This window comes from Portunus trituberculatus, chromosome 14 (genome assembly GCF_017591435.1).
Source record: "Portunus trituberculatus isolate SZX2019 chromosome 14, ASM1759143v1, whole genome shotgun sequence".
Classification (NCBI taxonomy): Eukaryota; Metazoa; Arthropoda; class Malacostraca; order Decapoda; family Portunidae; genus Portunus; species Portunus trituberculatus.
In genome coordinates, this window is record NC_059268.1 from 2,349,375 (window position 1) to 2,421,463 (window position 72,089).

Genomic DNA, 72,089 nt, shown 5'->3' on the forward strand with positions numbered 1-72,089 from the left:
GGAAGTAAGTGGAAAGAAACAGAAGAAAAGAAGAAAAAGAAGAAAAGGATAATAAAAGGCGAAAAAACAAAGAGAAAAGGATGAAAATGAAAGTAAGAATAAGAAGATAAAGGAAGGAAGTGGAAAGAAACAGAAGACAAGGCCAAAAATTAGAGAAGCGATTTAAAGAAGAGAAAAAAAGAAGAGGGAAAAAAGAAACAGGGAGGAAAATAATGAAGGTTATGGAAGGGAAAAGGAAGAAAATTGCCGCTGAACTGAAAATTTTGTGCATTTTTTTGTGTATTTTTGTGTAATGAATATTTTGTCACCATCAATGTTGTTATGGGCTATTTTTTTCTATCTTCATTTTAAGAAACCGAGAAAAAAGAAAGTCGCGGATAATGATGGTAATGATGATAGAGGTGGTGGTGGTGGTGGTGGTGGTGATAGTGATGACAATAATGAGAGAGAGCTGTTAATTAACCTCTCTCTCTCTCTCTCTCTCTCTCTCTCTCTCTCTCTCTCTCTCTCTCTCTCTCTCTCTCTCTTATTTCTCAAACCATAACAATTAAGAAAAATCTGATAAAAAAACGAGAGAGAGAGAGAGAGAGAGAGAGAGAGAGAGAGAGAGAGAGAGAGAGAGAGAGAGAGAGAGAGAGAGAGAGAGAGAGAGAGAGACAGAGAGAGAGAGAGAGAGAGAGAAAGAGAGAAGAAAGAAAGAGATAGAAGAAAGAGAGAGAGAGAGAGAGAGAGAGAGAGAGAGAGAGAGAGAGAGAGAGAGAGAGAGAGAGAGAGAGAGAGAGAAACATTTTAAACATTTTAAACATTTATTCATCATTAGTTTTTTTAAAAATATATAATGTACATAGTATAATATGCATTGTGCAAACTAGCTAGCCTATTTTAAGCAAAGCTTTTCAGGCATCTTATAATAATCTGTGAGAATTATTTGCTGACATGTGCGGTTTGTGTAATGGAAAGAATAGAATCTTAACAATAATACATAGTAAAAGTTAATGGAAATATTTAAGACAGTACAATAATAATAATAATAATAATAATAATAATAATAATAATAATAATAATAATAATAATAATAATAATAGTAATAATAATAAAAATGAAAATAATAACAATAACAATAATAATAATAATGATGATGTTAAAGATGACAATAATGAAAATATTAACAATAACAATAATAAAAATAATCATGATGACAATAATTCTTATGATAATACATTAATACAAGTTAGAAATAATAACAATAGAAATAAAAAAAACAATATTAATTATAACAGTAATAAAAATAATATTGATGACAATAGTTCTTATGATATTATATTAATACAAAATAGAGATGATACTATTGAAAGAAGATTCAGTGATATAACATAAACAACTCTGATGATAATAGTAATATATAGACTAAAAATCATGAAAATAAAGATATATGACAATTCAGCTGTAAAATATTAGCTATAAGGAAATTTAATAAAGATCCTTTATATGCATGAATACAAATACTTAGATTTAATATTGCAAACTAGACAATCAATATGAATTTATGATATTTCTTTTAGTTGTTTTTAAATATACTAAGGGAAGGAACATTTTGTATGTGAGGTGGTATAGTGTTCCATACAACAGGACCTATGTATAAAATTGAATGGCGAAATTTTGTGAGGCGATGAGCTGGATGTAGGAGGTTACCACGATTACGTGTCCTATGTTCATGGGTTGGGAGGAGATCTTTTGCTAAATCAAACTTCCTCAAATCTCAAACTAAAATGCAACAAAATTCTCTTCCCAAATCTGTCATGAGAAGTTTCAAACCAGGAGACAAGGTTTTACTTTTTCTCCCCACTCCAGGCAATGCTCTTTACAGTAAGTTCATGGGACCTTATGTTGTGGCTCAAAAGCTAAGTCCATTAAACTATGTGGTCCACACTCCTGACCGTCGTAAGGATTCCCAACTAGTTCATATTAATCTAATGAAACCTTACCACTCCAGAGAACCAGAGGACGACTTGTCTCGCACTGTACCTGTATGTCTGGTAGGGAAGGAGTCTGGTCCTGTGCCCCCCTAGGAAGAGTCCGACATCGAATTCCTCTTCTCGTCACCTAAAGGACGCCCCTCAAACAGCCAAATCATGTCCAACCTTGATGAGGTTTTCTTTCCTTAACACCTTCACAACAGTCTGATCTTAAAAAGTTATTGCTAGACTTTTCTGAAATCACAGGTGACCTTCCAGGACTTTGTACTACTATCCAACATGATATAACTTTAATATCTAATGACATCAAGCCTATAAGACAACCAGCCTATCGCATTTCACCCATTAAAAGAGACTTGATGAAAAAAGAGGTAGACTATCTGCTCTGTCATCACCTTGCAGAACCTAGTATATCCCCTGGGCTTCTCCTGCCTGTTAACATCTAAGCCAGACGGTAGTAGTCGATTTTGCACCGACTACAGGAAATTAAATAAAGTGACGGTGCCAGACTCCTACCCATTGCCCTTGATAGATGACCTTATAGATAGCATAGGAGTGCCAAATTTGTAACCACCATAGATTTACTTAAGGGTTACTACCAGATTCCCCTCTCGGACGAGGCCAGAATAATATCCGCCTTCATCACCCCTTCGGGCTATACCAATACACAGTGATGCCCTTCGGCTTGTCTAATGCTCCCGCCACCTTCCAGAGGGTTATAAATTACATCACCCAGGACTTGGAGGGAACATCTGCCTATCTGGACGACCTGTTGGTGACTTCGGACGACTGGGTGACACATCTGACCCGTCTCCAGAGGCTGATGGGTCGGTTGCAGGAAGCCGGTCTTACAATCAACCTGGCCAAGTCCACCTTCGGGAAGTCTACGGTGGTCTACCTGGGACATGTGGTGGGGAACGGCAAGGTTCGCCCCAAGAGAGCCAACGTAGAGGCCATCCTTGGCTTCCATGTCCCTACCACCAGGAAAGCTCTCATGAGGTTCTTGGGGATGGCTGGTTTCTACAGACGATTCTGTAGGAACTTCTCCACCCTGGCCGCCCCCCTGACGGACCTTATCAGCACTTTCGTCCCCTTCCACTGGACCCCGACCTGTGACCAAGCCTTCCAACATCTCAAGGTGTTCCTTTCCTCGGAGCCAGTGGTCTGGACGCCAGATCACTCCCGCCCCTTCCATCTACCAGTGGACGCGAGTGGAGTTGAAGTGGGTGCTGTCCTCCTTCAAGCAGACCCCACAAGCGGCATCGTCCATCCCATCGCCTATCACTCCACCAAGCTGAAGAAACACCAAGTCAACTACTCCACCATCGAGAAAGAGGCTCTGGCACTCGTCCTGGCACTCCAACGTTTTGAGTGCTACCTTCATCCTGGTCCTCAAACTACGAAGGTCTTCACCGATCACAACCCTCTGGCCTTCCTTCACGCCATGAAGAACCGAAACCAACGCATACTTAGGTGGGCCTTATTAACTCAACCCTTCAACTTGGAAGTCCACCATATCAAGGGGGTGGACAACATCATCGCCGACGCCTTATTAAGATCTCCCGTCTCACCTCCTTCATGAGCCCATTACGGATGTTTTACGGGGGAGGAAATGTTACGGACCGCCCGTAACATACTCCACTAATATCACCTCCTCCGCTTGCTACCTCGTTCTCCACCTCTCCACCTCCCCTTCCACGTCATCGTCTCATGAACCTTCCACGGCACCGTCTCATGAACCCTCCACGTCACCGTCTCATGAAGCCCGCTACTGTCCCGAAGTTGGATTCACGCAGTCCCATTCGACTCAACCGGAAGTGTTAAGCCAGCTCTTGGCTTTCTGGAAGTCAGTCGAGGTCTAGGCCTCAACCAGTGAACACAACGCCTCTTGGACTACCGTGGGATCCACCTCACCCAGCACTTCACCACTGCGACACCGCATAGGTATCACTTCCCTCGTCCCGTTTTTCCACATTGCCTCCATATAAGATTAGTATTATTGTTAGGTATTAAGTTGGGTTCTTTATTATTGTATTTATTTCTGTGTGATATGTATATGTGTATGTCAGTTTCATGTTTCATGTTATATCTATGTTTATGTTAAGATTCATTATTGGGTTATTAAAATAGCTTTTTAAGTGCCCCCTTTGCATTTCCTCACCAGTTGAACCTGCAGTTTGTTTGTTTTTATTGTTATTGTTCACCGGCTCCCCGATGCCAATCTTACCCGTTTAACCGGTGAACGTAACAGCAGATAAACTATTAAAAAAACTATCGTATTCTACTTTTACGCTGCTTAACTGTCAATACATAGCAGAGGAGAGAGAGCAAAGGGAAGAGGGAAAAGATAAACTTAGAAAAGGAAGAAAATAATACACAAGAGGAAGAAAAGAGAGACGGAGAAAGAAGCAAAATGAATAAGAAGTAAAAGGAGGAGGAAAAAAAAAACTTGGATGAAACGAGTGAAACGATGAAAGGAAAGGAGCGGTGAGAAATGAATGAGATCAAAGGTGAAAGAAAAGGATGGATAAACTGAGAGTGGGAGATGAAAGCCGTGGTGACAGAAGGAAGAAAAGGGAGAAAGGCAGAGAGGTGGTGAGTGGCTGAAGGGCATTGAGCCAAAACACTTTTGTGAGACTGGAGAAGGTCACTGCAAGTCTGTCTGAGGAGTGTTGAGTGGCGCTGGTGAGGCTCGGTATTAGGACGAGGTCACGGGTCACGAGGTGGGGGAGTGGTGGGGATGGAGGGACGGGGAGGTGGGTACAAATGGTGGTGAGAAATCGAACTTACGAATGGCAGTTAGAAATGATAAATAAGAACATCAATTTGACATATGATAAGAGCATATCTACATTTACATATTAATTTTTTGGTTTGAAACAAATATTGGACACAACAAATAGTGGCAATGATTAAAGTGTTCATGACAGGAACCACAACAATTCACGGCCACAATACAAAATGGAAGCAAATTTGGAAACATAAATCTGGCAAAATAACATTTTTTTTCGCTTGACACACATACATGCAAAGTTTAGAAGCTCCACAGTTCAAATGACAGACTGAATCCATTCCTGTCTTTACGAAAATACCTCGACTGCAAAGAAATTCACGCAGAATTATGAACGCTTAGAAACTTCGGTTTCAATAAACTATTGGAGTACACGAGGAGACTTGACAAGTACACTGAGACTGACCCACTGACTGACTTGATAGTGTTCGAAGCAACAACAAGGAAGTCAAGGGGAATGGGAACCATATGCCAATTTTGAGCGTAAAAAAATAGTGCACTGTGCGAGTCATCAAGCAGCCACCACAGCATCAGGTTGGCACGTGCCAGTGTTCAGTTCAGGGAAGGTTTACACATATCCAGAACAGCACGCGAAAAATGAGGATAATTTCACAAAACCGTGCACAATATACGTCAAGGAAGTAATTATGATGACGTTATTACCTCATGATGAGATTAATGAAAATAAAACATTAGAAATCAATTCACTAATTAAAAACAGCCACACATTATTTCAGCTGCGAAGTAAATACAAGTGTGGATTTGTGCCAGAGAGATTCTTCCTACATTACTGATGACATGTACCAATAACATGAGACAAAACACTTCAGGGAACTGTAATAGTTCACACCACAGGTAACTGATGAACAACACGCACACACACACACACACACACACACACACACACACACACACACACACACACACACACACACACACACACACACACACACACACACACACACAGCCACGTCAATCAGTGATTGGCGGAACATTAGTCACGGGCCGCCTCATTAATGACAATGGTTATGTTTCGCCTTCCTTATCTTGGAAAACTTTCAACTTTCCAAAGAAATGAAAGTGATGAGGCGCGAAGAGAAAATGAATTGTTGCTGTGGCAGAAAATAAACAAAAAACGAAAATATAAATAAATAAGTATATATCAAAATAATTACGTCAAGAAGTAATAAATTATTAAATAATTAAACATTCCGACAAACAAACATTCATTATAAACTAAACATGGAAGCAAACACGACAATGATTGGCGAAAAATGTGCAGGATGCCCGTTTGCACCAAATGTTTGTAATCATTTAACTTTTCAATCAACATGAATTAATGCTGCATATTCATGTATACACACACACACACACACACACACACACACACACACACACACACACACGGCCCGGTAGCTCAGTGGTTAGAGCGCTGGCTTCACAAGCCAGAGGACCGGGGTTCGATTCCCCGGCCGGGTGGAGATATTTGGGTGGGTCTCCTTTCACGTGTAGCCCCTGTTCACCTAGCAGTGAGTAGGTACGGGATGTAAATCGAGGAGTTGTGACCTTGTTGTCCCGGTGTGTGGTGTGTGCCTGGTCTCAGACCTATCCCAAGATCGGAAATAATGAGCTCTGAGCTCGTTCCGTAGGGTAACGTCTGGCTGTTTCGTCATAGACTGAAGCAGATCAAACAGTGAATTACACACACACACACACACACACACACACACACACCGCGTAGTGTAGTGGTTAGCACGCTCGACTCACAATCGAGAGGGCCGGGTTCGAGTCCCGGTAAGCGGCGAGGCAAATGAGCAAGCCTCTTAATGTGTGGCCCCTGTTCACCAAGCAGTAAATAAGTACGGGATGTAACTCGAGGGGTTGTGGCCTCGCTTTCCCGGTGTGTGTTGTGTGTTGATGTGGTCTCAGTCCTACCCGAAGATCGGTCTATGAAGTCTGAGCTCGCTCCGTAATGGGGAAGACTGGTTAGGTGACCAATAGGTAACCGAGGTGAATCACTCATTCATTCACACACACACACACACACACACACACACACACACACACACACACACACACACACACACACACACACACACGTGCACATCCCAGCTCTTTATGAGCAAACATTACGCAAAAACGATTTAAACATGTATGGTTAAATACTCTTTTTTTGTGTGTGTGTGTGTATATATATATATATATATATATATATATATATATATATATATATATATATATATATATATATATATATATATATATATATATATATATATATATATATATATATATATATATATATATATATATATATATATATATATATATATATATATATATATATATATATATATATATATATATATATATATATATATATATATATATATATATATATATATATATATATATATATATATATATATATATATATATATATATATATATATATATATATATATATATATATATATATATATATATATATATATATATATATATATATATATATATATATATATATATATATATATATATATATATATATATATATATATATATATATATATATATATATATATATATATATATATATATATATATATATATATATATATATATATATATATATATATATATATATATATATATATATATATATATATATATATATATATATATATATATATATATATATATATATATATATATATATATATATATATATATATATATATATATATATATATATATATATATATATATATATATATATATATATATAGAGAGAGAGAGAGAGAGAGAGAGAGAGAGAGAGAGAGAGAGAGAGAGAGAGAGAGAGAGAGAGAGAGAGAGAGAGAGAGAGAGAGAGAGAGAGAAGGGGAATGAGAGAGAGAGTACGGGAATGACATAAAGAAAGAGGTGAGGAGGAGGAAGAGGAAGAAGAAGAGGAAGAAGGGCAAGACAAGAACAAAAGAGTAACAAAATTAACAAGATTAAGAAAAGTAAATCCAGACGAAAATGAAGAAGAAAAATACTGAAATAAGGATAAGAGAAAGAGGATGATGGAAGATGAAGGAAATGAGAGAAGGGAGAAAGAGGACGAGGATGAGGATGAGGAGGAAGAAGAGATGCAGTGCAAGGAATGAAGGAGCGGAAGCCTTCGTGAACCTTGTCTTGGTGGTGGTGGTGGTGGTGGTGGTGAAGGACATGTAATAAATGCAGAAAGGAAGTGTCTCTAAGAAGTGGCGAGGACGGGCTGGCGTGAGGTGAGGAGTAGCCCTTTGATACTGACTCGTGGTGCGTCTTGTTGGTGCAGAGGATGAGAGGAAAGAGGAGGTGACAAATGAGGGTGGAAAGGGAAGAGTGACTGAAAGCTAGAGAAAGGAATGTGACAAGGAACAAAAGGGATTGATAGTGTGGATGAGGAAAACAAGGCGCAAGAAAAGGAAAGGAAGAAAAAAATGAGGGTGTGCAGGATGAAGAGGGAAAGTAAGGATTGTAAATACTAGGTGGGGTTGATTGTGTCAAAGAAAGCATGGAAAAGAAAAAGAACGAGAAACGAATTTACAACACACACACACACACACACACACACACACACACACACACACACACACACACACACACACACACTAGCACGCATAATTCATTGTGCCTTTCCGTTTATCCTACAACAAATAACAGAAAAAAATTAGGAAGAAAAAAATAATCAAGGAAAGTTTGAAGGAAAGAAGATAGGAAGGGCAGAAGACAGGAAGAAACAAGAAAATACTGAAGAAAATACGAATGATATGTGTGTGTGTGTGTGTGTGTGTGTGTGTGTGTGTGTGTGTGTGTGTGTGTGTGTGTGTGTGTGTGTGTGTGTGTGGCTTCCCTTCACTAAAAGAAAGAAGAGTCACAGTTCTGGCTAGTCAATCAGTGCACGGGTACACCTGAGCCGCTGTTCCTCACACCTGCCCTGCAATTAATCACACTCACCACTTCTCTTCAACAACTCTGTTTCCTTCTCACCCATCTCCCGCCTTTTTTCAGTTCACATTATTGAGTAACTCACTCCCTGAAGAGCATTGCCAGCCGGTCGATAAGTTTAAACACTTAATCATCAACTTGTAGTGATAATTTTTCGTGCAGAGTGAGTGGAAGGAAAAAGTATTAATTTTTAAGTTGGCTATCAAACGAACTAATAATTTGCCAAGAGCGAGACACCACAACCAAGGGAATTCACAACCATCATGCTGTTCTCTCATCACAACAAAATGCGGCATGACAACTTTCCCCTCCTTCCCAGTGTCCTCAGTGGGTGCCACCTCTCCCATCAAGGTCCCGACACTGTGGCCTCCTTTATTCACAGTGGCGCGGTGCGAGACACGGAGACATTGAAGTCTGCCTGGGAAGATAACTTGTGTCCCGCTGCACACAAGTGGAACAAGGGCGTGGCCTGACGCTCACTGAGGGCAATGATGCACCTCTGCTTAGTGCTTAGAGTTGTGAATACTTATTGTGAGTGTTATTGTTGCTGTTGATGTTGTTGATGTCATTATTGTTGTAATAGCGAGGAGCATTATTTCTATTATCGCTGTTATTTTTCAAGTCTAGTATTGTGTTATTTTTACAGTCTTTTTATTGTTGTTTTAGTTGCTGCTTATCACTTAATTGTACATACACCAATAACGATGCCACCAAATTAAAACAGGATAATATACAAGATAACGCAATAAACAATGATAGCAAGTATCACACAACTCAGTTATGAAAACAACAAACATGAATACTGATCAATTTTTACCTTTCATTAACTACTGTCGGGAATGATAAAGATAATACTTCTTCCAAGTCAAAAGCTAAACATTAAAGATGAACTGGCATTTCCCTTACACATCCGAAAAGCAATGCTGCCAGAGAGAGAGAGAGAGAGAGAGAGAGAGAGAGAGAGAGAGAGAGAGAGAGAACGGCCTGCTACTGGTGGTAATGACGAGGATAGTGCACGGGCCGTTATGCACTTTGCGGGAGCTGTGAGGCGGCCTGGGGATCCAGTGGAACGGAAGAAGCACACCAGGTCCTCCAAGAAATAAAGCCTACCTATATGTTAAACTTAAAGTAAGTTTCTCATTACGTGGTCATGTCAACCCAACAACCAACTCTACCGTTTAGTGATGATTCTGATAATGACTCTTTGATCAACCCAGATGATTACCACAATTTTTCGTTAGAAACCATTAATGCAATGACGTTTGAATTAACAAAGTATAATGATGAAGGTAAATTTTCCCTAGCTAATAATAATGATTATGTTATATCGCAACCAGCATGTGATTATTATTTTTGTGGTGATAGAAATGTGGACCCAGACATTATTGATGAATCCTTGAAAATGTTATTTTTCAATATTGGTAGTATCCCTGCACACTTTGAAGAGTTTCAGACACAGTGTTTGAACACTTTATGTTTTGATGTTGACGTCATAGGTCTTTGTGAAACCAGACTTAATACTTCATTAGAACCCTTGTTTCAGTTAACCAATTTTAATGGGAACTTCAGTAGTAAATCAACTAGTGGAGGGGGACTTGCTATTTATATGCGTAAGAACTTTCTCTATGAACCAATGAGTAACATCTCTTTACAACTGCCACATTTTCAGTCATTGTTTTTTAAAGTAACTCATCCTTATAACTTTATCTTTGGAATAATTTACCGCCCACCTAACTCGAATATTAATGACTTCTTCACTGCTATCGAAGAAATCCTAGGTGTTTTGGTTAATTACTTGCATATTCCTGTCATATAATGGGCGACTTTAATATAAATTTACTAAATAATGAAAAAAATACAAAGGAATTGATAAATATTTTATGTTCTCATTCCATGTTTCCATCCATAACTAAACCAACACGAGTTACAGGACATTCAGCCACACTTATTGACCATGTTTGGACAAATGATCTCATTAACTGTATGAAGAGCGGAATTATCAATACAAGCATTAGTGATCACTTTCCAATTTTCAGTTGTTTTAAAGCAAAAAACAAAACAATTCAAGTTAAACCAGTGCGTAAAAGAATTATTAACAGTGAGTCTATTGAAAGGTTCAAATTAGATTTGACAAATTATAAGTGGGAAGAAGATATAAACTTAAGGTCTGTTGATGAAGTTTTTGAGAAATATATAACATCATTTACTTCCTTGTATAATAAAAATTTTCAATTTAAGGAATATGTAGTTAAAGAAGACCACGTGGACAAGCCGTATATCACCTCTGCAATACGGCAATCTATCAAGCAACGTAACAAATTGCAAAAATTATCTGCGAAATGGCCGTTGACATACACGAGACAATTCAAAAGGTACAGAAACATGCTCACTACAGTAATTAGAAATGCTGAAAATAAGTACTACAGCGAAACATTGAAAACAAATGCCAGTAACAACAGAAAAACATGGGAAGTAATTAATAATATTATGGGAAGGTGCAGGAGATCCAAACTCCCACCATATTTTACCTTTGACGGGGAATTAACCACCAACGACCAAAAGATAGCTGATGGTTTTAATGCGTATTTCAATGACGTTGCCGAACAACTGGCACAAAACTTACCGCCTGCAGCAAGATCATTTAGAGAATTTCTACCACAGCCTATTCATAACTCTATGTACTTATCCCCAACATCAGTAGAAGAAGTACATGGAATAATAAAGAAATTGAAATCTACCTCGCCCGGGTATGACGAAATTCACCCAAAAGTTGTTAAAGAATGCACAGATATTATAGTACCTTTTCTTGTACACATTATAAATAGATCATTCGAAGATGGTATTTTTCCAACCCATTTAAAAGTTTCTAAAATTATTCCAGTATTCAAGAAAGGCATAAATACGCTTCCTCATAACTATAGACCCATCTCAATGTTAACAACTTTTAGTAAAATATTTGAAAAAGTAATGATCAAGCGTGTAAGTAATTATTTAACCGATCATGACATATTAACTAACAACCAATTTGGATTCAGACCTGGTTATTCAACAGATTTAGCCTTGCATAAATTGTGTCAGTCTATTTACAACACACTCGATAACAAGATGTACCAGATAACCATTTTTTGTGACTTAGCCAAAGCTTTTGACACTATCTCTCACACTATCTTACTGGAAAAATTGTCTTTGTATGGTATTAGAGGTGCTGCTAACAATTGGTTTAGAAGTTATCTTTGTGGTAGAAAACAATATGTTTGCATAAATGATCATGTGTCAGCTCAAACAACGATCCGTCATGGAGTACCACAAGGATCAGTTCTGGGACCCTTACTCTTTTTGATCTATATAAATGATTTAGTAAGAAGTAGCACAAAATTAAACTTTCTCCTTTTGCGGACGACACAAATATGTATGTTAGTGGGCAAGACCTCAGGGAGCTAGAACTTATTGTTAACAGTGAACTTGTCAATGTATATAACTGGCTCAATAGTAATAAACTTACTACAAACATTAATAAGACACATTACATGTTAACACACACAAAGACACGAACCCTAACTGCAAACATAACCATTAAGATTAACAACTTAGATATCCATAGAGTAACAGAAACAAAGTTTTTAGGAGTTGTTATTGATGATAAATTAAGATGGAAGGCGCACATTGATTTCATTAAACTAAAAATTAGCAAATTAATAGGGATAATGTATAACATAAGAAATAAATTAAACTCTGCTAATATAAGACGAGTATATATGTCATTAGCGTATTCACATTTGTTTTATTGTGCAGCAATTTGGGGAGGGCATGTCACACATATGTACAAAATCTCTTTATAACTCAGAAAAAATATTAAGAATTATGTATTTTGGTAGTAAGTATGAACACACCGATCAGTATTTTAGAAATAATTGCCAGCTGAAATTAGATGACATCATATCCTATAGCACTTCAATTTTTGTCTATAATGCCTTACATGACTGCCCAGTAACCATAGAATACTCTGGAAATAATCACAACACTAACACTAGAACGAGACATGAACTTAGACTGCCTCGATGCCGGACGTCCCACGCCCAGCAAAGTGTGCTGGTGCGGGGTGTCAAGCTGTGGAATCAATTGCCAGGTGACACAATAAATGCCAATACAAAAAATACTTTTAAGGCAAGAATCAAAAGACAATTCATGACTAGATATTAATTTCCTTTGTTTAAATATTTGCAATTATATGTATTTTCTAATATTCATACTGTATAATTATATTTTTGTGGGTATGTACCTGTATGCTCTGAGTGTGTCTGTTGTGGAGATAAATATACATTATTAATGTAAGTAGTAAATATTCTATGAATTATGTATGTAAGAATGAGGATATGTATCTTTGTTGTTAAATAGTGTACGCATATAACTATGTGTTTGTGCTTGTTTGTGATTGAAAATTATCAATTAGTTAATAGTATGACTGCGTTGTCTGTGATATTTGTTTAGTCTCAAGGCCTGTATAAGAGATTCTCTCAACGGGCCCATTAGTAACTATGTTAAGAATATTATCTTTCTTGGTATGTACAAATCAACCAATAAATTTATCAAATTTATCAAATTATCTCTCTCTCTCTCTCTCTCTCTCTCTCTCTCTCTCTCTCTCTCTCTCTCTCTCTCTCTCTCCCTCCCCACTGGCCGCCACGCACGCTGCTCCTGAATCAGGCGACACAAACGGTGCCATTCCTGGATGCAATAAATGTGACTTTTACACCAACCGTCCCCGCGTGACACACGTGTTGCTGCCACAGGTCGGGCTAGTGATGTTGTTGTTGTTGTTTCCCATATTAATTTTTGTTGATGTTGTTGTGGTTGTTATTGTTATTGTTGTTGCTGGAGGAAGAGGATGAGGGGAGAAAGGAGGGAAGAGGAGGAAGAAGTGGTAGTGGGGTGATGGTGTGGTGTGGTGGGTAATTCATAAACTGTCTACAGTTTACGATGATTCCGTTGCTTCTGCATTGCACTGAAATGTTTTATTCATTTGTCGTAGAAAAGGAAAAATATATGTAATGGTATCCATAGCTTTATGGGTAGAGTATTCGTTTATCCATCTAGTCCTTTATATATTTATTTAATTATTGACGTTCTTCATGACGTACGTACCCTGACACTATCGTCTGTCACAGTTTCTTTTATAGCAAACCTGTGTCTGTTTCCTGGAATCCAACACTCGTGAAAGAGAGAATTACATGTTCGTCTCGGGAATCTGAACTGCTTTAGTATTTCTGCTTTTCAAGTTTTCTCTCAATATGAAGGAAACTGAGTAGAAAATAATGATGTTCCAGGTTGTTTGCAGATTTCTTTGCATTGAACCCTTTATGATAGTCAGGGTTGTAACGCATCCAGGGATTCATACTGAGGTGTTTTACAGACCTTTTATCGCTTACGGCAAAGCTCTTCACCGCCATGAGGAGCTGTGTACACCGTGAGCCGCGCGTGAACTGCTGTGAGAGAAGGACCCACCCAACAGTTAAGTGACACTTTCCTCACTGGAAAGGAAAGGTTCCCTGGAGCACGAGACGAGAGCAACACAAGGGACACAGTTAAGAAGAGAAACATGAACACTCACACCTGTCAATGTAACCCATGCATCTCAACGCGCCAGTCATCACCAGCTACAAACATGTTTAATGCTCTCTTTACCTAGAAATTGACTCGCCACTAACAATTTCATCAATAACTGTTTTCCACTAACAAAGTATCAAATGAATGATAGGAGTGGAATAAATAATTAGATAGAAGAATGATTGAATAAAAATGATAAATTAAACAAATAAGTAATAACTGCTATGATAAGGTGAGAGTGAAAACATCATTCTTATTACGCCGCTAGCCTAACAGTGAAGTCTCGTGCTCCCCGACTAACATACAAAGTCTAAGCGCTTACATAGCGGTGACCGGGGTTCGAACATGGGTTATTGCGGGCACAATGCAATGTACTAACTACTATACGATCACGGCCACTACTCCGCGGGGTTACCACAGGCAGAGTGGCATGAGAGCGCTGCCTCTCCTAATCTGAACAACCTGATCTGACGTTTATGATCCTGTCCTTGATAGATAGATAGTATATTGACCACAGTGCACAGGAATGTTCATCTTTACAATATCCGCAACAAGAACTACCTCATCTGCCGCACCGGGAAGCTAAGGAAGCAAGGGAAGCTGCAGGAAGCCATCACGCCTACATGTGACACTCCCTATTCGGATGAAGTCACAACCGTCAAGCCACGGGAAGAACACCGCACCATAAAGGCAATCTGACCAATATAACAATGTGTAATTATTGAAATTGAAGCGAGGGCAAGTATTTTCATTCATTTCCTGTGAGTGATTATCCCTCTCCTTCCTTCCCTGCCAAGGCCAGGAGCTGCGTGCCGTCCTTTGCCTGTAACTCTCCACTCCACTTGGTTGGTTGGATGATCCTCAATACTGTAGCATCGCATACATGTCATTATTGGCGTGAATTCATATTGTTTTATATTGTGTGGTGGAATCCTTAGGTGGAAAGCCAGTATTCCATTTTCCGTTGCTTTCTTTGACACAGCAGTTTCTGTGAAGGTGATTTTTATGATTCTTGTTTTTGGTATTTTATATATGTTGTCTATGTAGGTGATCCAGAAGTTATTGGCAAGAATTTCTTCAATTATATCTTTATCTTGATGGCTGTAAATGTATTCGTCAACATTGAAGAGCAGTATTGTTCTTTTGGCAGTATTGGGCTGCATTGAGTTTTTCGGTGACCTTTTTGGAAAAGATGGTGTCAATGTCTTCATCATCCTTGGTTAGGACCACGAAGCCATCAGCTGTTGTAATTATTTTTGTTGCGTATACCAGTTCTTCAGAAAGGGTCTTCTACAGTTTTATTTTGGAATCTCCGTCTGGTCCGTGGTGTTTTATTTTTACCCTTGGCATCTTCGTTTTACATAATTAATACATTTACCTACAAGGGGCAGTCGCCCGACACACGACCCAGCTAAGTTAATGTATATAGAAGTAGCCTGCCTATGCGCAACGGTTTGATAACCCAGCTGCTAATAGCCGTCATAGTTACCCTATTGCGCGCCCTGATCCTAATATGAGTGTTTGCCCGACCGGGCCTGGTGGCTTAAGGCACCCTTCTAAGGGGCCCCTCGTGCATATAGCCTAAGGGTTCACCTTGACCACCAGGTGGACGCTAAGGGCGAAAAAAGAAATAAAGTAAGAGTAAAAGATGCCTGGGTGGGACTCACCCGGAGGGAGTCCCCAGTACACAGGGCTTTTCCAGGATCCACCAAGCGGGATCCTCGTAAATAAGGCTGGAGTTGAGTTGCCACTCGCTAATGATCTAAGCCTTACCAGTCGGCACAGTCGCGAGGGTACCGGTGCTTCTTCTTCTTCTTCTTCATGTAAAAAGAAAATGAAAATGTGAAGGGTTTGGACAGTAGGAAGATAAAAGTAAGAAAATGAAAATAAGCACAAGATAAAAGATTGTGGGCGGACCACATTGCTATTTTTCAACTCTTTGATTAGATGTGATTGTACACCTCTCTCGCTCTTTTATTTTTTAGATATTATTACCCTACCTAAAAGGTTGTCTTTTTTTTTTTTCTTATTTGTAAGCAGGACCCAGCTAACCCCCACCAGTCTCTAACTTCCAGACTGCTTACATTTTTTTAAATTTTTTTTTATGATCTATTTACTTGGACTGCATGCAGAACCCAGCTAACCACCACCGGTCCCTAACATCCAGACTGCTTACAGTTTTAAGTACATTTATTGAATATTCTTATCAGTATGTTTTAATTTAATGTTTTTTATGTAATATGTACATCAGTAAACTTTTTTGTGAATTTTGAATATTATCACCCTATATGGACATTTATTCATTTTTCATTTTACGTGCTTGTATAATTATGTCCTACACTACCACCACCACAGCCTCGCCAATACCTGTGCAGTGCATTACACTGCTGCCAGAAGGCGGCGGCCTGAATTGGTGGTGGAGGGCCGGCCAACACTTTCCATGTTTGGCAATCCGCTCAGGCAGTTCATACAAGGCAGAAGACCAACGATAATGAATTTCAACATTTTTCATGACTTTTTAATATCAATCTCTCATCATCCTCTCTTCCCCCTCCCCCTTACTATTCTCTCTCTCTCTCTCTCTCTCTCTCTCTCTCTCTCTCTCTCTCTCTCTCTCTCTCTCTCTCTCTCTCTCTCTCTCTCGTACAACAACCCAACAACAACCCAAACAACAACAACAGCAAAATCAGATGCGCTTGTTGCAACAGCAAACACAAAACACACAACATATAACCACGATAACCACTGAATTTTCATGACATTTGCATCTCCTTCTCTTGTTCGTGTGTCTCCATCCTCTGTCAGTGTTAGCAGGTCTTGTCTGTCTGTCTGTCTTTGTGTTTCATTCAGCTTCCACCCATTAGTGGCGCAGTCAATTTTCTTTATAGTGATGGGCATATTAGGGCTCATATCACCACCCAAGCGCGTCTTTGTTGCAACCACCTAGAACCTGGGTAGGTATCTTGGTGACATGTAGCTAACTTCAAACCACTCCACAAATGACATAACTTCAAAGTGGTATGTGATGGAATTCTAACTTACACGTGGACGTGTGTGTGTCTGTGTGTGTGTGTGTGTGTGTGTGTGTGTGTGTGTGTGTGTGTGTGTGTGTGTGTGTGTGTGTGTGTGTGTGTGTGTGTGTATTTACCTAGTTGTATTTACCTAGTTGTAGTTTTACAGGGCCTGGGCCTTATGCTCGTGTGGCCCCGTCTCCATATATACACTTATCAAATCTTGCTCTAAAAGTATGCACACTCGTTGCAGACACTACTTCTTCATTTAAACTGTTCCACGTCTCAATACATCTTTGCGGGAAACTATATATTTTTTAATATCTCTCAGACATCTTCCTTTTCTCAGCTTTTACTATGCGATCTTGTGCTTCGAATGTCATATTCTTCTCTCAGGATCAGTTTCTCATTATCCACTTGGTCCATTCCGTTGATCAATATATAAACTTGTATCAGATCTTCTCTCTCCCTTCTTTGTTCCAGGGTTGGAAGATACATAGCCTTTAGTCTCTCCTCATATGTCATCCTTTCAAATTCTGGAAACATTCTTGTAGCCATTTTTTGTAGCCTCTCCAACTTCCTTATGTGTATTTTTTTTTTAAAAAGGGTTCACACTTCTCCTGCATATTCCAATCTGGGTCTTATTATAGTACTTATTAATTTCTTCATCATTTCTTTGTCCATGTAGTGAAATGCTGCTCCAATATTCTTCAGCAAATTATATGTTTCTCTAAAAGTTACCGGTTGATTGTTTTCTTCTTTTTCCTTTTTTACTTTCTCCAGTTCTACTCCATCTCCCATCTTATAGATACCCACGGGTCGTCTTTCACTCTTTCCCATTTCCATGACATGGCTTTTGTTCACATTGAATTCCATTTCCTACTTTTTACTCCATTCCCAGATCTTATTTAAGTCTTCTTGCAGTATTTCACAATCCTCCTCTTGCTTTATAACTCTGCACAGTTTCGTATCATCTGCAAACAGATTTATGTAGCCACCCTTCTCCTCTAACTTCCATAGTAATCTTGCATGTGGCACTTTGTCAAACGCCTTTTTTAAATCCAAATAAATACACTCAACCCATCCCTCTCTCTCTTGTACTCTATCAACTATTCTACAATAGAAACTCAATAAATTAGTTACACAAGACCGTCTTTTTGTAAAACCAAATTGGCTCTTTGATATTAATTTGTTGTCTTCAAGGAACTCGATCCATTGTTTCTTTATTATTCTTTCACACATCTTGCATATTACACTAGTTAGTTAGTTAGTGTGTGTGTGTGTGTGTGTGTGTGTGTGTGTGTGTGTGTGTGTGTGTCTGCTTACTACTGTGGTATAATAGTAGCACCAGCAGTAATAGTAGTAGTAGTAGTTGTTCTGGTAGTCGTAGTAGTAGTAGTAATAGTAGTTGTAGTAGTAGTAGTAGTAGTAGTAGTAGTAGTAGTAGTAGTAGTAGTAGTAGTAGTAGTAGAAGTAGCACTATTAGAAGCAGTAGTAGTAGCAGTAGTAGTAGTAGTAACACTAATAGTAGTAGTAGTAGTAGTAGTAGTAGTAGTAGTAGTATAGTAGTAGTTGAACTAGTAGTAGTAGTAGTTGTAATAGTAGTAGCAATAGTAGTAGCAATAGTAGTAGTAGTAGTATTAGTAGGAGTAGTATTGCTTTAGTATTGTGGTGATGTTGGTGGTGGTGGTGGTGGTGGAGGAGAAGGGCTGGGGTGTGAGCCAACCAGCGAGCAGGAATGGCCCATGACGTCATCCTAAGCTCCTCCCTCCGTACCAGATGTAAACAAATTCCTTTAAAAACCACGTGGTCGCAGTATTCGCGTATCAAAACATTGGCGACTATTCTGAATGTGGACTGACGGAGTGTTGTTGGCTCACTACCGCTCGTTTGTGGTTAAATTAAGGTAGTTTACCCCCCAAACTGACGTGGCTCTTGCCGGCAGCTATGAGAGGAGGCGACGTTTTCCAGGCTAGCCAGCGCAGCGGCAGACGGACACCAGCCGCGATACACACCACTAGTCCACTACCCCTGTTCTGTCCAGCGAAGATTGTGTGCGAGGTCGTGCCGCAGGAGAGGCACGAGCGACGGGATCAAGCACGAGGAGCCAGTGTGGGCGAGTTGTGGGCCCTTACGAGTGCGTGGGACTCCCTACATGTGTTGCCGCCGTGCCAGTGGAGGAGACGGCCATGAGAGGAGGGAGACACGACGTTGGAGACGTGTGATCACCAAGACTGTGGTGCCTGCTGTGCTGCTAGTTCTGTGCTCTGTAATAAACTGCAATTGGGAGAACAGTGTTTCGAGTTACGCCCTGCTACAAGCTATCTAGGCATTATGGCAGACCAGCCCTCCCTTGATCTGAGACTGATACCGGAGTACGACGGCTCAGGCGCGCAGTCTGTGGTGGAATGGATAGAAAAGCTCGAGCTCATCTGTAAGCTGCGCAACGTCAGTGATGTGGCCAGTGTTATCCTTCTGCGTCTGTCGGGAGGTGCATTCGCCGTATACTTGCAGCTTGCAGAGGCGGACAGGAAGAAAGTTGAGAAGATCAAGGCGGCGCTTGTGGGCGCTTTTGCCGTGGATTCGTATATCGCATACGAACAGTTCATCTGCCGGAAACTACAAGGTGGTGAGAGTCCGGATGTCTTTTTGGCGGAGTTACGCCGCCTGGCATCACTGTTTGGAGGTATGTCCGAGAAGGGACTCGCCTGTGCTTTCGTCGCTGGTCTTCCGGAAGGCATCAGACGACTACTGAGAGCGGGCTCGCGGATGGAGACACTTGACCTGCCTCAAATCCTGGCGCGGACGAGGGCATTGGTCCGTGACATCGGTGCCGGTGGTGTCCATGAAGTATGTCTCGGCGCCAGGGCTGGGAATACGGACATTGGCCCAGATCAACGGTTTTTCGTCTGCAATGGTGTGAACCACTTTGCCAGAGACTGCTTGGCTCGTCAAGACACCTATAGCGGCAGGAGCCAGAGGAGCGCTGGACGCACTTCAAGACGTGGTGTGAGGTGCTACCGCTATGGTGTCCTGGGCCACATCGCGTTGGCATGTCCGGGAAACGACCGTGGAGGGGAGGCGTCAGCGCCAGCCTCCTCTCTGGACAAGCAGTGAATGAGGCGCTACCCATCGCGGAGGTGTGGCTGGACGGGAACCGGCGCAAAGTACTGGTGGACACTGGGTGCTCGCGGTGCGTGGCTCACGTCTCGTGCTGCAAAAAGTGGAGGAAAGAAGATGTGGCTATTTTGACCATAAGCGGTGAGGGGCAGAAATGCGAGGGTACGGGTGTCGTGCGCCTCCAACTTGACAGCGGTGCCTCTGTTGACGTAAGTGTTTGTGGTGAGTGTCAAGCCCCTGGGGTTCCCGTTCGTGTTAGGGATGAACGGTGTTGTGGCGTTGGGGGGAGTTGCTGTCAATGCGCACCGGCAAGTACGGTTCGGTGTCGAGAACGCGCCGATCTGCGCGGCTGCCGGCGCTACCACTGACATACAAGTGGATGAACAGGACTTCAGTGTTGCCTATGATACTGCAAGTAACACCTGGACGGCGGCGTGGAAGTGGTCGGGGGGAGACGAGCCCGGCGTCTTGCTGAACAAGGTGGAGGAGTACACTGTGCCAAGTGAAATAAGATCGCGGTATGAGGAGGAGGTGGATAAGTGGATAACAGACGGATGGTTGGTGCCGCACGACGAGTACAAGCACGGTCCTGCAAAAGGACTGAGTCCTCTTATGGCAGTTGTGCAACACAACAAAGGAAAGGTGAGGCCTGTTCTTGACTTCAGGGAGCTGAACACTCATATAGACACCTACACGGCAGATTCTGATGTCTGCGCCGACAGACTAAGAGAGTGGCGGAAGCAAGGTAAGAATGTGTCCATCATAGATCTTAAGCATGCCTACTTACAAGTGCACATTCACGAGTCGCTCTGGCCATATCAGACTGTTATGTACAAAGGGCGAAAGTACTGCCTCACACGTCTAGGTTTTGGTCTGAACGTCGCCCCCTTAATAATGAAGACTGTCCTCAGCTCTGCGTTATCACAAGACCCCGACGTGAAACGTGGGACCTCGGCCTACATTGATGACGTCTACGTTAACGAGGACATCGTCACGGCTCGTCGGGTGGCGGAGCACCTTCATCGCTACGGCCTAACCACCAAGGCTTATGAGCGCGTTACAGAGGGCGCTCGAATGCTGGGCCTGAGGGTCTGGGGGGAGAGTGGCATGCTGCTCTGGGGACGTGATGGCAAGGTGGGTGGTGTGCCTACCTGCCTGACGCGGCGAACAGCATTTTCTTACTGCGGCAAGTTAACTGGCCATTTTCCAGTGTGTGGGTGGCTGAGAGCGGCAGCGGCCTACGTGAAAAGAAGAGCTAACGCGGCTACGCACACCTGGGATGACATCATCGTCGATGCCGGCCTGCGAAGTATCCTGGAGGAAATAGCAGGGAAGTTGCTGAAGGACGACCCTGTTCAAGGAAGATGGGATGTAGGAGGAACAGAGGCAAAAGTGTGGGTGGACGCTAGCTCCTTAGCTATGGGAGCAGCAGTCGAGGTGGAAGGTAAGATCGTCGAGGACGCCTGCTGGTTGCGTCCTGACGGCGCCAGCCATATCAACATGGCTGAACTTGATGCGGTCATCAAAGGACTCAACCTTGCTCTGGCATGGAAGATGAGTAAGGTTGAATTGGTGACTGATTCCTCTACTGTCCACCGCTGGATTAACGACTGCCTCACTGGACGAGCAAGGCTAAAAACAAAAGCTGCCAGCGAGATGCTGATTCGCCGACGACTCGAGATCGTGATGTCTCTGGTTAAGGAGTGCGGACTCGTCCTCACAGTTTCTCTGGTGCCTCAAGCGAGAACAAGGCAGATGTCCTCACCCGCGTGCCACAGCGATGGTTAAGGACGTCCGCGGCCAACGTCATGGAACCACCGCCAGTGTGTGCGGCAGCTGTCGAAACGTCCCTTGACCAATTAGTGACGGACATCCACCATTCCCGTGGCCACCCTGGGGTAAGAAGAACGCTGTACTTCGTAAAACGAGTCAACGCGGCAGTGACGAAAGGACAGGTGCGTGCTGTTGTCGCTTCCTGCCAGATATGCCAGTCTATAGACCCAGCGCCAGTGAAGTGGAGTAAAGGTAACCTGTCGGTGGAGGAATCTGGCAGCGGGTTGGGATGGATATCACGCACTGTAGAGGAAGGTCATATCTCACGCTCATCGACTGCGGGCCTTCTCGCTTCACCATCTGGCGCCCGCTGAGGCTACAAACGAGCGATAACATCATCGAGCAGTTGGAAGCAGTTTTTGTGAGCGCGGGGCTCCGGACGAGATTCTGACTGACAATGACACCGCCTTCCGCAGCAAGTTGTTCGCTCAGTTTGCCTTGCGTTGGAACGTGAATATGCACTTCCGGGGAGCGTATTCACCGTCTGGAAATGGTGTCGTTGAGAGGTGTCACAGGACAGTGAAGGTCATCGCGGCAAGAAAAGGATGCTCCATAGCAGAAGCGGTGTACCTCTACAACATCACGCCCGGGGATGACTGCTCGCCTACCTCTGCGCCTGTGAGCATGTTGTACGGGTATTCGGTGAGAGTGCGGGGAGAAGACGCGAGCAGAAGCAACCCTGCAGTAGAAAACAACCCTCACCATGTAGGAGAAGAAGTTTGGGTAAAGCCTCCCGGCGTGCGCTGCGACGAGCAATACAAAGAGGGCGTCGTGACTGGAGTGGTATCGGATCAAGTCGCCGAAGTTGATGGTACACCTCGTCACGTTCGTGATCTGCGACATCGCGTTTCACCACCAAGACACTAGGACAGAGTAGTAGGCAACTCGGACAATAACTGCGAGGATCTGGTGGTTACGTTTCCTACTCCAGAAGAGCAGCGTGAGGAGGAGGACCCGGAGAGAAACGGTGTCTGCTGTGTGATTGAGGGCTTGCGGAAGATGGGTGACTGAGTGCCTGGGTGATTTAGATATCAGGGGGGAGTGTGGACTGACGGAGTGTTGTTGGCTCACTACCGCTCGTTTGTGGTTAAATTAAGGTAGTTTACCCCCCAAACTGACGTGGCTCTTGCCGGCAGCTATGAGAGGAGGCGACGTTTTCCAGGCTAGCCAGCGCAGCGGCAGACGGACACCAGTCACGATACACACCACTACCCCTGTTCTGTCCAGCGAAGATTGTGTGCGAGGTCGTGCCGCAGGAGAGGCACGAGCGACGGGATCAAGCACGAGGAGCCAGTGTGGGCGAGTTGTGGGCCCTTACGAGTGCGTGGGACTCCCTACATGTGTTGCCGCCGTGCCAGTGGAGGAGACGGCCATGAGAGGAGGGAGACACGACGTTGGAGACGTGTGATCACCAAGACTGTGGTGCCTGCTGTGCTGCTAGTTCTGTGCTCTGTAATAAACTGCAATTGGGAGAACAGTGTTTCGAGTTACGCCCTGCTACACTGAACTACCACGACGCCTGTACCTTGACTATCGGGAGCCGGAAGGTGTGACTGTCGTGGGCGTAGTGGGCGTGGCTTTTGCTCGAATTGACGCTTAACTTAGTGAGTGAGGGAGTGGCGCCAAATGTATAGTCCGCGAAGTTTTGGCTCTCTCTCTCTCTCTCTCTCTCTCTCTCTCTCTCTCTCTCTCTCTCTCTCTCTCTCTCTCTCTCTCTCTCTCTCTCTCTCTCTCTCGATATACGGACATCTCATCTTTCTACATTGAGGAAATACTATTTAATATTCCAATATAAAAAGTTTAGGGCCGTGGTTTTTATAGTTTGAATGATGAAGTTTTGTTACATATCTTTTGTTTATTTTTGCATTGGGACAACATACGGAGAACCGGAATATATATGATCCAAGCCATCCCAACTTTGCTCCGCTAATCTAATCTGGGAAAAGTTCCGCCTATCTGGAGCGGATGTGCCTCCTTCCGCGTATCATAGGCCAGTGTCATGCCCCCTTCACAGTAATAATAATAACAATAATAATAATAATAATAATAATAATAATGGAAAATATAATAATAATAATAATAATAATAATAATAGTAAAGATAATGATAATAGTAATAATAATAATAATAATAATGATAATATTAATAGTAAATATAATGATAATAATAATAATAATAATAATAATAATAATAATAATAATAATAAAGATAATGATAATAATAATAATGATAATAATAATGATAATGATAATAATAATAATAATAATAATAATAATAATAATGATAATAATAATAATGATAAAGATAATGATAATAATAATAATAATAATAATAATGATAAAGATAATGATAATAATAATAATAATAATAATAATAATAATAATAATAATAGTAAAGATAATGATAATAATAATAATAATAATAATAATAATAATAATAGTAAAGATAATAATAATAATAATAATAATAATAATAATAATAATAATAATAATAATAATAATAATAATAATAATAATAATAATAATAATAATAATAATAATAATAATAATAATAATAATAATAATAATAATAATAATAATAATAACAAAAATAATAATAATAATAATAATAATAATAATAATAATAATAATAATAATAATAATAATAATAGTAAAGATAATGATAATAATAATAATTTGAAACAGACAGGAGACTCTCTCTCTCTCTCTCTCTCTCTCTCTCTAATAATAATAATAATAATAATAATAATAATAATAATAATAATAATAATAGTAACAATCACGCAGGGACGCCAGAGAACGCCTGACTTCTGATCTTTCGAAGATTCCTGATTAGGGCAAAGAACACTTGGTAGTTTTCAATGCCTCAAAGACTAATTTCCTCCATCTATCAACTCGGCACAACCTTCCAGACAACTATCCCCTCTTCTTCAATGACACTCAACTGTCTCCTCTTCCATAATGAACATCCCCGGTCTGTCCTTCACCCATAATCTTAACTGCAAACTTCACATCTCATCTCTTGCTAAAACAGCTTCTATGAAGTCAGTCGTTCAGTGGCGTCTCCTCCAGTTTTTTCTCGCTCATCCAACTGCTAACTCTGTATAAGGGCCTTATCCGTCCTTGTATGGAGTACTCTTCTCGCATATTTTTGGGGTTCCACTCCTACAGCTTTATTAGATAGGGTGGAATCAAAAGCTTTTCGTCCCATCAACTCCCTCCTCTGACTGACTGTCTTCAGCTTCTTTCCCACCGCCGAAATGTTGCATCTCTTTCTATCTTTTATCGCTATTTTCATTCTAACCGATTTACTGATCTTGCCTACTGCATGCCTCCCCTCCCCTCTCCTCCCCCACCCTCGCTGCACAAGGCTTTCTTCTTCCTCTCATCCCTATTCTGTCCAACCCTCTAATACAGGGTTTCTCAACCGGGATTCCCCGGAATCCTAAGGTTCCGCAAAAGGTTCCGAAGGGTTCGGAAAGAACAAGTGAGATAAGCTAATGCACTTTTGACTTTTAATCTATAATTTCATATACGTAATATAACTAAACACGCACAATATATTATTGGTTATTGTAATATTATAAAACATTATTTTTCCTTAAATTACTTATTCAAAAATTTATATAATGATATTTGTCACGTGAAATAGAACGAAAATAAAACGAGAAATTCAATATGGTATATAATTTTGCTTTTGCGCAGGGGTTCCTTGAGACATGTCATTTATTTTAAGGGTTAGTAAAGAGTAAAACGGTTGAGACACGCTGCTCTAATACAACAGTTAACCAGTATTCTCTTTCACTCATTCCTTTCACTGGTAACTGTGGAACTCCCTGCCTGCTTCTGTATTTCCATCTTCCTACCACTTGACTCTTCTTTTAAGAGAAAGATGTTAACACATTTGTCCCTGGCTTTTGGATGACTCTTTCGGACCTTTTAGGGACCTGTAGGTCCAGTGTCCATTTTCTTATCTGACATTTTGTTGTCCTTGTCACCTTTCCCTCTTGCATAAATATATTAGAAAAAAAATAAAAAAGAATAATAATAATATTAATAATAATAATAATAATAATAATAATAATAATAATAATGATAATAATAATAATATAATAATAATAAATAATAATAATAATAATAATAATAATAATAATAATAATAATAATAATAATAATAATAATAATAATAATAATAATAACAATGATAATAATAATAGTACTAGAAATAATAATAATAATAATAATAATAATAATAATAATAATAATAATAATAATAATAATAATAATAATAATAATAATAATAATAATAATAATATGATAATAATAATAATAATAATAATAATAATAATAATAATAATAATAATAATAATAACAATTATAACACAACATTGTAGTTTGGTGAGGTGACTCGTGGGAGGTGGGGTGGCGGTACCTTCCAAGCAGTACACCTTTACAATTCATTGCATCAAGTCACCTTTCTTTAAATATTTCAACCAAGGAGGTTGAACAAGAGAAGGCGGCGTGACGTCACCAAAGTGAATGGGACGCGCTAGTGTACCGCTGCTGCCCCTCTAATGACGCCACTTACCATTTACCAGCCGCCCATTGACAACACATGGAAACGCCCGAGTTATTTTCATTGTTGTGTCCATGTTTGGAGGCCGCCTTCCATACATGTGACCTTAAAAGACTCGCAAAAGTCGTGGCACACCGCGCCACGAAGATTTAGACGGTAAATCCTACATACCAGCGAGATAATACAGTGTTTTCCAGCGTTGGTGGACTTGGGTGAGAGGTGCACATGGAAGCTGTCTTTGGGGTAAACGTTTGGCTGGACCAGATCATGTACACATGTACACATGTGCATGTGCATGTAGATGTACACATGCAGGCTACATATACATGTGCATTCGAAATGAAGGATAAATAAACTGTTTATCAGGTGAAAGTTGGCCTGAAGGTTGATTTGTCTTGGTATTCCAATAACTCAACACATGCACATGTCAAATATATCTCTCTCTCTCTCTCTCTCTCTCTCTCTCTCTCTCTCTCTCTCTCTCTCTCTCTCTCTCTCTCTCTCTCTCTCTCTCTCTCTCTCTCTCTCTCTCTCTCTCTCTCTCTCTCTCTCTCTCTCTCTCTCTCTCTCTCTCTCTCTCTCTCTCTCTCTCTCTCTCTCTCTCTCTCTCTCTCTCTCTCTCTCTCTCTCTCTCTCTCTCTCTCTCTCTCTCTCTCTCTCTCTCTCTCTCTCTCTCTCTCTCTCTCTCTCTCTCTCTCTCTCTCTCTCAAATGGTGAGTGATTTGATGTGAGTGTGCATTGTGAAGCATCTATCAGTGAAATGTTCCTTCAGTGTTTGTTCCTTGCCATGCAATGAACGAGAGGAAGCAATCTTTTTACCATCATTTCTCCTGGAAACGCCTGGTGTATTTCTTTCAATATTGCAGCTTCTTGGCATTAACACCATTAATAAAGGGTCTGCATGACATATTGACAAAACTATAATATGGGTTACAAAAGTCAAACCATCAGTTCTCCTTAGCTTTCCTCTAGTGATGCAAAAGAGAGTGGCAATTTCCCATTATTAACACGGGAGAGCGACGCCTATTAATGTTTTGCGTGTAAAAGCGTTTAAGCTCCGCCCGGAGCCCAAACCCTCATCAGCTCCGCGAACTAACACTGCCTTCACTTTTTTTAAGCAGGGCGGGATAGGCGTGTGCCGGTGTCACATGCCGAAGTGTGGCCCGTGACAGTGTTTAGTTGCGTGTTCTGCGCATGCGCAGAAGACAAAGATCGTGTCCTTCACTATTCACAAGACAACTAAATGCAATAAGTGTGATGTCCATTGTCAACACGTCTCAATTAAGCACAAAAGAGTCCTATTCTTCACTACTGATTTGGAACGAACGCATGCGGTAAAGAAGGTCGCGCGGTGTCCATTGCCTTAAGAACACTGAACTCCTTTCCTTCATTGAGACTGGACAAAATCAGGTGTGTTAAGACAGGTAGTGTGAAGTGCAGTGGCTAACAGTGATGGCGAAGAGAAAGACACTAAACCACACAGGAAAACAAAAGCTGAAGGAAGAGGGATATGGAAAGGAGAGCCGCCCACGCAAATACACAAACTGCTTTACTTCAATATGACTGGACAAAAGAAGGTGCGATAAAACAGGTAGTGTGAAGTGCAGTGGTTCCCGGTGACGGCAAAGTAAGTGACACAAAACAAGAGCTAGAGGAAGAGAAACATGGAGCGCGAAAAGAAGAATAAGATCGAAAGCCGGACACACACAGACACAAACTCCTTTCCTTCACTGTGACTGGACAAAAGCTGGGGTAGTGGTGCACATTCATGGCCACGGAAAAGAAACCAAACCTACATGGATACTAAACCTCCACTTTCAGCAGTCGTTCTACACAATAAGGCTCCACATTTTAATTCCCACACCTTACCCTTTATTCAATCAGCCTCGTTGAAGATATTATATGGTATGCAGTCTTGCCATCTCTCTGCTCCATCACAAATAACGACTCGGGAAGTATCTATAATTGTACAGCGAGATGTTCCAATCAGCATAGCGCAAGGATACTGATACTGATGAGTGTTGCGCAATAACCTTTATAACGACAGCACTCTATCATGGTGTATAATTCAATGCTGGTGTGAGGGTTGGGTCTGGCAGGGTGATAAGGTGTTCATCTTACCGCCTGTACATGATCGTCTCCACGCTCTTGCCAGTTCATACTCTGTTACACTGGAGGCTTGTATCTTCGTGGGTTATTAATTCAGTGTTACTACGAGGGATGATTCTTTGAATGACAAAAAGGGTGTTCGTTTTATTTCCTCCATATTACAATTTTAGATGCCTTATTTATTTATTTATCTATTTTTTGCTCGACACACTTTCGGGACTTTCATCTACAGTGAACCTTTTTTTTATCCTTTTATTTCTTATTTTGCCCATTTGACCAGAGCCCATTTCCCATCAAACTAATGAAATATTATCTATAAATTGGCATGCTCAATTCTTGCTTTTAACTTGTGAAGGTTGCTGCTTACCTGCACCTGACTTCCATGTGCTTTCCTTCCTTGATTTACCCTCATTTCATCTGGAAAGCCTTAGCGATGCACCAATTATCATGTATCCTCACTTTCATCAGAGAGAGAGAGAGAGAGAGAGAGAGAGAGAGAGAGAGAGAGAGAGAGAGAGCACAGTATTTATGAGTTAATGTCATGCTGATCATATCAACTTGGTCAAAACTTGTACCAAAAAGTCTTCAACACATGTAGCCAGTGTCCAGCTCCACTCCCGCGTGTAATAATGATGATCGAGGTGAGGTGATGGTGATAATAATAATAAAACAACAGCAACACTCCCGCGTGTAATAATGATGATCGAGGTGAGGTGATGGTGATAATAATAATAAAACAACAGCAACAACAACAACAACAACAATAATAATACTGATAGTAATAATATTAATGATAATAATAATAATAATAATAATAATAATAATAATAATAATAATAATAATAATAATAATAATAATGATAATAATAACAATAATAAAGATTATGTTGCTATAAATAATAATGATAAAAATGATAGATATAATTTTGACATTGGATAAAAAGAAATACTGACAACTGTTTCTCCAGGGCATCAAAAGCGCTGTTGCATCAGTCCGTTTATTGGGCAAAGATTCAACCTGTGAACAATATGTAACACTCACCACGAATTCCCAAAACAAGCCTTGCTCACAACCTTAATAATCCATGTGTAGGATGTTACCTCAAAGTAATCTTAGAATATCACATTCAATTATCACTTAATTCACATCACATTCAATATAAAGAATCAGAGGAAGTAGCAGTTAATGACTGCTAATAGACCAACAATACTATCACAGGTAGCTGGATAAAGCAGGATTTACAAATAATAATACAAGTATGTACTGATAACAACCAATAATAATGAACCAACCAGTACCTGTCAGTAATAATGACTCACAGTATTGACGACACAGATGTCCCGGAGAGAAGATCCCAAACAAGGTAAATATACACAGCGTCCCCACAGCATAAACACCCCATCACGTATCCAACCATCTACCGCTGCAACAAACGGTTACAGTGACATACAAATCATAATCCATCATCATCACAAATCATACGTAAACCACTTTGTCTTCAATATCGTCTCACACAAGCAGGAAATACGCACTACCAAATCCTTGGCTACGAGCGGAACAAAATAAATATGGCGGACTATCACATAGTCCCTGAATTCACACTACATACCTTCCAGCAAACCCGAATAGTAGCGGCACAGATGCACAACACGCCCTCCAATCCACTCCAGCGTCACAAGTATCCTTCCACACCCCACACGCCAATCTGCTGGACTGGCCAGCCCGTTCACCTGTCCCTTGAGTCTTGACCATGCCTCCACTCCGCCACATCCACAACAAAAGACAATGGCAAAGCGCAACATACACCCCTCCGCTCCGCCACGTCCACAACAAAAGACGACAGCGAAGCGATACATCCACCCACTCGACATAAATTAATAAAATACATAACAGCAATTGAATTTATCATTGGTCGTAATGATACACTCCCACACGGAGTTATGTTACATATGACATTGCAAAACAAACAAAAAAATGTACAAACAAATACGAATACATACAATGAAACCAGCGAGATACACAGTAATGCATAAAAAAGGGTAACATTCAGTATAAACTCAAGTACGTTCCTCAATGGGCAAAATTACCACGATACGATGAGCAGATCTCTTTACAAGTATATCTTTTCACCCTTATACCTAACACCACCTCTCTGGGGTTTATACCTAAGAGTAACATTTCGTACCTTACCATCTTTGCTTTCATTTGCTACTGCAACCTCAGCAAACTTCCACGTCCCCCGTACAATATTGCTGTCCTGAAACAACACAATATCACCGATCTGTAAATTACGGCGCTCAATGTGCCACTTTTGACGAATCAGAAGAGTGGGAAAAAATCCTAGTCCATTTTTTCCAAAATGAATCTACAATGCGCTGGTGGAACTGCAATCGAGATTCATGACTAGGAAAGTGCTCAAAGACACCCTTTGGAGCTTTGTTAGAGGTACGTCCAAGGAGGAGGTCGTTAGGGCAAAGGTATTTTCCAAGTTCTGGATCACATCCTGGCTTTATACCTATAGGTCTTTCATTTAGTATATTTGAAATCTCAAAAAGGGTTGTCTGTAATTTACTGAAGGTTAATACATTATCACCGATAGCCACAGTCAGACTTCTCTTAAGGGATTTGATTAGACTTTCACTAGCACCGTTTTGCCATGGTGCGTCTGCTGATGCATTGAAAACCCATTTAACCTCTCCCCCTTTATTGCAAGCAAAATCTTGTATGTCATCAGAACTTAACCTGGACAGATCTATCAATCCTTTACTGGCGGCAGTCAGTTGAGTACCAGCATCTGAATAAATTTCACGCGGACATCCTCGGATAGATACGAATCTTCTAAGTCCATCAAGGAAATCCCTAGTGCTATACCCTTCAATTAGATCCAGATGAACAGCACGAGTGGCCAAACAGTTGAAGATTACACCGTAAGCTTTACCTCTTGAGCGACCCTTGACCATATCTTTAACTAAAAGGGGGCCGTACAAATCTAGGGCAGTGTAGGTAAACGGAGGAGATGGTTTGAGGCGTTCTTCTGGCAGCTGTCCCATAAGTTGACCAACTATTTCTTTCCTCAGTTTGCGACAGGTGATGCATTTGTACCTCACAGATTTGATCATGTTCCGGACCTTTGGTACCCAAAACTTGGATTGAATCTTGGCTAAAGTTACTTCAATGCCAGCATGGTCCAGACGATGCATAGATTCCACATACAACTTAGTAAAGTCATGATCAGGAGAAAGCAAAATAAATCCGTCCTGATCATAGTTATTCTTTAACCATTTAGGGATACGCTGACCGACAACAATCACCCCAGCTTCATTTCTGGTAGGCCCTAACCTACGGTACTTAGTTTCCCAATCAGGATCAAGTTCAGATTGAACTTCCTTCACCCACAACATTTCAGCGATCGCAAGATCTTCTACAGTTGGAGTTAAAAGTGATTCTCTAAGAGATCGGGATCTGATCGCCCGTATGACACGACTGGTAACCCTTATCAGTTTCTCATGGCTATTGAACCGAGAAATATCAAACAATTTGCAAAGACCTGTGGTAGTAACATCAGCATCAGCGTGAGAAATGAAGATGCCCACTTTATCAGGTAATTCCGAGACAGGGTCTTTCCTTATAGGCCACATGCTGATAGGGAGAGACAGGAAGGCGGGCCCCATTTGCCAAATGGATCCTTCAGCAAGATCAACAGGTTTAGCAGGTTTGGTGGTCATGTCCGCCGGATTGTCTTTCCTAGGTATCCACCACCATTCCTCGGGATTAGTTTTACTTTGAATCTCGGCAATTTTCGTAGCTGTAAAAGTACCAAACCCGAAACTCTCCTTCTGAATCTGAGCCCGGACAATAGCAGAGTCAACAATATGTATTACAGATTCAAAGTTATAGTTAAGTTCCTTTGTGATGGTCTCTCTCATCCGAGCTGCAAGTAGGGCTCCACAAAGTTCAATTCGAGGGACTGATAACTGCTTGAGCGGGGCAAGTTTAGACTTAGCCATCAAAAGTCTAGAGCTAAACATTCCTGTACGATATTCCCATCTAACGTAAGCACAAGCTCCATATGCTATAGTAGACCCGTCTGAAAATATGACCAATGTAGGGTTACCAACGTGGTCAGCTTCCCTAACACATCTGGGAAACCATAGAGTTTCTAACTCAAACATCATCTGGAAATAATCCAGCCATTCACTTCTAATCTGTGGCAACACTGCATCATCCCAACCGTATTTTGCATCTTCATCACCCTCTGGACAGACAAGACGCCTCAACATCAATTTTGCCTTTAAAGTTACAGGGCAGACAAGTCCCAAGGGGTCAAATTGGGTTGCAATCTGACTTAAAAGCATTCTCTTGGTCAAATACTGGGGTGTCTCACCGGTAAGGTTATCCGGTTTAAGATCTGGGCCCGTATGTGTCTTGCGATGTTTGGGAGAAAAATTTATTTTCACACTAAACACAAATACGTCTCTGTTGGGTTCCCACACAACACCCAAGACTTTTTCTTTTTGAGTTTCTGCTAGATCCAGTTTGCTAGGGTTATGAGCACCTGACAGAATCCAATGTTTCACCTTAAATCCTCCTTGGCCTAAAACAAATTCAATCTCTCTCAGTAAATTGTTTGCTCCCTCATAATTGTCACAATTTCCTAGTATGTCATCCACATAGCTGTTCTTCACTATGGCATTGACTGCAACAGGGTACTGGTCTTGAATTATTTCCGCAGTTAATCTTAAAGCAAGCATGGCAATGGTACCACTAGGCTTATCGCCGAAAGGGACACAAGTTAAAACATAATGATCTGGTTTGTTATGGACCTTCAAGTCTCGCCACAAAAAGCGATGGCAATGCTGATCAAATAAGGACATATGGATGGTATTGTACATTTTGGCCAAATCCCGGCGAACGCCACCTCCTCTTCTCTGAATCTCAACAGAACTCCTAGGAGAGAATTCAAAACATCTGGGCCCTTTGCCCACATTTCATTTAAGGAGAAGTTCATGTACTTGGCGGAAGAATTGAAAACTATCCTAAGTGGAGTAGAACTTGAGTCTGGCTTTAGCACTTCAGTGTGAGGAATATAAAATACTGGTCCATCGTATCTGTAAATCTCATCCTCAGTCAATTTCCTTGCGACTTTCCTAGCAATCATATCATCAATTTGACTCTGGTAAGCCTTGCAGTAATCTGGTCCTAGTTTATTGAGCCTCTTTTCTGTGGCAATCAGTCTTGCAAAAGCAAGGGATACATTGTTGGGCAAAAGACGGGGATCTTTTATCCAGGGATAGCTGACAACCCACCTACAGTCTGCCGAATCAAACACTAACCCCTTAGTAATTAAAGCCAACTCCCTTTCATCCTTTAGACTATAGTTATTTTGACCAGGCGTACAGTTTCCACATTTACACCCCGAACATTTTGGGTAACAGGATACACCAAGATTTTCAATGTTGAAATAACTATCTAAATCTTCCTTAATAGTTTTCTTGGGTAAAGAGGAAATTTCATCAAAATTCACAATGTTAACATGGTTAATCCTGACACTAACACTTGGCTGAGATCTATGGGAAATCAAAAGTGGATGAGAACCTCTCAAAACATAACCGAATTGGTTTTGCATAAGTTGTAGGTTACCCTTCGTCTCCAACACTTGAGGCATAAGGTGACAATAGTCAATTCCTATCAATAAATTTATCCTACCATGAGGTCTTATTACAGGGTAGCCATTCAAACTAGGGAAAAGTCTGGACACAACACTCACGTCGACTTCATCGACTGGGGCGGTAATTTCGTCTATGCCACAGGCACTGATCTCCCATTCATCTCCATTCATGTCGACTAATGGGACCACATACTCCTTGCTAGCGACAGTTTCCAAGCTGTTGCCAACTTTGGTTATGGATATATTAATATCTTTTCCTTGAGGCCTAACTCTTTTGCCCGACAGTGTGTTATTAAGGATACATTGCTACCGCTATCCCACAGGACATTGACGGGACTCCCTTTACACTCCAAACGGCTTACCATCAGTAGATAACCATCCCTAGACGCTAAATTACTAGTCACAGTAGTAGAACTGGTCTTTTAGCAGAGTCAGGTGTACGAGAAAGAACGTAATGCAAGGCTTTATGATGATCCATCCCACACTTCCGACCATTGACAATCACATCACAAGTAGTGCTTGCAAACTTACAGTACCTTGCCAAGTGACCAGGGGTTGCACACCTAAAACAGACTCTATTATTCTTGAGGCAAGCAAATTTGTCTGGATTACTCAAATTTTGAAAAGCATAACAATCATGAAAGGTGTGACCTTGTGAGCCATGGTACCAACACATCTTACAGTTTTGATTCTTAGAATCCACAGAAAACTCTGACACTAATTTTGAGACAGTGTTAAGACATTCAGTAATCATAGCATTTTGTTGATCTTGCACTACCTTTATCTCGTGTAGTGTATCAGTAACATCTTCCTTTTCTGAATCTCTACAAATCACATTATGAGTGGCCAATTTTGTGGGAACACTTCGCAAATCACACTCCAGATACTCACATACCTTCCTTTCAGCAAGTAAGAATGCCAAAAGACTTTCAAATAAATCATTATGGTTAGCAACAGATTGGGCTTTTAGTACCCAAGCCCGTTTCAAAGTGTTAGGAAGCAGGCGTTCGACCAACGTAACCATAGATGTAGTTTTCATTTCAGACTCAATCCTATTTTCTTCATGTCCAACCAAGCACGTTCCACTACCTTCGCCAAGTGGACTAATCGTTTCGAGTCCCCATCTTGCACAGGTTTCAAGCCCTTTAGCTCACTCACAATACATTCCGTTAATTTACAAGAGTTACCATATTTGTCATCAAGGCGAAGGAACATTTCTTCAAAGTCATCCTCTACACCTTCCACACATTTCAACGCCTCACCTGAAAGGCATTTCTTTAAAGCGTAAGAGTCCCTCCCATACGCCGGGACGATTAATCTCATATAGTCTTTTTTGAAAGTGCCGTAATTCCTTATATCACCAGAAAACAGGGGTGGATCTAGTCGTTTAACTTTTATAGCAGTCTCAAATTTGTCCTTCTCATCTGCACACGCTTTAGTAACCTTTGAGTATAATGTGGTTTTTTCTTTCACAACCCAAGATATAGTCCTCTGCCTCACTTAAGGATGAGGGATCTTGCTTGCCTCCAAGTAATTCAGAATAAAGACTCTCATGTTTTACCTCAAGCACCTTGAATGCATCTTCCACCTCAGTGAACAATCCTTTCAGCACAGCTGGCGCATCCTTTTCATCCAACCTTTCTTGTAGTATGTTGCACTTCCTGGTGAAGCGACCCTTGGCCACCCTCGCTCCAACTTGAGCGCGTCCATGTCTTACTGTTGAATTGTTTCTCCAGGGCATCAAAAGCGCTGTTGCATCAGTCCGTTTATTGGGCAAAGATTCAACCTGTGAACAATATGTAACACTCACCACGAATTCCCAAAACAAGCCTTGCTCACAACCTTAATAATCCATGTGTAGGATGTTACCTCAAAGTAATCTTAGAATATCACATTCAATTATCACTTAATTCACATCACATTCAATATAAAGAATCAGAGGAAGTAGCAGTTAATGACTGCTAATAGACCAACAATACTATCACAGGTAGCTGGATAAAGCAGGATTTACAAATAATAATACAAGTATGTACTGATAACAACCAATAATAATGAACCAACCAGTACCTGTCAGTAATAATGACTCACAGTATTGACGACACAGATGTCCCGGAGAGAAGATCCCAAACAAGGTAAATATACACAGCGTCCCCACAGCATAAACACCCCATCACGTATCCAACCATCTACCGCTGCAACAAACGGTTACAGTGACATACAAATCATAATCCATCATCATCACAAATCATACGTAAACCACTTTGTCTTCAATATCGTCTCACACAAGCAGGAAATACGCACTACCAAATCCTTGGCTACGAGCGGAACAAAATAAATATGGCGGACTATCACATAGTCCCTGAATTCACACTACATACCTTCCAGCAAACCCGAATAGTAGCGGCACAGATGCACAACACGCCCTCCAATCCACTCCAGCGTCACAAGTATCCTTCCACACCCCACACGCCAATCTGCTGGACTGGCCAGCCCGTTCACCTGTCCCTTGAGTCTTGACCATGCCTCCACTCCGCCACATCCACAACAAAAGACAATGGCAAAGCGCAACATACACCCCTCCGCTCCGCCACGTCCACAACAAAAGACGACAGCGAAGCGATACATCCACCACTCGACATAAATTAATAAAATACATAACAGCAATTGAATTTATCATTGGTCGTAATGATACACGCCCAGCGTGCCACACACCACACCCCAGCCACTGGCATGAAGTGAGTCCTCTCACCCCAAAAGAACTCCCCTCGTACTGCCAGTGTCTAGAGCATAGTGCACAGCGTGCCCTCGTTCATGGCGATTTATTCAGCCAAGTACTACCACAATCAAGAGACACCCTCCACCAGACTCTATGGAAGAAGCCCTAATTTCCCTACCAGGACTCCCCCCTCTGGTCAACATCTGATGGATAGTAGACATTGATCCCTTGCTTATGGTAACTCCTTGCTTAGTATGAGGCACTGCAAGTGGATGATTTTTACTAAAGCTTGAGGCCGCAAAGGAAAAGAAGGACCTGCTGCCAGTTCCCTGCCTTGGGCCCCAGGCGGGTCCCAACAGCCACCTTTTACCCCAGTGCGGCGCCCAAGGCCGCCACGGCCCTCAACAAATTTTGGCTGAAACTGTTTTCAAACTTATTTTAGATTTTGATCCGAATAGAAAATCATCGATTGCAAGTGAAACGTCTATTAGAATCAGTACAAAGAAGAATTTGTGAAAACACGTACGGGAAATGAAGAGTATCCATTACGAAAAAAACATAACAAATTAAGAAAATAAGGCAGACTGCAAGGAACCATCAGGCTTATATGTGGCAGTCTACAACAGGCTACAACAAAGATAACATATGCAGATTTTTATTTTCCAATCTGTCTATCTATTTATCCATATATCTATCTATCTATCTATCTTCTTTATCTGTCTTCCAATTCATTATAGAGAGACTAATGTTTTTCTTTATATTTCTTATACAAGTGTAGCTTAAGTGGCCTTCAACCCCTTCAGTACTGGGACACAATTTTACCTTCAGTTTTGTGTATGATTAAAAGACTTTATATACATTAAGAAGGGTCTATGGAGGTCAGAAGCTAAATGGCTGGAGTCTTCACTATTTCAAACCCCAACATAAGTTTCTAAAGGTGTACAGAATCACCAAACAGTAAGCAGAATGAATATGAGAACGCGTCATGGTACTCAAGGGGTTAAGTGGTGCAGGGGTTGTGATAGGGATAACGGTAGGATATTTCTCAGGATCAGTAACCAGGATAAGACAACAAATGATGGACTCAAATCATGATAAAAATTAACTAAGAAATATATACAGGAAATAACTGGTCTGGAAATAGTGTAGGCCTGATAGAAGTTAATAAGAGAGAACAAGAATTAAAGTACTCAAATATGATAAATTAAAAAAAAGTCAATAAATGAATAGATAGAAAAACAGATAAAAAAGAGATAGGAAAGAATTGGTTTTAAATTGAGTATGCCAGATAAAAGTTAGTAATTAGGTGAGAACGAGAATTAATGGGCTGAAGCATGATGAAAAATAAGAGAGATAAAGATAGAGAGGAAAGACATGGCTTTTAAATGGAGTAGACCTGATAGATGTTTTTAAGTGATACGGAGGTTATAACAAAGCTAACCTAACGACATTTCTGTTCACCTATCTATCTATCTATCTATCTATCTATCATTCTATCTACTTACTTACCATCCTATCTATTTGTTTATTCATTTATTTATACATCTATCTATCATCTTATCCATCTATCTCTTTCTGTCTGTTTATCTATCTATCACTTTTTTCCATCATTTTCTCTATTCCTTATCTTAACTTTCATAACACTCATCTTCCTTCTTCCAGTCCGCCCTCCTTGTCTGTCTCTCTGTCCACCTGTCTGTCTGTCCGTCTGTGTGTCTTTCTGTCTGTTTTTCCTTGTCGTGATCTCATTAGTATACGAAAATTCCTCAGACAGTTTCTGGTTTCATCCTTCTCATCTCTCACTCTCTCTCTCTCTCTCTCTCTCTCTCTCTCTCTCTCTCTCTCTCTCTCTCTCTCTCTCTCTCTCTCTCTCTCTCTCTCTCTCTCTCTCTCTCTCTCTCTCTCTCTCTCTCTCATTCTCTCTCCTCTCCCGTGACATATGGAGAAGCTATGGACACTACCAGTAACGTCCGCCGCCCTGGCCTGGTCTGGTCTCGGTTCTCCTTTCACATTTCCCCGATAGATGTCAGTTTTCCGTGTCCCTCCTTGCATCTCCAATAGTTTAGCCCAATATTCCCAAGGCCACCTGCATGTTGTTCCCAGATTTCGTTACGGGAGCGTCTATGAAACTCCTGTAATAATATCGAGTTATTCATTTTCTATCTCCGTACGTACACGCTACACATCTTCATGACGACGAGGGAGGGAGGGTAATGGATTGGGTGGACGGAAGGAGGGTGCGGGTGGGAGGGAGGGAGGGAGGTCTTGAGGGAGGGAGAGGGGGTAAGAGAGAGAAATGGGGCGGGGAGGGATGGAGCTAGAGAGCAGAGCTGCCAGATGCAGGGAGATTTCCCTGTTTTAGGGAAATTTAGGTCTCAACAGGGAAACAGGGAAGAAAATTCAAAATGTTCCAAAATCTAGGGAAATTTTGACCAACGGACTCACACCCTTCATCCGCAGTCCCCACCCTTGTCCTCCTCCCATCCTCTTCACCCGTCATCCGTACAATAATAATTTGTATTAATTTTCATCAATTATTTATTGTTTCCTTTCCCTCTCAATTGAATTTCAATCCACTTCTGAGGTCTCTCTCGATCACTATATCCTTCCTCTACCGTTCACTCTTCCTTCCCTCATCCCCAAACAGCGTCATGACTTGTACGAGACCCGTATACCGTCCCTTCCCTTTCCTCCTCGCCCTTGCTAGCTAGCTGAACCTGTTTTCTACGAGACCGATAGAGATCCGTATTCACCCAAACAGTGTCATGACACGTATGAGATCCTTATATCGTCCCTCCCCTTCCTTCCCTCGCCCCTGCTTGATAGCTGAACTTATGACAGCTATATTATATTCGTGTGTGTGTGTGTGTGTGTGTGTGTGTGTGTGTGTGTGTGTGTGTGTTTATATATATATATATATATATATATATATATATATATATATATATATATATATATATATATATATATATATATATATATATATATATACACACACGAATGTGTGTATGTACGTATGTAAGAAGTTAAAAATTACGACAGGGAAATGCTGCGCTAAATAGGGAAATATTTTTAGGCAAAACAGGGAACTTTTGGCAACTTGATCTGGCAGCACTGCTAGAGAGAGGGAGAGAGGGAAAGGAATGATCGAGAGGCGGGCGGGGGAAGGATGTGGAGGGAGGAAAGGATCGAGGAAGGGAGGGAGTGAGGGTGGGAGAGGCAGAGGAGAGAGGATGGGTGTGTTCATGGTACAATAACGAGACAGGTAGACGCACGAGAGTCTTGAACTCACAGCCCTACTGGTAAGTCTTCTGAAACGCTGTTTCTGTGACGTCTTCCACTCGCCTAGCCAGCTCTGATCGCGATAGTCTGCTACTCAATAAATCATGAATAATTAATATAAAACTTTTTTCTTTTCATGATCCATTAGTTATGCAGTCGAAAATCAAATATGATACACATTAGTGATTGAATGTTGATGATATTTCATAGCGATAGACAAGATATTGTACGGATAAAGACATGTCAGATAGCCTAGTAGATGTGGCTCAAAAACATTGTTAGTGGATTTTTCAAGCCATATACATTATGCATAATTGCATAATGCACATTGATTTCCTCTGATCCTCTTCGCCTTCATGTACCTTCGTCGTCTTCCTCAGCACCTCACTGTTCTCTCTACATATAAAACTACAAGAGGCTAAAGGCTAATGCACGTATGAGTCTAAAGGCGATCCACACTATACAGGAACGGTCACGCTCTGTTTACAGTGCTGTCACATACTAAATGCATTTCAGTGGGGACCGTAAGCCATTGAAATGCATGTAATATGAAAGGACCGTGAGTGCATACCGCTATTTAAACGTGGCAATCCATTCCTTTAGCTTGCATCGGCCCTAAACTATTCACACTTCATATAGGTACTTTATTCTTGAGTGTAAACCCATGGTACAATAACGAGAGACATCAAAAAGTTACTGTACCATGGTACAGTCAGTAGCCTGTAAGGCTGGCATAGCCTGTAAATTATGGACTAGGTCTAGGCTACTAGTAGAACTAATTTCGTTCATTAGGCATAAGCAGATTATACAATTTCTAATCTGGAGTGTTGAAACTGATCAGATTTAGCCCGTAAATCTAAGTTTCCTTACCTGTATTTTCTGCAGAAAGGCCACTTCCATTATCGTGTCCACGAAATGGCAGATTTTGATCAGGGACTGCCTCAGTTTTTAGATCCCTCCAACTCCTTGGAAGTGGGGAACCTAATAACTCATATTTCAAATTGCGCTTAATTTGGGCGGAACTAAAATGTTCCTCACAAATCACGGCATTATTTACGTTTACTGTGTCAGCAAGATAGCATTTTTGGAGCCACTGTCTTGCGATGGTCTTGTTCTTGCGGAATGAATAATATTTGAAATTACTAGACTTGGCAGGCGTGCATCCATACACTGCACAAGGTCTAGCTTCGTGGGAGGTGGGGTGGCGGTACCTTCCAAGCAGTACACCTTTACAATTCATTGCATCAAGTCACCTTTCTTTAAATATTTCAACCAAGGAGGTTGAACAAGAGAAGGCGGCGTGACGTCACCAAAGTGAATGGGACGCGCTAGTGTACCGCTGCTGCCCCTCTAATGACCCCACTTACCATTTACCAGCCGCCCATTGACAACACATGGAAACGCCCGAGTTATTTTCATTGTTATGTCCATGTTTGGAGGCCGCCTTCCATACATGTGACCTTAAAAGACTCGCAATAGTCGTGGCACACCGCGCCACGAAGATTTAGACGGTAAATCCTACATACCAGCGAGATAATACAGTGTTTTCCAGCGTTGGTGGACTTGGGTGAGAGGTGCACATGGAAGCTGTCTTTGGGGCAAACGTTTGGCTGGACCAGATCATGTACACATGTACACATGTGCATGTGCATGTAGATGTACACATGCAGGCTACATATACATGTGCATTCGAAATGAAGGATAAATAAACTGTTTATCAGGTGAAAGTTGGCCTGAAGGTTGATTTGTCTTGGTATACCAATAACTCAACACATGCACATGTCAAATATCTCTCTCTCTCTCTCTCTCTCTCTCTCTCTCTCTCTCTCTCTCTCTCTCTCTCTCTCTCTCTCTCTCTCTCTCTCTCTCTCTCTCTCTCTCTCTCGAATGGTGAGTGATTTGATGTGAGTGTGCATTGTGAAGCATCTATCAGTGAAATGTTCCTTCAGTGTTTGTTCCTTGCCATGCAATGAACGAGAGGAAGCAATCTTTTTACCATCATTTCTCCTGGAAACGCCTGGTGTATTTCTTTCAATATTGCAGCTTTTGGCATTAACACCATTAATAAAGGGTCTGCATGACATTTTGACAAAACTATAATATGGTTTACAAAAGTCAAACCATCAGTTCTCCTTAGCTTTCCTCTAGTGATGCAAAAGAGAGTGGCAATTTCCCATTATTAACACGGGAGAGCGAGGCCTATTAATGTTTTGCGTGTAAAGCGTTTAAGCTCCGCCCGGCGCCCACACCCTCATCAGCTCCGCGCACTGTAACTGCCTTCACTTTTTAAGCAGGGTGGGATAGGCGTGTGCCGGTGTCACATGCCAAAGTGTGGCCCGTGACAAAGTGTTTAGTTGCGTCTTCTGCGCATGCGCAGAAGACAAAGATCGTGTCCTTCACTATTCACAAGACAACTAAATGCAATAAGTGTTATGTCCATTGTCAACACGTCTCAATTAAGTACAAAAGAGTCCGATTCTTCACTACTGATTTGGAACGAACGCATGCGGTAAAGAAGGTCGCGCGGTGTCCATTGCCTTAAGAACACTGAACTCCTTTCCTTCATTGTGACTGGACAAAAGCAGGTGTGTTAAGACAGGTAGTGTGAAGTGCAGTGGCTAACAGTGATGGCGAAGAGAAAGACACTATACCACACAGGAAAACAAAAGCTGAAGGAAGAGGGATATGGAAAGGAGAGCCGCCCACGCAAATACACAAACTGCTTTACTTCACTGTGTCTGGACAAAAGAAGGTGCGATAAAACAGGTAGTGTGAAGTGCAGTGGTTCCCGGTGACGGCAAAGGAAATGACACAAAACCACGCAGGAAAACAAGAGCTAGAGGAAGAGAAACATGGAACGCGAAGAGAAGAATAAGATCGAAAGCCGGACACACACAGACACAAACTCCTTTCCTTCACTGTGACTGGACAAAAGCTGGTGTAGTGGTGCACGTTGATGGCCACGGAAAAGAAACCAAACCTACATGGATACTAAACGAAAGGAAGAGAAATATTGACAAAGACTCAAAGGCAAAACGACCCTTCAGAACACCAGTACACCGTGTATGACTTTCCCCCTCAGCAACCTTCCCTTAAGAGTAACATAAACTATTATCCCTTACGAACTAACCACAACCTGCCACACTCCTATTCCCTCCCTTGCACTAGACTAACCTCCCTCACTCTCAGGTACCTCCAACGCTTTCCTATCAGCAAGCTTCCTTTAGGAGACACGTCAGTTATTGTCCCTATCAACTAAACACAAGACAACTGCCACACACCTATCCCTTCCCTTGCACTACACTAACCTTCTCCCTCACACTCAACTATCTCACAAGCTTTCCCACCATAAATAATCTTCCTGTCAAATAAACACAACTATTCTCTTTCCTTTATATCAGAGCGACTCCTCCACTCTCAGCACTCGTTCTACACAATAAGGCTCCACATTTTAAATCCCACACCTTACCCCTTATTCAATCAGCCTCGTTGAAGATATTATATAGTATGCAGTCTTGCCATCTCTCTGCTCCCTCACAAATAACGACTCTGGAAGTATCTATAATTGTACAGCGAGATGTTCCAATCAGCATAGCGCAAGGATACTGATACTGATGAGTGTTGCGCAATAACCTTTATAACGACAGCACTCTATCATGGTGTATAATTCAATGCTGGTGTGAGGGTTGGGTCTGGCAGGGTGATAAGGTGTTCATCTTACCGCCTGTACATGATCGTCTCCACGCTCTCGCCAGTTCATACTCTGTTACACTGGAGGCTTGTATCTTCGTGGGTTATTAATTCAGTGTTACTACGAGGATGGTTCTTTGAATGACAAAAGGGTGTTCGTTTTAATTCCTCCATATTACAATTTTAGATGCCTTATTTATTTATTTATCTATTTTTTGCTCGACACACTTTCGGGACTTTCATCTACAGTGAACCTTTTTTTTATCCTTTTATTTCTTATTTTGCCCATTTGACCAGAGCCCATTTCCCATTAAACTAATGAAATATTATCTATAAATTGGCATGCCCAATTCTTGCTTTTAACTTGTGAAGGTTGCTGCTTACCTGCACCTGACTTCCATGTGCTTTCCTTCCTTGATTTACCCTCATTTCATCTGGAAAGCCTTAGTGATGCACCAATTATCCTGTACCCTCACTTTCATCAGAGAGAGAGAGAGAGAGAGAGAGAGAGAGAGAGAGAGAGAGAGAGAGAGAGAGAGAGAGAGAGAGAGAGAGAGAGAGAGAGAGAGAGAGAGAGAGAGAGAGAGAGAGAGAGAGAGAGAGAGAGAGAGAGAGAGAGCGCAGTATTTATGAGTTAATGTCATTCTGATCATATCAACTTGGTCAAAACTTGTACCAAAGAGTCTTCATCACATGTAGCCAGTGTCCAGCTCCACTCCCGCGTGTAATAATGATGATCAAGGTGAGGTGATGGTGATAATAATAATAAAAACAACAGCAACAACAACAACAACAACAATAATAATACTGATAGTAATAATATTAATGATAATAATGATAATAATAATAATAATAATAATAATAATAATAATAATAATAATAATAATAATAATAATAATAATAATAATAATAATAATAAAGATTACGTTGCTATAAATAATAATGATAAAATGATAGATATAATTTTGACATTGGATAAAAAGAAATACTGACAACAATGGCGATATAAATAACGTTAACAACAACAACTAGTAAATAACAAACGTTCTGTCTGGCTCCAGGAGTGAAACTATTAAAATCGATGAGAAAATTCAGTAAAACGTGTGGCTCGGTAAAAATATCAACGGAAAGAATGAAAAACGTGCTAATTTCTTCTTTGAAAAGGTGAACAAATTCAACTCATGAGGAATCTCATTTTTGGTGAATATTGTTCACGAAATGATTAAATTTATTCTCGAACTGGTGAGAGAGAGAGAGAGAGAGAGAGAGAGAGAGAGAGAGAGAGAGAGAGAGAGAGAGAGAGAGAGAGAGAGAGAGAGAGAGAGAGAGAGAGAGAGAGAGAGAGAGAGAGAACATAGACAAACAGACAGACAGACAAACCAACCTTTAATTCACTTGTATGCATATGTATATTTTCTAAACAAGACAGTCTTCTCTCTCTCTCTCTCTCTCTCTCTCTCTCTCTCTCTCTCTCTCTCTCTCTCATTTCTATGTAGTCTGAATAAAAATGAATATAATATCGACAAATATAAATAACACTATGGTACAGTACATGTATATTGTTAAGTAAATGATAAATAGATAAATAAATAAATAATAAACAAATTCACGATAACCATACGATTTTCCACGATTTTTCTATGATGCGATTTTCTACGATGCGGTTTTTTACGATGCGATTTCCTACGATACGATTTTCCACGATATTCCACGATAATATTTTCCACGGCCCGATTTTTCAAGATGCGATTTCCTTCGATACAATTTTCCACGATAATATTTCCCACGATGCGATTTTCTACGATGCGATTTTCCACGACAATATTTCCCACGATGCGATTTTCTACGATGCGATTTTCCACGATAATATTTCCCACGATGCGATTTTCTACGATGCTAATTTCTATGATACGATTTTCCACGATAATATTTTCCACTATGCGATTCCCTCGATGCGATTTCAGGATAACGAAGCGGTCGATGTTGACGAAACTCTTTAAATTGTACTTACATGGGTTGGTACTGGGCCGAACCCTTCCTCCCCAAGGGTCCATCCCAGTCCCGAGGGTGTGACAGCAGTGACGAGGCAACCTTGCCGCGCCTCACACGGATCGCCATGAGCAATGACCCACCACACACCACGCCCCAGCTACTGTCATGAAGTGAGTCCTCTCACCAGTAGAGGTCCCTCCTCGTCCTGCCAATGTCTGGTGCATAACGTACAGCGTGCCACACACCACACCTCCAGCCACTGACATGAAGCGAGCCCTCTCACCCCAAAAGGACCCCCCTCGTACTGCCAGTGTCTGGTGTATGGCGCCCAGCGTGCCACACACCACACCTCCAGCCACTGACATGAAGCGAGCCCTCTCACCCCAAAAGGACCCCCTCGTACTGCCAGTGTCTGGTGTATGGCGCCCAGCGTGCCACACACCACACCCCAGCCACTGGCATGAAGTGAGTCCTCTCACCCCAAAAGGACTCCCCTCGTACTGCCAGTGTCTGGTGCATGGCGCACAGCGTGCCACACACCACGCCCCAGCCACTGACATGAATTGAGTCCTCTCACCCCAAAAGGACCCCTTTCGTCTTGTCAGTGTCTGGTGCACGGTGCACAGCGTGCCACACTACGCCCAGCCACTGGCATGAAGTGAGCCCTCTCACCTCTAAAGGACTCCCCTCGTACTGCCAGTGTCTAGAGCATGGTGCACAGCGTGCCCTCGTTCATGGCGATTTATTCAGCCCAGTGCTACCACAATCAAGAGACACCTCCACCAGACTCTATGGAAGAAGCCCTAATTTCCCTACCAGGACTCCCCTCTGGTCAACATCTGATGAATGGTAGACATTGATCCCTTGCTTATGGTAACTCCTTACTTAGTATGAGTCACTGCAAGTGGATGATTATTACTGAAGCTTGAGGCCGCAAAGGAAAAGAAGGACCTGCTGCCAGTTCCCTGCCTTGGGCCCCAGGAGGGACCCAACAGCCACCTTCTACCCCAGTGCGGCGCCCAAGGCCGCCACGGCCCTCAACAAATTTTGGCCGAAACTGTTTTCAAACTTATTTTAGATTTTGATCCGAATAGAAAATCATCGATTGCAAGTGAAAAACGAGGGTGTTTGAAAATTGTGGAAAATTAAGGTGATCAGTGAAACAACACAAGGCAGCTTTGCATCACTTCGTATAACATAAGGAGTGTGTACCTTGCACGTCTGTTGCCCGTGAATATCATGATGCACATGTTCCTAGATGCCTGGAAAGAGCCAGTAATGCACTGGCAGCTGCCTACTTCATGGCGGACTTCAGAAGATGAAGTACATTTCTGGACAGGGAGGATGAATGGACGTAAGTAAACATGTATACAAGAACTGCCACAGCTTGATCTACTTTAGCTTCTGATTTTCTTATGTCCTTCAATTTTTTTCTTTCATCTTTTTAATGACAGCATTCTGTAAATAGGAGGAAAAAAGGAAGGCATGAAGGGATGCGATAAAATGTTTTATTTTATGCTGCTGCTACTACTACTACTTCTAGTACTACTACTAGTACTACTACAACTATTAAAAATACATTTAAAAAACAACAACAACAACAATTATTACTACTACTACTACTACTACTACTACTACTACTACTACTACTACTACTACTACTACTATTATTACTAATAATACTACTACTATTATCACTACTACTACTACTACTATTACCACTATTACTACTACTATTATTACTACTACTACTACCACCACCATCACCACTACTACTACTACTACTACTACTACTACTACTACTACTACTACTACTACTACTACTACTACTACTACTACTACTACTACTACTACTACTATTACTATTATTCCTACTGCTACTATTGCTATTACTACTATTACTATAACTGTTAATACGACTTAGTGACTGACTGTGTACGAAGACGAAAAGTTACGCTAGAGCTGCCGCGGCGGCTCTGCATGGCAGCCTACTAGACAAGCCACCCCGGCGGCCCTGCCAGTATAAGGGTTAATTCTGCTGATCAGACACACAGACACACGTGGAACAGTTTGAATGAAGAAGTTGTGTCTGCAACGAGTGTGCATACTTTTAAAGTAAGATTGGATAAGTGTAGATATGGAGACGGGGACACACGAGCATAAAGCCCAGGCCCTGTAAAACTACAACTAGGTAAATACAACTAGGTAAATGCACACACACACACACACACACACACACACACACACACACACACACACACGGCCCGGTAGCTCAGTGGTTAGAGCACAGGCTTCACAAGCCAGAGGACCGGGGCTCGATTCCCCGGCCGGGTGGAGATATTTGGGTGTGTCTCCTTTCACGTGTAGCCCCTGTTCACCTAGCAGTGAGTAGGTACGGGATGTAAATCGAGGAGTTGTGACCTTGTTGTCCCGGTGTGTGGTGTGTGCCTGGTCTCAGACCAATCCGAAGATCGGAAATAATGAGCTCTGAGCTCGTTCCGTAGGATAACGTCTGGCTGTCTCGTCAGAGACTGCAGCAGATCAAACAGTGAATTACACATTGCGTAGTGTAGTGGTTAGCACTCTCCACTCACAATCGAGAGGGCCGTTTTCGAGTCCCGGCGCGGCGAGGCAAATGGGCAAGCCTCTTAATGTATGGCCCCTGTTCACCTAGCAGTAAATAGGTACGGGATGTAACTGGAGTGGTTGTGGCCTCGCTTTCCCGGTGTGTGGAGTGTGTTGTGGTCTCAGTCCTACCCGAAGACCGGCCTATGAGCTCTCTCTCTCTCTCTCTCTCTCTCTCTCTCTCTCTCTCTCTCTCTCTCTCTCTCTATATCTCTCTCTATATATATATATATATATATATATATATATATATATATATATATATATATATATATATATATATATATATATATATATATATAACCAACCCATTTTCTTCAACATTTTTTTTCTATATATCAAAGAAAACGTGTTTACATTATAGGATCCTTGATACTTTTAATTTCCAACACAGGAAAGACTGACATATATTGAGGAATTGATGAATAAATAAAACTAAATATTAAAGTCAATGAAACTAGAGGAACACGAAGAGATGAAATAAGAAAGAATAAATTAAGATTACGGGAAAGAATAATGAAATCCATCCTTTCTTCATACTAACACTATCCAGTCTTCTATCCTTCCCTTAACTCCTTCAATACTGGGACACATTTTCACCTTGAAATTTGTGTACGATTAGACCATTTCATTGACATTAGGAAGGGTCTATGGAGGTCACAAGATTACTGGCCACAGTCTTCACTATTTTAATCCCCACATAAGTTTGTGAAGCTATATAAAATCACCAGATACTGAGCACAATGAATATGGAAACGCGTCATTGTACTGAATGGGTTAAACTGACACTATCATACACTATATTCCATCCTTCATACTAATACCATCCATTCTCTCCATCCTTCTCTTCTTTCATACTAATCCATCCATCCTTACTTTTCTTCGTGCTAATACCATCTATTCTATCCATCCTTCCCTTATACTGATACCATTCATTCTTCCATCCTAGCCAGTATGATTTCCCAAGTCCCCCCTATTGACAAAGAGGCGGGAAAGGGGGCAGGACACGAAGAAAACGGAGACACGAGAGGAAACGAGAAACGTCCCACGCCTTTATTTTCCCTGAGCCGTCCGTCACGCGAAACTACATCCGCGGATTCAAGGCAGGAGGAATGAGAGGAATGAGACAGACCCACGTGTCCCCTCACATTCCCCCACTCCCACACCTTCCCCAGCAGCACAGGTAATCACGCGCCCAATCCATCACCTTCACCTCTCCTGACATGACGTATAGCACGTCCACCTCACCTGCGCCGCGGTACAGTATTGCCAACCCGCCAGAATTAGGTTGAGCTTCTTTATGATCACGGCCAAGTTTTACAAAGGTTTCTAAGTGGCACAGAGGATAAGGAGGAAAAATTTACGTCTATTTGATTCAGTAAAAAGAAGAATTATTAAAAGGACAGAGAGAAAAGGATTTTAAGTGGTACAAGAGTCTATTAGAATTAGTACAAAGATTTATTTAACCTCTTCAGTACTGGGACGCATTTTTACCACGAGTTTTGGGTACCATTAGAAGATTTTATTTACACTAGCAAGGGTTTATGGAGGTCAGAAGATTCATGGCCAAAGTCTTCACTATTTCAATCACTACACAAGTTTCTGAAGCTGTATAAAATCATCAAATAGTAAGCAGAATAAATATTAAGACACATCCTGGTACTGAATGGCTTAAAAAACGTACAGGAAAAGATTTTAAATGATACAAGAGTTAAAAGTGAAGGATTTAAGAATCGGTACAAATAAGATTGATTTAAAGAACATATAGGAAAGGATTTTAATGAAGGATTTACGTCTATTAGAATCAGTACAAAGAAGAATTTGTGAAAACACGTACGGGAAATGAAGAGTATCCATTACGAAAAAACATAACAAATTAAGAAAATAAGGCAGACTGCAAGGAACCATCAGGCTTATATGTGGCAGTCTACAACAGGCTACAACAAAGATAACATATGCAGATTTTTATTTTCCAATCTGTCTATCTATTTATCCATATATCTATCTATCTATCTATCTTCTTTATCTGTCTTCTAATTCATTTAGAGAGACTAATGTTTTTCTTTATATTTCTTATACAAGTGTAGCTTAAGTGGCCTTCAACCCCTTCAGTACTGGGACACAATTTTACCTTCAGTTTTGTGTATGATTAAAAGACTTTATATACATTAAGAAGGGTCTATGGAGGTCAGAAGCTAAATGGCTGGAGTCTTCACTATTTCAAACCCCAACATAAGTTTCTAAAGGTGTACAGAATCACCAAACAGTAAGCAGAATGAATATGAGAACGCGTCATGGTACTCAAGGGGTTAAGTGGTGCAGGGGTTGTGATAGGGATAACGGTAGGATATTTCTCAGGATCAGTAACCAGGATAAGACAACAAATGATGGACTCAAATCATGATAAAAATTAACTAAGAAATATATACAGGAAATAACTGGTCTGGAAATAGTGTAGGCCTGATAGAAGTTAATAAGAGAGAACAAGAATTAAAGTACTCAAATATGATAAATAAAAAAAAAGTCAATAAATGAATAGATAGAAAAACAGATAAAAAAAAGAGATAGGAAAGAATTGGTTTTAAATTGAGTATGCCAGATAAAAGTTAGTAATTAGGGAGAACGAGAATTAATGGGCTCAAGCATGATGAAAAATAAGAGAGATAAAGATAGAGAGGAAAGACATGGCTTTTAAATGGAGTAGACCTGATAGATGTTTTTAAGTGATACGGAGGTTATAACAAAGCTAACCTAACCACATTTCTGTTCACCTATCTATCTATCTATCTATCTATCTATCAGTCTATCTACTTACTTACCATCCTATCTATTTGTTTATTTATTTATTTATCTATCTATCTATCTTATCCATCTATCCATCTATCTCTTTCTGTCTGATTATCTATCTATCACTTTTTTCCATCATTTTCTCTATTCCTTATCTTAACTTTCATAACACTCATCTTCCTACTTCCAGTCCGCCCTCCTTGTCTGTCTCTCTGTCCACCTGTCTGTCTGTCCGTCTGTGTGTCTTTCTGTCTGTTTTTCCTTGTCGTGATCTCATTAGTATACGAAAATTCCTCAGACAGTTTCTGGTTTCATCCTTCTCATCTCTCTATTCTCTCTCTCTCTCTCTCTCTCTCTCTCTCTCTCTCTCTCTCTCTCTCTCTCTCTCTCTCTCTCTCTCTCTCTCTCTCTCTCTCTCTCTCTCTCTCTCTCTCTCTCTCTCTCATTCCCTCCCCGTGACACATATGGAGAAGCTTATAAGGACACTACCAGTAACGTCCGCCGCCCTGGCCTGGTCTGGTCTCGGTTCTCCTTTCACATTTCCCCGATAGATGTCAGTTTTCCGTGTCCCTCCTTGCATCTCCAATAGTTTAGCCCAATATTCCCACGGCCACCTGCATGTTGTTCCCAGATTTCGTTACGGGAGCGTCTATGAAATTCCTGTAATAATATCGAGTTATCTATTTTCTATATCCGTACGTACACGCTACACATCTTCATGACGACGAGGGAGGGAGGGTAATGGATTGGGGGACGGGAGGAGGGTGTGGGTGGGAGGGAGGAGGGAGGGCTTGAGGGAGGAGAGGGGTAAGAGAGAGAATTGGGGCGGGGAGGGATGGAGCTAGAGGGAGAGAGGGAGAGAGGGAAAGGAATGATCGAGAGGCGGGAGGGGGAAGGATGTGGAGAGAGGAAAGGATCGAGGAATGGAGGGAGTGAGGGTGGGAGAGGCAGAGGAGAGAGGATGGGTGTGTTTACCTGCCTGATGGTGATGATGATGGTGGTTGTGGTTGTGGTGGTGTAATAATGGTTAAAGTAGTAATAGTAGTGATAGCAATGGTGATGTAATGATGATGATGATGATGATGGTGGTGGTGGTGGTGGTGGTGTAATGATGGCTATAGTAGTAATAGTAGTGATAGCAGTGGTGGTGATGTAATGATGATGGTGGTGGTGGTGATGATGATGATGATCGTGGTGGCGGTGGTGGCGGTGGTGACGTAATGATTAGGGCATTCTCGTAAAGAATCCGTCCCGCCCGCTCGCCTCGATTCCCGGCTCCCCTTCGCAGCTCCTCCACCCAGCTCGCAGACGTCCTCCACCCAGCTGATCTGATATCATATATATATATATATATATATATATATATATATATATATATATATATATATATATATATATATATATATAGATAGATAGAGAGAGAGAGAGAGAGAGAGAGAGAGAGAGAGAGAGAGAGAGAGAGAGAGAGAGAGAGAGAGAGAGAGAGAGAGAGAACTTTGCTTTCGTCAGACAGCAGACAGCATTTCTGTGTGTGTGTTTCACTGTTTGATCTGCTGCAGTCTCTGACGAGACAGCCAGACGTCACCCTACGGAACGAGCTCAGAGCTCATTATTTCCGATCTTCGGATAGACCTGAGACCAGCCTGGCCCGTGACCTCACACCGTCTAGTAGTAGTAGTAGTAGTAGTAGTAGTAGTAGTAGTAGTAGTAGTAGTAGCAGTAGCAGTAGTAGTGTGGTTCACTACACTAGCGTCCGTCCTGCGTGGAAAACTGAACTTCTTAATGTTCCTCAGACACTGAATTTTCATGACATTTGCATCTCCTTCTCTTGTTCGTGTGTCTCCATCCTCCGTCAGTGTTAGCAGGTCTTGTCTGTCTGTCTGTCTTTGTGTTCTTTTTGTTTTGTTGTTGTTTAATTTATGGCCTATAGCGCTGTTCAGCTTCCACCCATTAGTGGCGCAGGCAATTTTCTTTATAGTGATGGGCATATTAGGGCTCATATCACCACCCAAGCGCGTCTTTGTTGCAACCACCTAGAACCTGGGTAGGTATCTTGGTGACATGTAGCTAACTTCAAACCACTCCACAAATGACATAACTTCAAAGTGGTATGTGATGGAATTCTAACTTACACGTGGACGTGTGTGTGTGTGTGTGTGTGTGTGTGTGTGTGTGTGTGTGTGTGTGTGTGTGTGTGTGTGTGTGTGTGTGTGTATTTACCTAGTTGTATTTACCTAGTTGTAGTTTTACAGGGCCTGGGCCTTATGCTCGTGTGGCCCCGTCTCCATATATACACTTATCCAATCTTACTCTAAAAGTATGCACACTCGTTGCAGACACTACTTCTTCATTTAAACTGTTCCACGTCTCAATACATCTTTGCGGGAAACTATATATTTTTTTAATATCTCTCAGACATCTTCCTTTTCTCAGCTTTTTACTATGCGATCTTGTGCTTCGAATGTCATATTCTTCTCTCAGGATCAGTTTCTCATTATCCACTTGGTCCATTCCGTTGATCAATTTATAAACTTGTATCAGATCTTCTCTCTCCCTTCTTTGTTCCAGGGTTGGAAGATCCATAGCCTTTAGTCTCTCCTCATATGTCATCCTTTCAAATTCTGGAAACATTCTTGTAGCCATTTTTTGTAGCCTCTCCAACTTCCTTATGTGTGTTTTTTTTTTTTTTATAAGGGTCCACACTTCTCCTGCATATTCCAATCTGGGTCTTATTATAGTACTTATCAATTTCTTCATCATTTCTTTGTCCATGTAGTGAAATGCTGCTCCAATATTCCTCAGCAAATTATATGTTTCTCTAAAAGTTACCGGTTGATTGTTTTCTTCCATCGTCACTCCTAAGTCTTTTTCCTTTTTTACTTTCTCCAGTTCTACTCCATCTCCCATATTATAGATTCCCACGGGTCGTCTTTCACTCTTTCCCATTTCCATGACATGGCTTTTGTTCACATTGAATTCCATTTCCCACTTTTTACTCCATTCCCAGATCTTATTTAGGTCTTCTTGCAGTATTTCACAATCCTCTTTTGCTTTATAACTCTGCACAGTTTCGTATCATCTGCAAACAGATTTATGTAGTTGTTCACTCCCTCTGGCATGTCGTTAATATAAATGAGGAAAAGTATTGGTGCCAATACTGACCCCTGTGGCACTCCGCTTTCTTCTGCTCTCCACTTGGACTTCATATCTTTAACTACCGTCCTTATTTCTCTCCCCCTCAAATAATTTTCTATCCATCTCAATGTGCTTCCTTTTAAGCCACCCTTCTCCTCTAACTTCCATAGTAATCGTGCATGTGGCACTTTGTCAAACGCCTTTTTTAAATTCAAATAAATACAGTCAACCCATCCTCTCTCTCTTGTACTCTATCAACTATTCTAGAATAGAAACTCAATAAATTAGTTACACAAGACCGTCTTTTCTAAAACCAAATTGGCTCTTTGATATTAATTTGTTGTCTTCAACGAACTCGATCCATTGTTTCTTTATTATTCTTTCACACATCTTGCATATTACACTAGTTAGTGTTGTGTAGTGTTTGTGTGTGTGTGTGTGTGTGTGTGTGTGTGTGTGTGTGTGTGTGTGTGTGTGTGTGTGTGTGTGTGTGTGTGTGTGTGTGCTTACTACTGTGGTATAATAGTAGCACCAGCAGTAGTAGTAGTAGTTGTTCTAGTAGTCGTAGTAGTAGTAGTAGTAGTAGTAGTAGTAGTAGTAGTAGTAGTAGTAGTAGTAGTAGTAGTAGTAGTAGTAGTAGTAGTAGTAGTAGTAGTAGTAGTAGTAGTAGTAGTAGTAGTAGTAGTAGTAGTAGTAGTAGTAGTAGTAGTAGTAGTAGTAGTAGTAGTAGTAGTAGTAGTAGTAGTAGTAGTAGTAGTAGTAGTAGTAGTAGTAGTAGTAGTAGTAGTAGTAGTAGTAGTAGTAGTAGTAGTAGTAGTAGTAGTAGTAGTAGTAGTAGTAGTAGTAGTAGTAGTAGTAGTAGTAGTATTTAGTAGTATGGTGGTGGTGGTGGTGGGGAGAAGGGCAGGGTGTGAGCCAACCAGCGAGCAGGGATGTCCCATGACGTCATCCTAAGCTCCTCCCTCCGCGCCAGATGTAAACAAATCCTTTAAAACCACGTGGTCGCAGTATTCGCGGATCAAAACATTCGCGACTATTTTCGACTACCACGACGCCTGTACCTTGACTATCGGGAGCAAGGGGGCGTGACTGTCATGGGCGTAGTGGGCGTGGCTTTGGCTGGAGTGATGCTTAACTTAGTGAGTGAGGAGTGGCGCCAAATGTAAAGTCCGCGAAGTTTTGGCTCTCTCTCTCTCTCTCTCTCTCTCTCTCTCTCTCTCTCTCTCTCTCTCTCTCTCTCTCTCTCTCTCTCTCTCTCTCTCTCGACATGATATACAGACATTTCATCTTTCTACATTGAGGAAATATTATTTAATATTCCAATATAAAAGTTTAGGGCCGTTTTTTTAGTTTGAATGATGAAGTTTTATTACATATCTTATGTTTATTTTTGCATTGGGACAACATACGGAGAACCGGAATATATATGATCCAAGCCATCCCAACTTTGCTCCGCTAATCTAATCTGGGAAAAGTTCCGCCTATCTGGAGCGGATGTGCCTCCTTCCGCGTATCATAGGCCAGTGTCATGCCCCTTCACAGTAATAATAATAATAATAATAATAATAATAATAATAATAATAATAATAATAATAATAATAATAATAATAATAATAATAATAATAATAATAATAATGATAATAATAATAATAATAATAATAATAATAATAATAATAATAATAATAATAATAATAATAATAATAATAATAATAATAATAATAATAATAATAATAATAATAATAATAATAATAATAATAATAATAATAATAATAATAATAATAATAATAATAATAATAATAATAATAATAATAATAATAATAATAATAATAATAATAATAATAATAATAATAATAATAATAATAATAATAATAATAATAATAATAATAATAATAATAATAATAATAATAATAATAATAATAATAATAATAATAATAATAATAATAATAATAATAATAATAGTAATAATAATAATAGTTTGAAACAGACTCTCTCTCTCTCTCTCTCTCTCTCTCTCTCTCTCTCTCTCTCTCTCTCTCTCTAATAATAATAATAATAATAATAATAATAATAATAATAATAATAATTGTAACAATCACGCAGGGACGCCACAGAACGCCTGACTTCTGATCTTTCTAAGATTCCTGATTAGGGCAAAGAAAACTTGGTAGTTTTCAATGCCTCAAAGACTAATTTCCTCCATCTATCAACTCGGCACAACCTTCCAGACAACTATCCCCTCTTCTTCAATGACACTCAACTGTCTCCCTCTTCCATAATTAACATCCCCGGTCTGTCCTTCACTCATAATCTTAACTGCAAACTTCACATCTCATCTCCTGCTAAAACAGCTTCTATGAAGTTAGTCGTTCAGCGGCGTCTCCTCCAGTTTTTCTCGCTCATCCAACTGCTAACTCTGTACAAGGGCCTTATCCGTCCTTGTATGGAGTACTCTTCTCGCATATTTTGGGGTTCCACTCATACAGCTTTATTAGATAGGGTGGAATCAAAAGCTTTTCGTCCCATCAACTCCCTCCTCTGACTGACTGTCTTCAGCCTCTTTCCCACCGCCGAAATGTTGCATCTCTTTCTATCTTTTATCGCTATTTTCATGCTAACCGATTTACTGATCTTGCTTACTGCATGCCTCCCCTACCCTCTCCTCCCCCACCCTCGCTGCACAAGGCTTTCTTCTTCCTCTCATCCCTATTCTGTCCAACCCTCTAATACAGGGTTTCTCAACCGGGGTTCCCCGGAATCCTAAGGTTCCGCAAAAGGTTCCGAAGGGTTCGGCAAGAACAAGTGAGATAAGCTAATGCACTTTTGACTTTTAATCTATAATTTCATATACGTAATATAACTAAACACGCACAATATATTATTGGGTATTGTAATATTATAATACATTATTTTTCCTTAAATTACTTATTCAAAAATTTATATAATGATATTTGTCACGTGAAATAGAACGAAAATAAAACGAGAAATTCAATATGGTATATAATTTTGCTTTTGCGCAGGGGTTCCTTGAGACATGTCATTTATTTTAAGGGTTAGTGAAGAGTAAAACGGTTGAGACACGCTGCTCTAATACAACAGTTAACCAGTATTCTCATTCACTCATTCCTTTCACTGGTAACTGTGGAACTCCTGCCTGCTTCTGTATTTCCATCTTCCTACCACTTCACTCTTCTTTTAAGAGAAAGATGTCAACACATTTGTCCCTGGCTTTTGGATGACTCTTTCGGACCTTTTAGGGACCTGTAGGTCCAGTGTCCATTTTCTTATCTAACATTTTGTTGTCCTTGTCACCTTTCCCTCTTGCATAAAAATATTAGAAAAAAATATATATAAAAAATTAAAAAAGAATAATAATAGTATAATAATAATAATAATAATAATAATAATAATAATAATAATAATAATAATAATAATAATAATAATAATAATAATAATAATAATAATAATAATAATAATAATAATAATAATAATAATAATAATAATAATAATAATAATAATAATAATAATAATAATAATAATAATAATAATAATAATAATAATAATAATAATAATAATAATAATAATAATAATAATAATAATAATAATAATAACACAACATTGTAGTTTGGTGATGAGGTGACTCGTGGGAGGTGGGGTGGCGGTACCTTCCAAGCAGTACACCTTTACAATTCATTGCATCAAGTCACCTTTCTTTATATATTTCAACCAAGGAGGTTGAACAAGAGAAGGCGGCGTGACGTCACCAAAGTGAATGGGACGCGCTAGTGTACCGCTGCTGCCCCTCTAATGACCCCACTTACCATTTACCAGCCGCCCATTGACAACACATGGAAACGCCCGAGTTATTTTCATTGTTATGTCCATGTTTGGAGGCCGCCTTCCATACATGTGACCTTAAAAGACTCGCAATAGTCGTGGCACACCGCGCCACGAAGATTTAGACGGTAAATCCTACATACCAGCGAGATAATACAGTGTTTTCCAGCGTTGGTGGACTTGGGTGAGAGGTGCACATGGAAGCTGTCTTTGGGGCAAACGTTTGGCTGGACCAGATCATGTACACATGTACACATGTGCATGTGCATGTAGATGTACACATGCAGGCTACATATACATGTGCATTCGAAATGAAGGATAAATAAACTGTTTATCAGGTGAAAGTTGGCCTGAAGGTTGATTTGTCTTGGTATACCAATAACTCAACACATGCACATGTCAAATACTCTCTCTCTCTCTCTCTCTCTCTCTCTCTCTCTCTCTCTCTCTCTCTCTCTCTCTCTCTCTCTCTCTCTCTCTCTCTCTCGAATGGTGAGTGATTTGATGTGAGCGTGCATTGTGAAGCATCTATCAGTGAAATGTTCCTTCAGTGTTTGTTCCTTGCCATGCAATGAACGAGAGGAAGCAATCTTTTTACCATCATTTCTCCTGGAAACGCCTGGTGTATTTCTTTCAATATTGCAGCTTCTTGGCATTAACACCATTAATAAAGGGTCTGCATGACATTTTGACAAAACTATAATATGGTTTACAAAAGTCAAACCATCAGTTCTCCTTAGCTTTCCTCTAGTGATGCAAAGAGAGTGGCAATTTCCCATTATTAACACGGGAGAGCGACGCCTATTAATGTTTTGCGTGTAAAGCGTTTAAGCTCCGCCCGGCGCCCACACCCTCATCAGCTCCGCGCACTGTAACTGCCTTCACTTTTTAAGCAGGGCGGGATAGGCGTGTGCCGGTGTCACATGCCAAAGTGTGGCCCGTGACAAAGTGTTTAGTTGCGTCTTCTGCGCATGCGCAGAAGACATTTATATATATATATATATATATATATATATATATATATATATATATATATATATATATATATATATATATATATATATATATATATATATATATATATATATATATATATATATATATATATATATATATATATATATATATATAATAACCCGTTTTCATCAACATATATTTTCTATATATCAAAGAAAACGTGTTTACATTATAGGATCCTTGATACTTTTAATTTCCAACACAGGAAAGACTGACATATATTGAGGAATTGATGAATAAATAAAACGAAATATTAAAGTCAATGAAACTAGAGGAACACGAAGAGATGAAATAAGAAAGAATAAATTAAGATTACGGGAAAGAAAATGAAGTCCATCCTTTCTTCATACTAACACTATCCAGTCTTCTATCCTTCCCTTAACTCCTTCAATACTGGGACACATTTTCACCTTGAAATTTATAAACGATTAGACCATTTCATTGACATTAGGAAGGGTCTATGGAGGTCACAAGATTAATAGCCACAGTCTTCACTATTTTAATCCCCCACATAAGTTTGTGAAGCTATATAAAATCACCAGATACTGAGCAGAATGAATATGGAAACGCGTCATTGTACTGAATGAGTTAAACTGACACTATCATACACTATATTCCATCCTTCATACTAATACCATCCATTCTCTCCATCCTTCTCTTCTTTCATACTAATCCATCCATCCTTACTTTTCTTCGTGCTAATACCATCTATTCTATCCATCCTTCCCTTATATTGACACAATTCATTCTTTCATTCCCAAGTCCCCCCTATTGACTAAGAGGCGGGAAAAGGGGCAGGACACGAAGAAAACGGAGACACGAGAGGAAACAAGAAACGTCCCACGCCTTTATTTTCCCTAAGCCGTCCGTCACGCGAAACTACATCCGCGGATTCAAGGCAGGAGGAATGAGAGGAATGAGACAGCCCCTCGTGTCCCCTCACATTCCCCCCACTCCCCACACCTTCCCCAGCAGCACAGGTATTCACGCGCCCAATCCATCACCTTCACCTCTCCTGACATGACGTATAGCACGTCCACCTCGCCTGCGACGCGGTACAGGATTGCCAACCCGCCAGAATTAGGTTGAGCTTCTTTATGATCACGGCCAAGTTTTATAAAGGTTTCTAAGTGGCACAGAGGATAAGGAGGAAAAATTTACGTCTATTTGATTCAGTAAAAGAGAAGAATTATTTAAAAGGACGGAGAGAAAAGGATTTTAAGTGGTAGAAGAGTCTATTAGAATTAGTACAAAGATTTATTTAACCTCTTCAGTACTGGGACGCATTTTTACCACGAGTTTTGGGTACCATTAAATGATTTTATTTACACTAGTAAGGGTTTATGGAGGTCAGAAGATTCATGGCCAAAGTCTTCACTATTTCAATCACTATACAAGTTTCTGAAGCTGTATAAAATCATCAAATAGTAAGCAGAATAAATATCAAGACACATCCTGGTACTGAATGGCTTAAAAAAAACGTACAGGAGAAGATTTTAAATGATACAAGAGTTAAAAGTGAAGGATTTAAGAATCAGTACAAATAAGATTGATTTAAAGAACATATAGGAAAGGATTTTAATGAAGTATTTACGTCTATTAGAATCAGTATAAAAAAGAATTTGTGAAAACACGTACGGGAAATGAAGAGTATCCATTACGAAAAAAACATAAGAAATTAAGAAAATAAGGCAGACTGCAAGGAACCATCAGGCTTACATGTGGCAGTCTACAACAGACTACAACAAAGATAACATACACAGATTTTTATTTTTCAATCTTTTTATCTATTTATCCATATATCTATCTATCTATCCATCTTCTTTATCTGTCTTGTAATTCATTGTAGAGAAATTAATGTATTTCTTTATATTTGTTATACAAGTGTAGCTTAAGTGGCCTTCAACCCCTTCAGTACTGGGACACAATTTTACCTTCAGTTCTGTGTATGATTAAAAGACTTTATATACATTAAGAAGGGTTTATGGAGGTCAGAAGCTAAATGGCTGGAGTCTTCACTATTTCAATCCCCAACATAAGTTTCTAAAGGTGTACAGAATCACCAAACAGTAAGCAGAATGAATATGAGAACGCGTCATGGTACTCAAGGGGTTAAGTGGTGCAGGGGTTGTGATAGGGATAACGGTAGGATATTTCTCAGGATCAGTACCAGGATAAGACAACACATGATGGACTCAAATCATGATAAAAATTAACTAACAAATATATACAGGAAATAACTGGTCTGGAAATAGTGTAGGCCTGATAGAAGTTAATAAGAGAAAACAGGAATTAAAGTACTCAAATATGATTAATTAAAAAAAAAGTCAATAAATAAATAGATAGAAAAACATAAAAAAAAGAGATAGGAAAGAATTGGTTATTAAATTGAGTATGCCAGATAAAAGTTAGTAATTAGGGGAGAACGAGAATTAATGGGCTCAAGCATGATAAAAAATAAGAGAGATAAAGATAGAAAGGAAAGACATGGCTTTTAAATGGAGTAGACCTGATAGATGTTTTTAAGTGATACGAAGATTATAACAAAGCTAACCTAACCACATTTCTGTTCACCTCTCTATCTATCTATCTATCTATCAGTCTATCTACTTACTTACCATCCTATCTATTTGTTTATTCATTTATTTTTCTATCTATCTATCTTATCCATCTGTCCATCTATATCTTTCTGTCTGTTTATGTATCTATCACTTTTTTTCATCATTTTCTCTATTCCTTATCTTAACTTTCATAACACTCATCTTCCTACTTCCAGTTCACCCTCCTTGTCTGTCTCTCTGTCCACCTTTCTGTCTGTCCGTCTGTGTGTCTTTCTGTCTGTTTTTCCTTGTCGTGATCTCATTAGTATACGAAAATTCCTCAGACAGTTTCTGGTTTCATCCTTCTCATCTCACTCTATTATTTCTCTCTCTCTCTCTCTCTCTCTCTCTCTCTCTCTCTCTCTCTCTCTCTCTCTCTCTCTCTCTCTCTCTCTCTCTCTCTCTCTCTCTCTCTCTCTCGAATGGTGAGTGATTTGATGTGAGCATGCATTGTGAAGCATCTGTCAGTGAAATGTTCCTTCAGTGTTTGTTCTTTGCCATGCAATGAACGAGAGGAAGCAATCTTTTTACTATCATTTCTCCTGGAAACGCCTGGTGTATTTCCTTCAATATTGCAGCTTCTTGGCATTAACACCATTAATAAAGGGTCTGCATGACATTTTGACAAAACTATGATATGGTTTACAAAAGTCAAACCATCAGTTCTCTTTAGCTTTCCTCTAGTGATGCAAAAGAGAGCGAGGCCTATTAATGTTTTGCGTGTAAAAGCGTTTAAGCTCCGCCCGGCGCCCACACCCTCATCAGCTCCGCGCACTGTAACTGCCTTCACTTTTTTTAAGCAGGGTGGGATAGGCGTGTGCCGGTGTCACATGCCAAAGTGTGGCCCGTGACAAAGTGTTTAGTTGCGTCTTCTGCGCATGCGCAGAAGACAAAGATCGTGTCCTTCACTATTCACAAGACAACTAAATGCAATAAGTGTGATGTCCATTGTCAACACGTCTCAATTAAGTACAAAAGAGTCCGATTCTTCACTACTGATTTGGAACGAACGCATGCGGTAAAGAAGGTCGCGCGGTGTCCATTGCCTTAAGAACACTGAACTCCTTTCCTTCATTGTGACTGGACAAAAGCAGGTGTGTTAAGACAGGTAGTGTGAAGTGCAGTGGCTAACAGTGATGGCGAAGAGAAAGACACTAAACCACACAGGAAAACAAAAGCTGAAGGAAGAGGGATATGGAAAGGAGAGCCGCCCACGCAAATACACAAACTGCTTTACTTCACTGTGTCTGGACAAAAGAAGGTGCGATAAAACAGGTAGTGTGAAGTGCAGTGGTTCCCGGTGACGGCAAAGGAAATGACACAAAACCACGCAGGAAAACAAGAGCTAGAGGAAGAGAAACATGGAGCGCGAAAAGAAGAATAAGATCGAAAGCCGGACACACACAGACACAAACTCCTTTCCTTCACTGTGACTGGACAAAAGCTGGTGTAGTGGTGCACGTTGATGGCCACGGAAAAGAAACCAAACCTACATGGATACTAAACGAAAGGAAGAGAAATATTGACAAAGACACAAAGGCAAAACGACCCTTCAGAACACCAGTACACCGTGTATGACTTTCCCCTCAGCAACCTTCCCTTAAGAGTAACATAAACTATTGCCCTTACGAACTAACCACAACCTGCCACACTCCTATTCCCTCCCTTGCACTAGACTAACCTCCCTCACTCTCAGGTACCTCCAACGCTTTCCTATCAGCAAGCTTCCCTTAGGAGACACGTCAGTTATTGTCCCTATCAACTAAACACAAGACAACTGCCACACACCTATCCCTTCCCTTGCACTACACTAACCTTCTCCCTCACACTCAACTATCTCACAAGCTTTCCCACCATAAATAATCTTCCCTGTCAAATAAACACAACTATTCTCTTTCCTTTATATCAGAGCGACTCCCTCCACTCTCAGCACTCGTTCTACACAATAAGGCTCCACATTTTAAATCCCACACCTTACCTCTTATTCAATCAGCCTCGTTGAAGATATTATATGGTATGCAGTCTTGCCATCTCTCTGCTCCCTCACAAATAACGACTCTGGAAGTATCTATAATTGTACAGCGAGATGTTCCAATCAGCATAGCGCAAGGATACTGATACTGATGAGTGTTGCGCAATAACCTTTATAACGACAGCACTCTATCATGGTGTATAATTCAATGCTGCTGTGAGGGTTGGGTCTGGCAGGGTGATAAGGTGTTCATCTTACCGCCTGTACATGATCGTCTCCACGCTCTCGCCAGTTCATACTCTGTTACACTGGAGGCTTGTATCTTCGTGGGTTATTAATTCAGTGTTACTACGAGGGATGGTTCTTTGAATGACAAAAAGGGTGTTCGTTTTAATTCCTCCATATTACAATTTTAGATGCCTTATTTATTTATTTATCTATTTTTTGCTCGACACACTTTCGGGACTTTCATCTACAGTGAACCTTTTTTTATCCTTTTATTTCTTATTTTGCCCATTTGACCAGAGCCCATTTCCCATTAAACTAATGAAATATTATCTATAAATTGGCATGCCCAATTCTTGCTTTTAACTTGTGAAGGTTGCTGCTTACCTGCACCTGACTTCCATGTGCTTTCCTTCCTTGATTTACCCTCATTTCATCTGGAAAGCCTTAGTGATGCAGCAATTATCCTGTACCCTCACTTTCATCAGAGAGAGAGAGAGAGAGAGAGAGAGAGAGAGAGAGAGAGAGAGAGAGAGAGAGAGAGAGAGAGAGAGAGAGAGAGAGAGAGAGAGAGAGAGAGAGAGAGAGAGAGAGAGCGCAGTATCTATGAGTTAATGTCATCCTGATCATATCAACTTGTACCAAAGAGTCTTCGTCACATGTAGCCAGTGTCCAGCTCCACTCCCGCGTGTAATAATGATGATCAAGGTGAGGTGATGGTGATAATAATAATAAAAACAACAGCAACAACAACAACAACAACAATAATAATACTGATAGTAATAATATCAATGATAATAATGATAATAATAATAATAATGATAATAATAATAATAATAATAATAATAATAATAATAATAATGATAATAATAATAATAAAGATTATGTTGCTATAAATAATAATGATAAAAATGATAGATATAATTTTGACATTGGATAAAAAGAAATACTGACAACAATGACGAAATAAATAACGTTAACAACAACAACTAGTAAATAGCAAACGTTCTGTCTGGCTCCAGGAGTGAAATGATTAAAATCGATGAGAAAATTCAGTAAAACGTGTGGCTCGGTAAAAATATCAACGGAAAGAATGAAAAACGTGCTAATTTCTTCTTTGAAAAGGTGAACAAATTCAACTCATGAGGAATCTCATTTTTGGTGAATATTGTTCACGAAATGATTAAATTTATTCTCGAACTAGTGAGAGAGAGAGAGAGAGAGAGAGAGAGAGAGAGAGAGAGAGAGAGAGAGAGAGAGAGAGAGAGAGAGAGAGAGAGAGAGAGAGAGAGAGAGAGAGAGAACAGACAAACAGACAAAGCAACCTTTAATTCACTTATATGCATATGTATATTTTCTAAACCAGACAGTCTCTCTCTCTCTCTCTCTCTCTCTCTCTCTCTCTCTCTCTCTCTCTCTCATTTCTATGTAGTCTGAATAAAAATGAAAATAATATCGACAAGTATAAATAACTCTATGGTACAGTACATGTATATTGTTAAGTAAATGATAAATAGATAAATAAATAAATAAATAAACAAATTCACGATAACCATACGATTTTCCACGATTTTTCTATGATGCGATTTTCTACGTTGCGTTTTTTTACGATGCGATTTCCTACGATACAATTTTCCACGATAATATTTCCCACGATGAGATTTTCTACGATACGAATTTCCACGACAATATTTCCCACGATGCGATTTTCTACGATGCGATTTTCTACAATAATATTTCCCACGATGCGATTTTCTACGATGCGATTTTCCACGATAATATTTCCCACGATGCGATTTTCAACGATACGATTTTCGACGACAATATTTCCGACGATCCGATTTTCTAGGATGCGGTTTTCCACGATACGATTTTCCACGATAATATTTTCCGAGGGTGAGAGCGCAGTGACGAGGCAACCTTGCCGCGCCTCACACGGATCGCCATGAGCAATGACCCACCACACACCACGCCCCAGCCACTGTCATGAAGTGAGTCCTCTCACCAGTAGAGGTCCCTCCTCGTCCTGCCAATTTCTGGTGCATAACGTACAGCGTGCCTGCCACACACACCACACCTCCAGCCACTGACATGAAGCGAGCCCTCTCACCGCAAAAGGACCCCTTTCGTACTGCCAGTGTCCTGTGTATGGCGCCCAGCGTGCCACACACCACACCTCCAGCCACTGACATGAAGCGAGCCCTCTCACCCCAAAAGGAACCCCCTCGTACTGTCAGTGTCTGTTGTATGGCGCCCAGCGTGCCACACACCACACCCCAGCCACTGGGATAAAGTGAGTCCTCTCACCCCAAAAGGACTCCCCTCGTACTGCCAATGTCTGGTGCATGGCGCACAGAGTGCCACACACCACGCCCCAGCCACTGACATAAATTGAGTCCTCTCACCCCAAAAGGACCCCCTTCGTCTTGTCAGTGTCTGGTGCACGGTGCACAGCGTGCCACACTACGTCCAGCCACTGGCATGAAGTGAGGCCTCTCATCTCCAAAGGACTCCCCTCGTACTGCTAGTGTCTAGAGCATGGTGCACAGCGTGCCCTCGTTCATGGCGATTTTTCAGCCCAGTGCTACCACAATCAAGAGACACCCTCAACCAGACTCTATGGAAGAAGCCCTAATTTCCCCACCAGGACTCCCCCTTCTGGTCAACATCTGATGAATGGTAGACATTGATCCCTTGCTTATGGTAACTCCTTGCCTAATATGAGGCACTGCAAGTGGATGATTATTACTGAAGCTTGAGGCCGCAAAGGCCCCAGGCGGGACCCAACAACCACGTTCTAGCCCAGTGCGGCGCCCAAGGCCGCCACGGCCCTCAACAAATTTTGGCCGAAACTGTTTTCAAACTTAGAAAATAGAAAATAGATCATCGATTGCAAATGAAAAACGAGGGTGTTTGAAATTTGTGGAAAATTAAGGTGATCAGTGAAACAACACAAGGCAGCTTTGCATAACTTCGTATAACATAAGGAGTGTGTACCTTGCACGTCTATTGCCCGTGAATATCATGATGCACATGTTCCTAGATGCCTGGAAAGAGCCAGTAATGCACTGGCAGCTGCCTACTTCATGGCCGACTTCAGAAGATGAATGGACGTAAGTAAACATGTGTACAAGAACTGCCCCAGCTTGATCTACTTTAGCTTCTGATTTTCTTATGTCCTTGAATTTCTTTTCTTTCATCTTTACTACTAGTACTACTACAACTATTAAAAATACATTTTTTTTTTTTTTTTTTTTTTTACATTACAAGGGCACTGGCCAAGGAAAACAAAGTGTTGGAAAAAAAAATCCTGCTGGTTGCCAGGCCCTGTTAAGAGGAAAGTAGAAAGAGAAAAACAAAAATCTAAAAGGAGGGTCCAGTTAACGTAAGAGGTGTCTTGACACTCCTCTTTTGAAAGAGTTTAAGTCATAGGCAGGTGGAAATACAGACACAGGTAGAGAGTTCCAGAGTTTACCAGTGTAGGGAATGAAGGAGTGAAGATACTGGTTAACTCTTGCATTAGGAAGATGGACAGAATAGGGATGAGAAGAAGTAGAGAGTCTTGTGCAGCGAGGCCGCAGGAGGGGGAAGGCATGCAGTTAGCAAGTTCAGAAGAGCAGACAGCATGAAAACAGCGGTAGAAGACAGATAAAGATGCAACATTGCGGCGGTGACTTAAAGAATCAAGACAGTCAGTTAGAGGAGAAGAGTTGATAAGACGAAAAGCTTTAGATTCCACCCTGTTTAGTAAATCTGTGTGTGGATCCCCAGACATGAGAGCCATACTCCATACACGGGCGGATAAGGCCCTTGTACAGAGCAAGCAGCTGGGAGGGAGAGAAAATGGACGAAGACGCCATAGGACACCTAACTTCTTGGAAGCTGATTTAGCAAGAGTAGAGATGTGAAATTTCCAGTTTAGATTTTTTAGTGAAGGATAGACCGAGTGTGTTTAATGTAGAGGAGAGGGAAGTTGAGTGTTATTGAAGAAGAGAGGATAGTTGTCTGAAGGTTATGTCGAGTAGATAGTTGTAGAAATTGAGTTTTTGAGGCATTGAACAAAAACAACAACAACAATAACAATTATTACTACTACTACTACTACTACTACTAATAATAATAATAATAATAATAATAATAATAATAATAATAATAATAATAATAATAATAATAATAATAATAATATTACCACTAATAGAACTACTACTATTATCACTACCACTACTACTACTGTTACCACTATTACTACTACAATTACTACTACTACCACCATCATCACAACTACTACTACTTCTACTACTACTACTACTACTACTACTATTATTACTATTACTCCTACTGCTACTGTTGCTATTACTATTGTTACTATAACTGTTAATACGACTTAGTGACTGACTGTGTACAAAGACGAAAAGTTACGCTAGAGCTGCATGGCAACATACTAGACAAGCCACCCCGGCGGCCCTACCAGTATAAGGGTTAATTCTGCTGATCAGACACACAGACACACGTGGAACAGTTTGAATGAAGAAGTTGTGTCTGCAACGAGTGTGCATACTTTTAAAGTAAGATTGGTTAAGTGTAGATATATAGACGGGTATATATATATATATATATATATATATATATATATATATATATATATATATATATATATATATATATATATATATATATATATACATAAAACAAGGGTTGATAACAGAAATTGTAGATACTGAAAATGCAGGGAAATCACCATGGAAATCTTCGTATCTCCTGCTTTATAAATTAACAACGTTTCGCCTTCAGTCTGTGAGGTGGAACGTTGGAAAATAATACAGCAGGAGATATGAAGATTTCCATGGTCTATCTTCTCTCATCTATCTATCTATCTATCTATCTATCTATCTCTCTATCTCTCTCTCTCTCTATCTCTCTCTCTCTCTCTCTCTCTCTCTCTCTCTCTCTCTATCTATCTATCTACCTATCTATCTATCTATCTATCTATATATCTATATATATATATATATATATATATATATATATATATATATATATATATATATATATATATATATATATATATATATATATATATATACACAATATTTGCTAAAATGTGTTATTTATGTGTTTTTAAGATGTTTTATGAAAAAAAATTCTATATCGGCTGAAAATTTTTGTATATTAAAGTCATTTTATATAATTATGCTTTAAAAAGATAAAACTGATAAAAACAAACAAATATCGAAAAACTAAATAAAAGTATTAAAACATGTTATTTTAGTAGTTCTTAGCTTTTTTTGGATTAAAACTCAGAAGTGCAGTCAAAATGCATACTTACACATTATTGGTTAAAGAAGAGAAACATGCAAAAATGGTTTATTTTGTTGTTTTCCTGCATTTTCTGCACCAAATCTCAGAAACGCTGGGAAAACAAGTATGTACACAGTATTGGATAAAACGTCATATTCATATGTTGTTAAGGTGTTGTATGAAAAACAAAAGATCTATCTCGATTGAAAATTTTGTATATTGAAATCATTTCACGTTTTTGTGCTTGAAAACGATAAAATTGATGAAAATAAGCCAATATAGAAAAAAAACAAAATAAAAGAGGAAAAAAATTATTTTAGTGGTTTTCAGCTTTTTATATACCAAAACTCAAAAATGTAGACAAAACGCATATAAATACAATATTTATTGAAGCACATAAAACATGCAAAATAATGGATTATTTCGGTGTTTTCCATCATTTTATGGAGCAAACCTCAGAAATGGAGAAAAAACTCTTATATACACAATATTTGTTGAAGGAAATTAAACATGTAAAAATGGATTATTTTGGGGTTTTCAAGCATTTTATAAACCAAATCTTTGATGTTTTCCAGCACTTTATGAGTCTGAACTGAGAAAAAAACAGCCAAACAAGAATATACACATTTATCAAAACATCTTATTTATGTGCTTTTAAGATGTTTTATGAAAAAATAAAACTCACGATTTAAAATATATTAAGGTCATTTTACATTTCCATGCATCAAAACAATAAAATGCATGTATGTAAGCCAATATAGAGAAACGAAATAAAAGTAACAAAAACGTGATATTTTAGTGGTTTTCAGATTTTCATGCACCAAAACTCAGAAATGCAGGCAAACGGGTATATACAAAATATTTGTTGAATGAATTAAAATATGCAAAAATGGATTATTTTGATGTTTCCAGCACTTTATGCACCAAAATTCAGAAATCCAGACAAAACAAGCATTTACACAACCTTTTATTTATTTTATTTGTTACTGCCACTAATTTGTGGTGTGTGTGTGTGTGTGTGTGTGTGTGTGTGTGTGTGTGTGTGTGTGTGTGTGTGTGTGTGTGTGTGTGTGTGTGTGTGTTATTCAATATAGTGAAACAAAATAGAAGTAAAAAATAAAGCGTAATGTTTTAGTGGTTTTCATCTTTTTATACACCAAATGTCAGAAATGTACTCAAAACGTGTATATAGACAATATTTGTCTAAGGAAGTGATATATGTATGTATAAAATATTTTTTTGTGTGTAACCAGCAGGCGACCGTGGTGAATAACACACACACACACACACACACACACACACACACACACACACACACACACACACACACACACACACACACACACACACACACACACACACACACACACACACACACACACACACACACACAAATTACTGGCAGTCACCTGGGGCCACTCAGGGCTGTCCTGCCTTAATGGGCCTTGCTCTCTCCCGCTGCTCCAGGTGACCACCAAGATGAACACTCAGGCTTGACACTAAACACAATTCTGCACCTTCCAACTCAATTATCCTCCCAATCACCCACTCCTCTTGCATCTCCAGTCTTCTCTTAAGCCACTCTTACAAAACTCTACTTCTTATTCTTTCTCTGCTATCTCCTGTCCTACACTTCTCGACCCCAAGCACATCACCCGTTGCATCCCACACATAAAGTCTTCCTGACGGTCTCTTGCCATTCTATCCTCAAGGCGCATGCACAAACACTTAGGCACCTTTACCCTATCTTTGTGCATCATAGGGACGTGTTTAACTAATGCTATCTCAAAATATTCACTTGAGGAACGACGAAATATTTGTTTATTCAGTTAAGCTCATGATATCTTCGAAGCGTTCTGGTTACATTAATTATCTTTATTTTGAAAACATTTGCGGTCTCCACATTCAGCACATCACATCGCTACATGTAATGCTGTTTACACGATGGGCAAACAAGGAGTAAAGTTTCCAAGGCCACTTCCATTAAGGCTGCCAGACTCATCAGTCAGTAATTTTACATTGTTATGCTTCAAACGATAAAATTGATGAAAAAAAGACAATATAAAAAATCGAAATAAAAGTAACAAAATCATTCTGTTTTCGTAGTTTTCAGCTTTATATGCACCAATTCACAAAAATGAAGGTAGAACGCGTATATACACACTAATTATTAAAGGAACTGAAATATGTAAAAAAAAAAAAGGTTATTTTTTTATTTATAATGTTTTATGCACCAAAACGCAAGAAAGCTGGCA

The 72,089-nt window shown here is 40.2% G+C and overlaps 2 protein-coding genes and 1 pseudogene across 2 annotated transcripts; 1 reads left to right on the forward strand and 2 right to left on the reverse strand.

Annotated features, from left to right (window-relative positions):
* Positions 1–19,385: 19,385 nt before the first annotated feature.
* On the forward strand, positions 19,386–23,185 carry LOC123503693 (annotated as a pseudogene).
* Positions 23,186–23,817: 632 nt separating this feature from the next.
* Positions 23,818–31,324, reverse strand: LOC123503775. The gene is made up of 4 exons (XM_045253776.1): positions 30,603–31,324; positions 30,313–30,416; positions 29,943–30,010; positions 23,818–23,887 (listed from the first exon to the last, which is right to left on the reverse strand). Exons 1-4 carry the CDS (start codon positions 30,862–30,864, stop codon positions 23,818–23,820), a joined length of 504 nt encoding a protein of 167 aa, XP_045109711.1. The 5' UTR covers positions 30,865–31,324.
* On the reverse strand, positions 31,291–33,744 carry LOC123503776. The gene has a single exon (XM_045253777.1). It carries the CDS (start codon positions 33,742–33,744, stop codon positions 31,291–31,293), a length of 2,454 nt encoding a protein of 817 aa, XP_045109712.1.
* Positions 33,745–72,089: the final 38,345 nt, after the last annotated feature.

Excerpts from the sequence above, each read along its gene's own strand:
- LOC123503775 (XM_045253776.1), bottom strand. The coding sequence starts at position 30,864 with ATGTCGAGTGGGTGGATGTATCGCTTCGCTGTCGTCTTTTGTTGTGGA. Across the intron at positions 30,417-30,602 it reads CTATTCGGGTTTGCTGGAAG|CGGTAGATGGTTGGATACGT; the intron begins GTATGTAGTGTG and ends CGTTTGTTGCAG. Across the intron at positions 23,888-29,942 it reads CCCTGGAGAAACAGTTGTCA|CCACGCCCACTACGCCCACG; the intron begins GTATTTCTTTTT and ends TTCGAGCAAAAG.
- LOC123503776 (XM_045253777.1), bottom strand. The coding sequence starts at position 33,744 with ATGCTTGCTTTAAGATTAACTGCGGAAATAATTCAAGACCAGTACCCT.